Below are 72089 nucleotides of genomic sequence, written 5' to 3' on the forward strand. Positions count from 1 at the left end.
AAGGACTGCTCCTGGGCTGTAGGCCTTAAGCTATAGTCCTCAATAAGACTTCTGAATAAAAATAACTTTAATTCTTTAGAAGCTTGATTTTTAAAATTTGGTTAAGAATCATGATGACCATGAAAGGGCACAGAGTAGACTGCCCAAGGTCATCTAAAACACTGCAGGGAACCAGCGCCTCAGTACCAGTGAGCCCTTGGAGTCCCTCCAGCTCCTCCATGGTTGTGGATGACTGAGTGTCTCTCCTGAACCTCAGAGCTGAGTTTATTCAGCTAGCTGCTTTCACTCTTTGACAAAAAGGTAAGTTCTTCCTTGAGACTTTTCATTTCTCAAGAAGAGGAATTCTCCTACTTAAAAGATACTGGGAAGGAATGGGTATGTGAAGCTGTCTGAATGGCTAGGTTGTACTAGTACTTTCCCTTTCAATTTGACTTTATGAACAAGGCTCACAGGACAGAAACTATTAAAAATATATGAGGATTTGACCTGAGTCAATTCTGAAGACAAGGGACACTTGCCCCTTCCAGCCAGATTCTGATTTGGCATTCCTGGGTGACTGCAAATCTCATGAAAGTGTCAGAGGTACAATCCTTGTAATGTGCAGTAGTCCCATGGGAAATTCCATTTCACTGGTAATTAATAGCTGGTTCATCTGGGGAAGCACACACGATGGTCAGTCACGCAGTGGTGTGAGCCTCCATGATAGCTTTTGATAACCAGAGGGAGAAACCGAGACATGTAAAACAAACAACTATTGGCAATGCTCAAAGCAGCAAACCTGACCCCACTGCACTTCTCACTAGCATTATGCTTTGCTGAGTTCTCACAATGGGAAATAAATTATCCAAAACTGAAACAGCAGTGGTACCTGGCTACTAATCTCCAGTCAGGATCCAGTAGGCTTCGTGTATAACACATACAGAGCCTACACTTACAAGTATCTCCCTGAATGGGAGGGGTGTACTACAGGAGATTTAACACTGAAATGGCCAAAACTTGGATTCTCAAATATTAAGGCATGACAGGTTTCTAGGACTCTAGTTAGCTACATATTATGGCTCATTCTTGTGTGCGTGTTTAAACTAATGGGCAAATTGCATCAAGAAAAATTCAGAGCTCAAATGGGCAACCTACAGCTATAGAGTTAAAACGTAGAGTCTTCTAATTCCTCTCTCTCTCTCTCTCTCTCCCCCCTACCTTGAATTTGCTGACTTTTGTACTGGTGCTGAGATAAAATGCACCGCTTACATATGGTATTGCAAATCCAAAGCTTCTTGGAGATTTTGTTTTTCTTATATAATTCAGCCAATTCTAGCTAAAATGCAAAAATTGAAAATTTAACCTTAAACTCAATTGAAATTGAAGGCAAAAAAAGAAAAATGAAAAGGTTTTGTGGGGGTTTTTTAATCAAACTGCCATGGAAACTGCTTTTCCAAAACTTTGCTTCACAGCCTTCATTACATTACCCACTGGAGCAAATGAAATTTAGCCATCTGAACAGGTTCCAGTTTTGTCAGAAATACAATTTGGATCCAACCATCTATGATAAACCAGTGAGTTTGTATTACTATCTCATGACAAAAATTATAAAATGAAAGCTATAAGATATTTAGTTATGTGTGTGTATGTGCTTAGATGTGTTTATGTGTACATACATGTATTTATGTTTTGTCTATATGGTATCAAATTGACTTATAAATAAACATGCATACTTTAGGAAGTACAAATATCTTCCAAGTTCACATGACTTAAATCTTTAATAAGTAAGTTGGTTTTAAAATTATTAATAAAATATGGATAGAAATGTCTTCAGAAATGTTAGCACACATTTTTGCCTGAGTTTACAGATCAGAAAGTTTTATAGTTGTTTCTGCTAGATATTTTAAGGTGTCAGGGTTTGGTATGAAGGCCATAAAATTATAAATCAAGCCAAAACCAGAATGATCTTTGTGTGTTTTCTTATAAGTAAGGCTGATTTAATATTGTTGGTTTCACGAAAACAGACATATCTTATGAGTTAGAGGCAAAATACCCATATATGTAACTTTCAGGTTCTTACTTAAATGAACATTTGATATTCATAGGCTACAAAAGTTGTTAACAAGGAAATAACTTGAAATACCAGCTTTGTCTAATATCTCAGTTTGCATAAGTAATCTTGTTATACTGTTAAAAGTAAATTAGGCAAATGTAAATGAAAAATGCTTATAAATAAACTTTTTATGTGATTTGAAATCTTAAACTTATAATAATTTAAATAGTAGAAACTTATTAAATGTCATTTTCAATTAAGAAAATATTATAAGGAAACATGTTTTTAAAAAATGATGAAATGGCTCTTTTATATAAAATGCTGGTATGTGGCAGACAAGTCAAGATCTTGCTTCCTAAGTTTACACCAAAATTTAAGGTTACTAAGAGTTAAAAGTTCTAACTAACATATAATTTTGTATATAAAGTATGCCAAAAAATAAGATGTATTTCTGATAAGAAAAAAATTCAAGAAAGGCATGAAATGTGTTCTTATTGAGAAAAAGAAAATTTTGTCTAATGCAGAGGCTATTTAAAGGCCATTTATGTAGGATAGAAAGAAGTAATTGGAAGAGAGGTGAAAAAGGTTATGGATATGGAAATGTACTTTTTTGTATGAAAACAAAAAGAGGTTAAAAAGAAAAGAGAATAATTTTGTATAAGAAAGAATCTTGTATAGTAAATTTTTTCCTACAGTGAAATGACTGGGTGTTTAAGAAAGAAGAAGTATAGGAAAAAGCAAAAAGTCCCAGGATGTCTTAAATAGTCCGTGTAAGTCATGATAAGATACTTGAAGGGAGAATTTATTTAAAGGAAGTTTGTATGTGATTAAGTTTGCTAGAACAAAAATATTTATCTTTCTAAATATGGGGCTTTGATATTAAAAATACACTAATACAAAACTAAAAATTGGTCCCCTCTGTTAGAGTAAGATTTTCTGAAAGTATTTATTTGTTCTTAATAAAATTACTTAATAAAATTTTCTAAAGAAAATAAAGTTTCTTTTTGAAACTTCTCAAATTTATGTCTCAGAAGTTCAAATTATGCTCTATCTCACTAAATGTGATTTGCAGTTTACATATAATTGTCTTCTGTTCTTTATTCCCTTAAAAAGTACATCTTTTTGCTTAGCTGACATGATAACTCTCTTCTTCAGTCTTTTTATTAACTGCCATAACTATGTGATTTTCTTCCACTCTAATTCTGATGTTGTAGCTGGACACTAAAATGTTTATCTTGAAGGTCTGGAATAGCTGTGTTTTCCTCTAGAATAATTTGATTCTGTACTCTTGGCTTTTCTTTAGTAGAGGTGAATTCTCATGCTGTTGCTGAGAGCCATGTGTTTCTCTGCTCAAGGTATGAGTTTTCTTGTTTACATTCCTTTATACTATAGTGTACACATATAACCCTGAACACACTGTTCTTACATTTGATTAAGCTCAAGTACCCTTTTTATCAGGCTTGACTTCCAGGCTATCTAAATGGGCTTCCCATAAGGAGAATTAGTCATAGTTGTGTTAGTCCATTTTGCATTGCTATAAAGAAATACCCAGCCGGGTGCGGTGGCTGAAGCCTGTAATCCCAACACTTTGGGAGGCCGAGACGGGCGGATCACGAGGTCAGGAGATCGAGACCATCCTGGCTAACACGGTGAAACCCCGTCTCTACTAAAAAAAATACAAAAAACTAGCCAGGTGAGGTGGCGGGCGCCTGTAGTCCCAGCTACTCGGGAGGCTGAGGCAGGAGAATGGCATAAACCAGGGAGGCGGAGCTTGCAGTGAGCTGAGATCCTGCCACTACACTCCAACCTGGGTGACAGAGTGAGACTCCACCTCAAAAAAAGAAATACCTGAGACTGGGTAAATTATAAAGACATTTATTTTGGCTCATTGTTCTGCAGACTGTACAAGAATAGTGCCAGTGTCTGATTCTGGTGATGGCCTCAGGAAGATTACAATTACAATTATGGTGGAAGGTGAATGAGGAGCAGGCGTGTCACATGGCAAGAGAGGGAGCAAGAGAGAAGAGGAGGTGCCAAGCTCCTTTAAACAACCAGCTCTTGCATGAACTACCAGAGCAAGAACTTACTCATTGCCATGGGGATGGCAATGAGCCATTCATAAAGCATCTGCCTCTATGGCCAAACCCCTCCCACTAGGCCATCTCCAACACTAGAGGTAACATTTCAACATGAGATTTGGAGGGGACACACATCCAAACTGAATCAACACTACAGGAGGTTTTGTGGGGATTTCTGTTTGTTTGTTTGTTTACCTTTATAGTAGTTGGTCTAAAAAGCAAAGATTTTATGTTTTATCAAAACAATTTCTGCATTATCCTTATTAGGTTTCATATTACTTAGGAAAACTGAAATTTAAAAGGGTTAAGGATTTTACATTCATAAAAATTTCTGTATTTCTTTTGAAGTATTTTGATTACCACTTTAATTATGTAAATAACTTTTATTTTCCAGTGACATATGATTCTATTTTGATCTAGTTTTTTGAAACTTTTGACATCTTTGTCATGATCCCCCAGGATGAAAATCCTAAATTAAGTCTTTTTGTATTAAATAATTAGGCTTATTTGGTAGATTATGTGGAAAGTATTATCAAATGATAATTGATACTAGATCTTCTTCCTGTTACAATTATGGGTATGTTATTGACATAAATGTTCCAAAAGTTATATAAATTTACAAAAAGCTAATTGGTTATCAGTCATTATTTTGATTACTATGTTAAATCTTAAGTTATATTTGCATGGTATGTTATTAATGTGAATATTCTAAAGATGATGTAAAACTTATGAAAGCCTGATGACTCTAATATGATACTGTCATAATGATTCTTGTTGTTATCTTAAAATGCTGCAAATAATAGAAATTACAAAATTTCCTTGTCTATTGTGAACTTTCATCAAATCTTAACCATAGCTACACTGAATTTTGGTCATCCACTGTTATTATTCTCAATTCTTCTCTACAAACATTTGCAATCAGCTCTAGTCAAAAATTGCTGCCATGCGTGGTGGCTCATACCTATAATCCCAGCACTTTGGGGGGCCAAGGTGGGAGGATGACTTGAGCCCAGGAGTTTGAGACCAGCCTGGGCAATATACCAAGACCCTGACTCTACAAAAATAAAATAAAATAAAATCAGTCGGGTCTAGTGGCACAAAATTGTAGTCCCAGCTACTTAGGAGGCTGAGGTGGGAGGATTTGCTTGAGCCTAGGAATTCAAGGCTGCAATGAGCCATAATCACGCCACTGCATACCAACCTGGGTGACAGAACAAGATCCTGTCTCAAAAAGAAAAAAAGAAGAAAAGAACACTGCTTTTTATGAAAAAGATTCTAATAAGTATGGGCACAAAAGGAGGAAAAAACTAATACAATTAGTGAAAGAATATACAAATGTTTGTTTTAGTGTTGAATATTTATTATGGTTTTTCTCCAATGTGTCACTCCTTTGATGATATTATGTGCTGCCATGTATAATTTGTAGTATTCTTGTAATAGTCTTCTTGAAGTGTTGTGATAGGTGCAGAAAACTGCCATGTCAGAAAAAAAAAAAAAAAAGCTGAATCATACTAATCAGAAAAATAGACGAGTGAGGCAGACAACTAACAAGGAATTTCTGGCTGAATTTCTACACTTCACCAATTGGACCTAATAAAAATTGACAAAATGTTCCACCCAACAACCACAAAAGATACATTCTTCTCATTTGCACATGGCAGTACCTTAAGATCAACCACATATTTGGCCATGAAGCAAGTCTCAGTAACTTTTTTTTTTAATGAAATAACAAGAAGAATATTTTTGGACCACAGAGGAATAAAAATAGAAGCCAGTATCAAGAAGACACTTCAAAATCACACAATAACATGGAAACTAAACAACTTGTTTCTTAATAACTTTTGAGTTAACAACAAAATTAAAGCAGAAATCAAATAATCATTTAGAATAAATGAAAACAGAGACACAATTTACCAAAATCTCTGGAATGCAGAAAAAGCAGTATTAAGAAGAAAGTTTATAATGCTTAAATGGTTTGCCTATCTCAAAAAGCTAGAAATATATCAAATTATCAATCTCACATCACACCTAAAAGACCTAAAAAAAAAAAAAAAACAAGAACAAACTTATCCAAAGCTACCAGAATAAAATAAATGACAAAAATCACAGCAGAAATAAAATTGAGACCCAAAGGGCCATATAAAAGATTAATGAAATTGTAAGTTGTTTCTTTAAAAGAATACATGAGATTGACAGAATGCTAGGTAAACTAACAAAGAAAGAAGATTCAAAATAAATACAATCAGAACTGATACCACAGAAATACAAAAGAACCTTAGAGACTATTACGAACACCTCTATGTACACAAACTAGAAATCTAGAGGAAATGAATAAATTCCTAGAAACACAAAACCTCCCAAGGATGAATTAGGAAGCAATTGAGATCCTGAACAGACCAATAGCAAGTTCAAAAAATATAAACCAGTAATAAAAAGCCTATTAACCAAGAAATGTCCTCGATCAATTAGTTCACAGTCAAATTCTGCCAGACATGCAAAGAAGAGCTGGTGTCAATCCCACCAAAACATTCCCCAAGGAACTGAGGAAAAGGAACTCCTCCCTAACTCATTCTATAAAACCAGCATCATCCTGATACCAAAATCGGACACAGGCACAACAAAAAAAGGAAACTACAGGCCAATTTTCCTGATGAACAGACACAAAAATCTTCAACAAAATACTAGCAAACTGAATCCAGCGACACATCAAAAAGTTAATTCACCATGATCAAATAGCCTTTATTCATGGGAGGCAAGGTTGGTTCAACACAGGCAAATAAATAAATGTGATTCACCAAATAAACAAAATTTGCAAAAGACACAAACACAAGCAAAAATTTCATGATCATCAGTAGATGCAGAAAAACTTTTAAATGAAACCCAACATCTCTTCATGATAAAAACTGTCAATAAATTAGACATCAAAGGAGTATACCTCAAAATAATGAGTCATCTATGACAAACCCACAGCCACACTCATACTGAACTGGCAAAAGCTGGATGTGTTCCCCGTAAGAATCAGAACAAGACAGCGTTGCCCATTCTCACTATTCTGACTCAACATAGTACTGGTAGTCATAGCAGAACAGTTATGCAAGGGAAAGAAAAAGAGGAAATCCAGATAGGAAAAGAATAAGTCAAACTATCTCTTTTCATAGACGATATTGCTGAATACCTAGAAAACCTTAAAGACTACCAAAAAATTCCAACAACTGATAAATCACTTCAGTAAAATTTCAGAATATATAATCAATGTACAAAAGTCAGTAAAAGTTGTATAGAGCAATAACGTCCAAGCTGAGAGCCAAATCAAGAATGCTATCCCTTTTGTAATGGCCACACACACAAAAAAAACACCTAGGAATGTATCTAACCGAGGAGGTGAAAGAACTCCACAAGAATCACAAAAATTTCTGCTGAATGAAATCACAGATGACACAAACAAATTGAAAAACATTCCATGTTCATGGATGGGAAGAATGAGTATCATTAAAATGGCCATACTGCCCAAAGCAATCTCTAGATTTAACACTATTCCTATTAAACTACCAATGTTGTTTTTCACAGAATTAGGAAAAAAACTACTCTAAAATCCATATGGAATGAAAAAAAGAGCAGGAATCAACAAAGCAATCCTAAACCAAAAAAAAAAAGAAAAAAAGAAAAAAAAAAAAAAGCCAGAGACAGCACACTATCCAACTTTAAACTATATTAGAAGACTGCATAACCAAAACACTACAGTACTGGTACAAAAACAGATACATAGACCAGTGGGACGGAATAGAGAACCTAGAAATAAAATCACACACCTACAACCAAGTGAACATCCACGAAGCTGACAAAGATAAGCAATAGGGAAAGGACTCTTTATTCAATAAATAGTGCTGGGATAACTGCCTATCCATAGGCAGAATGAAACTAGCTCCTGTTCACTGCTCTGTGTCTTCTATTCCTAGAAGCCCAGTCTCTATTGCCCTGTGATCAGCAGGTATTGGGAGAGCCATAGCTAAGACACCAGAACCTGCTGCAAGCCTCGAAATGGAACTGTTGACATTCAGGGATGTAGCCACAGAATTCTCTCCAGAGGGTGGCAATGCCTGGGCACTGCACAGCAGAATTTGTCTACGAATCCGATGTTAGAGAGCTACAGAAACCTGGTCTCTCTGGCTTTGTGTTCTCGTTTCACCCAAGATCATTGACCAGAGCAGAGCATACAAGATTCATTCCAAAAAGTAGTACTAAAAAGATATGGAAAATATAGACATAAGAATTTACAATTAATGAAATGCTGTAAGAGTGTGGATGAGGGTAAGATGCAGAAAGGAGGTTATAATGAACTTAGCCAATGATTTTCAACTACACAGAACAAAATATTTTTTTCAAATGTCCCACGTTTATTTACATATGAAATGTGTTTCATACAGTTGTGATGGATGGAGTGTACAACACCTGACAACAGCAAGACCTTTTGAGGAACTGAACATTGACTACAGTATATCATGCAAGTATCTATATATACACAAAAGAATTCCTTTTCTTAAAAAAAAGTACAAAACATGTTCAGGGATAAATACAAGATATAAAATGCAAAAGAAAACACAAAATGAAACCAAAAAACGTAACTATCTCAGAGAACTATAAACGGAAGGGACAGAAGAGTACCTCTACTGCATTTTAGTAAAGCAGAACTACCGACATTAAACATACTTCTTGAAATGACTGAACTAATCCCTCGTGGCTCAGTGCTTAAGGTAATGGCCAATTGCGATACACAGCCAGCTGCATTGATAAGTCGGTGGTTGACGTCGTGCATCCCAACTCTAAGTACCAGAACGTCTGGCAGTAGCACGCAGAACAGGAAACGCCAACTCTTTCGACAGCAAAGGATTAAGTCGACTGTTTTTTTTCTATCAAGAGCCAGAGAAATACTTGACATTCTTAGTTGTGTTTCTGTAATAGTTAATAAATTACATGACAAAAACCCGACTATATAGATCTATTGGTCTAACTACGTATTTGTAACTTTTATAGTTGTCCAGTCCTTTTGTTTTTTTTTTTTTTTTTTTTTGAGACGGAGTCTCGCTCTGCCGCCCAGGCTGGAGTACAGTGGCCGGATCTCCGCTCACTGCAAGCTCCGCCTCCCGGGTTCACGCCATTCTCCTGCCTCAGCCTCCCGAGTAGCTGGGACTACAGGCGCCTGCCACCTCGCCCGGCTAGTTTTTTGTATTTTTAGTAGAGACGGGGTTTCACCGTGTTAGCCAGGATGGTCTCGATCTCCTGACCTCGTGATCCGCCCATCTCGGCCTCCCAAAGTGCTGGGATTACAGGCTTGAGCCACCGCGCCCGGCCTTTTGTTACTTTCCGTCCTTGTGCTCTTAAAGCCAGCCTTGCAGATCTGCCCCGAAAACTAGTCCCATTTTTTTTTTCTTTAGAATAGCCTTCCCCATTCCTCAAAATGAAATTGCGGAAATCAGCATTCCTTATTAGAGTCCTGGCTTCAGTTTTTAATCCATGGCTGGGAAAGGAGCAACCGGCAAGGCTGCTTTAAACACCCTTCGGCATGGCCGGAAGGCAAAGGCACACCTACACTGGAGTGCGGTTGTCTCAAACGTGCACTCACTCCCTCAGAGCAGGTGCATTGAGGAAGTGCTAAGACATTTAAAAGTTCCTAGTGTTTTTGAGACCCACAATTACTTATAATTTATGTAGTGAATTCTAAAAATTAAAAACACTAAAAAAGCCTTTATTTTAGTCTGAAATTAATTAACCCATTCAAATTCAAAACATACAAAATCATTTATTTGAATTCAGGAACTGCCCCGTTACTAAGAACTCTGTTTTAAAGAAATAGTACAAAAAGAAAAATTCTAACCCAAAACAACTGAAAACATGTTCCACTAAATACTGATACAAACATGTAACAAAGAGTATAAAAAGTTATTCATTTAAATATATACAAACTCTTTTAAACTCAAATACTGTTTTAATACTTAACGAGGATATATACCACGAGGTGAAGAAGGAAGGCATGTTGAAACAGAATATATTGCAACAGCCTAGACAGTACTGTTAACTCTATTATACTGCAAACTTTTTGTAACAAAATTTTTTTTTTTATTCCAATGTGGACAGGGATTTTCCTCATGGAGCATCTGTGGCTATTTCTCGGCTGAGCTCATCCTTTTGGATTTGATGAAGGCCATGCCGTGTGTCCGCAGCACAATAAAAATAGAAGCAAATACTAAGAAGGTTGCTCAAAACCATAAAATTCCATGGAAATTGAACAACCTGCTCCTGAATGACTGCTAGGTAAATAATGAAATTAAGGCAGAAATAAAGAAATTCTTCAAAATCAAGGAAAACAAAGATACGACATACCAGAATCTCTGTGACACAGCTAAAGCAGCGTTAAGAAGAAAGTTTATAGCAATTAAATGCTCACATCAAAAAGTTAGAAAGACCTCAAATTAACAACATAGCATCACACCTAGAAGAACTAGAAAAACAAGATCAAACCAACCCAAAACTAGAAGACAAGAAATCACCGAAATCAGAGCTGAACTGAAATAAAGTGATGCATGAAAAAAACATACAAAAGATCAGTGAAACCAGAAGTTGTTTTTTTTTTTAAGACTAAATAAGATAGATAAAACACTAACTAGACTAACAGAGGAAGAAAGAGAGAAAATCCCGATAAACTCAATCAAAATTGACAAAGGGGACATTATCAATGACCCTACAGAAATACGAAAAACTCTCAGAGACCATTATGAACACCTCCAGGCACACAAACTAGAAAACCTACAAAATGTGGAAAAATTCCTGAAAACAAAACAGCCCAAAATCGAACCAGGAAGAAACTGAAACCGTGAACAGACTAATAATGAGTTCTGAATTTGAATCAGTAATAAAATAATTTCCATATAATTTTATGATTTTGAGCAAGAAAAAGACCAGGATCAGATTAATTCACAGCCAAATTCTACCAGACGTATAAAGAAGAGCTGCTACCATCCCTGCCTGAAACTATTCCAAACAATTGAGGAGCAGAGACCCCTCACTAACTCATTCTATGAGGCAAGCATCATTCTGATACCAAAGCCTCAGAGATATAACAAAGAAAAAACTACAGGCCAATATCCTTGATGAACACAGATGCAAAAATCCTCAACAAAATACCAGCAAACTGAATCTACCATCACATCAAAAAGCTAATCCACCACAATCAAGCAGGGTTTATCCCTGGGATGCAAGGTTGGTTCAACGTATGCAAATCAATAAATGTGACTTATCACATAAACAGAACTAAAAACAAAAACCACATGATCATCTTAATAGATGCAGAAAAGACTTTTAATAAAATTCAACATCCCTTTATGTTAAAAACCCTTAATAAACTAGGTACTGAAAGAACATACCTCAAAATAATAAGAGCCATTTATGACAAACCCACAGCCAACATCACACTGAACAGGTAGAAGCTGGGAACATTCCCCTTGAGAACTGGAACAAGACAAGGATGCCCACTCTCATCACCCCTATTCAACACAGTACTAGAAATCCTAGCCAGAACAATCAGGCAATAGAAAGAAATAAAGGCATCCAAATAGGAAGACTGGAAGTCAAACTATTTCTGTTTGCAGATAACATGAGTTTATACCTAGAAAACCCCACAGTCTCTGCCTAAAAGCTCCTAGATCTAATAAACAACTTCAGCAAAGTTTCAGGATACACAATGAAGGTTCACAAATCAGCAGTATTTCTATACACCAACAATATCCAAGCTGAGTGCCAAATCAAGAATGCAATTTAATTCACAATAGACACACACATACACACACGAAAATACCGACGAATAAAGGTAACCAGGGAGGTGAAAGATCTCTACAACAAGAAAACAAGAATTACAAAACACTGCTGAAAGAAATCAGAGCTGACCCAAACAAACAGAAAAACATTCCATGCTCAAGGATAGGAAGAATCAATATTGTTAAAATTGCCATACATTACCAAAAGCAACCTCCAGATTCAATGTTATTTCTATCAAACTACCAATGTCATTTTTCACAGAATTAGAAAAAAAAAACTATTCTAAAATTTTTAAGGAACTAAAAAAGAGTGCAAATCACCAAAGCAATCCTAGGCAAAAAGAACAAAACAGGAGGCATCACACTACCTCACTTCAAACTATACTACAAGGCTACAGTAACCAAAACAGCATGGTATTGGTACAAAAACAGACACACAGACCATTAGAACAGGATAAAGAACCCAGAAATAAAGCCCCACATTTACAACCAACTGTTCTTTGGCAAAGGTGACAAAAACAAGCAATAGGAAAAGCACTTCCTATTCAATAAATGATTCTGGGATAACTTGCTATCTAGATGCCAGAATGAAACTGGACCCTTACTTATCACCATATACAAAATTTAACTCAAGAGGGATTAAAGACTCAAATGTAAGACTTCGAACTATAAAAACTGCCAGCACTTTGGGAGGCCAAGGCAGGTGGATCACCTGAGCTCAGGAGTTCAAGACCAGCCTGGGCAACATGGTGAAATCCCGTGTTTACAAAAAAAAAAAAAAAAAAAAAAAAAAAAAAACCCGAAGAATTGGCTGGACGTGGTGGCACACATACACAGCTGTGGTCCCAGCTATTCAGAAGGCTGAGGTGGGAAGATTGTTTGAGCCTGGGAGGTGGAGATTGCAGTGAGTCAAAATCTCACCACCACACTCCAGCCTAAGGGACAGAATGAGATCCCTCTCAAAAAAGAAAAAAGTTCTGGAACTAGATAGTGTTAAGAATGTCCTAAATGTCGCTGAATGATACACTTTAAAGAGCTTAATCTTATGTAAATTTTTCCTCAATTTAGAAACTTTTTCAAATTCTTGAAAAAAGAACTATGTAACATATATAAATATATAAATATATACATAAACATAAATACATAGTATAAACATTTATAGCATACATATGTAATCTCTCTGCCATTTTGGGCTACCTTACCAATAAGGCAGAAGCAAACACATAAAAATTAAATATACATATATATATGTAGGGAAAATAAAGAGATCAGACTGTTACTGTGTCTATGTAGAAAGGGAAGACATAAGAAATTCCATTTGGACTGGTACCTTGAAAAATTGCTTTGCTGAGATGCTGTTAATTTGTAACTTTGCCTCAGCCCCTTTGCCCCAACCTTGTGCTCACAGAAATATGTGTTGTATGGAATCAAGGTTTAAGGGATCTAGGGCTGTGCAGGACGTGCCTTGTTAACAAAATATTTACAGGCAGTATGCTTGGTAATAGTCATCGCCATTCTCTAGTCTCAATAAACCAGGGCACAATGCACTGCGAAAAGCCGCAGGGACCTCTGCCTTGGAAAGCCGGGTATTGTCCAAGGTTTCTCCCCATGTGATGGTCTGAAATGTGGCCTCATGGGATGAGAAAGACCTGACTGTCCCCCAGCCCAGCACCCGTAAAGGGTCTGTGCTGAGGTGGATTAGTAAAAGAGGAAGGCCTCTTGCAGTAGAGATCGAGAAAGGCCACTGTCTCCTGCCTGCTCCTGGGAACTGAATGTCTCAGTGTTAAAACCCAATTGTACATTTGTTCAATTTTGAGATAGGAGAAAAACTGCCCCATGGCGGGAGGCGAGACATGTTGGCAGCAATGCTGCTTTGTTATTCTTTACTCCACTGAGATGTTTGGGCAGAGAGAAACAAAAATCTGGCCTACGTGCACATCCAGGCATAGTACCTCCCCTTGAACTTAATTATGACACAGATTCTTTTGCTCACATGTTTTTTTGCTGACCTTCTCCTTATTATCACCCTGGTCTCCGACCACATTCCTCTTGGTGAGATAATGAAAATAATAATCAATAAAAACTGAGGGAACTCAGAGACCGGTGCTGGTGCAGGTCCTTGGTGTACTGAGCACCGGTCTCCTGGGCCCACTGTTGTTTCTCTATACTGTGTCTCTGTGTCTTATTTCTTTTCTCAGTCTCTCATCCCACCTGATGAGATATACCCGCAGGTGTGGAGGGGCAGGCCACCCCTTCATATATATATATATACACACACACACACACGCATAAATATGCATATTTATAAATTTAGAAATACAGAACATAGGTGACTATTCAAAGAAACATATATATGAGCATATAAATATATAGGTAACATACATAAATATGTTTAATATAAAAATTTACACATATACATGTAGCACTCTGCCACTCTGGCATACTTTGCTTACACAGGGTAGAAGCAAACATATATACTCACATACATGTGTATTCACACACATAGGTATGTTTTTATATATGTACATACAACTACTTATATTTATTAATATATATAGAAATACATAAAAAGAGTAAATATATACATAAGGGTATTATTAAATTGAATTATCTTTGTCTTAAAGCTGCCTCCATACTTATTTTAAGTTTGGCCTAATGAATTCTCTATACATAGCTAGTTGTAACCTAACTTAATGTGTAAAAATAACTGTAATTTAACCCAAGACTATAGTCTTATAACATGTAACTATGTCTCAGCCAATGAAAACAGCTGAGCCTTCAGCCAATCAGAGGCTGAAAGCTGACAAAACATGACTATATAAGGCAAATGCCAACAGCAGCCAATCAGGCTGTTTCTGTGCACTTCTTTTTCTCTAGCTGTAAATATACCCTGCACATATGGTGGCATGGAGCGTTCTGAGCCATTTTTGGTGCAAACTGATGCCTGATTCCTAAATTGTTTCTTTGCTCAAATAAACTCTGCTAAATTTAATGTATGTAAAGTTCTTTTTTTTTTTAACAGATTAGTGTAGGAAATGCAATCTGAAGTAGAATTTCCATCAAACCCCAGAAGCATGGAGTGCCCAAGCTCAGCGACCCCCCAAGCCCGTTGTGCACGCAGATCTCTCACAGCAGCAGAGGTCTGGGCAAGTTCTCTCTCAAATTTTGAAGCTCCAAGAATTTGTGTTTTGAGCTATGTATTTGTTTAAGCAAATTTTTTTTTTTTTTATCCAGACTGGGTTTGGAAATTGATTCTGAAATAATAAATAAAAGCTAAGTGAGATCTTTAAACTAAATTTGTTGTAATTTTGTCTTTTGAGAGTTCTGGCAAGCTGGGTGGGATCCACCTCCCAAGACCCCTTGAGGAACGCAGGAAAGACACTACTGGCCCCTTTGCCCTCCTTCCGAGGGTTGTACATTCCTTTTAGGCCAAACTCTATTCTTTTTGCATTGAACCTTGATCCTTTTGGGTTTCGAATCCAGGGTTTTGTGCTGTGAGAGGGCAAACAACCTTGGGGTGGGTGCCAGTGGCCAGTCTGTGCTGTGAGACGACATATGGCCTTTTGAGGTTTAGGTAGCTGATGATGAGTCATTGGCAAAAAACTGAACTGAGTCCAACGTCAAATTGAATTTGACGGTGAAACGCACTGGATCCAGGTAGGAGGTCACTCAGTCTGACGATCAGATGGAAACTGGACTGGGCTCAGTAGACAGTAAGTTTGGCCTCCCTAAACATAACCTAGAGTTACAGTGGCGACAGTGGGGAAACCCTTACAAAGGTAAGCAGGTGCATGTCTTCCCAGTTACAGCAACTGCAGGGATTGAGAGTACTTGTACTTGTGCATGCAATCTAGAGACCCCTGTGCCCTAAGATGTCTGCCTTTTTTTGCAAATAGCCAGGCCACTGGAAAAAGAATTGTCCCCTTTTACAGCAGCCATCTCATGGGTCATCCCTTTGACCTGGACTGTTTCCCCACTAAGGGAAGCCCCCAATGGCATCAGTCTTGGGACAACTATCAACTCATCTAATTAGCCCTCCCTGTTTTTTCTTTCTCTCTCTTTGATCCTGCTTCTCCCATAGGGACCCCTCAGTTGACTGAAACCACTCTTTTCAAACCCTTGCTGCCGCTTCTTTCTTATTGTCATGAACTTTGCTATGTTCCCAAAGTCTTAGTGAAAACAAAGCTTTCTGACTTAATTTCCTTGTTGAGAAGAAAAGGGTGGCCAGTAGCCAGGCTCGTGATAGAATTAATTGAATACGCCACCAAATTGATTAATTCCTACCATGTTAAAAGAGACGCGCTCACAATGCCAGTGACCGTGTAACATGGATTTAAGCTACAAGTCGTAGAACCGTGATGAGAAGCCTCAGCTCTGTAAAACAGAGGGTGGAGGAAAGCATTTCCTCTCTCAAATGAGCTTTCCAGGGTATACTTCTTTTTTTTTTTTTTTTTTTTTTTTTTTTGAGACGGAGTCTCACTCTGTTGCCCGGGCTGGAGTACAGTGGCGCGAAGCGATCTCAGCTCACTGCAAGCTCCGCCTCCCGGGTTCATGCCATTCTCCTGCCTCAGCCTCCCGAGTAGCTGGGACTACAGGCGCCCGCCACCTCGCCCGGCTAGTTTTTTGTATTTTTTTTTAGTAGAGACGGGGTTTCACTGTGTTAGCCAGGATGGTCTCGATCTCCTGACCTCGTGATCCGCCCGTCTCGGCCTCCCAAAGTGCTGGGATTACAGGCTTGAGCCACCGCGCCCGGCCCCGGGTATACTTCTTAAAGAATAGGAAGCTGAAGTGTTCAGGACTTTTATATCTATTCTACTTTGGCTTAGTTTAAATGATTGTTAGTTTATTAGCCTAGAAATGGCCAAGAAAACTTAAGGCTCAATAATTAGTTATAAATATGAAATATCCCCAATTTTTAAGATAAAAACAACTTGTAAATGTATTTGTCTGTAAAAATTGTGTGTATTTTCACAGAATGTCAATTTCTTTAAAACAAAGGGAGGGGAGTCTCACATTTACATTAGTTTCTTTCATACCCTTGTGAACTTTGCAATTTCTATGTTTAGGAACTTATTTCTTATAGTTTTTCTGCGCTAAACTCTGTCCTGGTCAGTTCTAGAGTGTATGAAGAACCAAATGATGTAATTGCATGCGACCTGGCTGTAGTGGAACAAATGTGACTGTTAAGTAGGCAGGCTCTGATATTCCTGTCTGGTTTTGGTAAGTATTCGTTAGATAGGTTTTTTTCTTTGAAAACCTGGGATTGAGAGGTTGATGAATGAAAATTAATCCTTTCACTTTGTTATATATAGCTTTGCAATGATTAGGTCAGAGTGGAGTTTCAAGGTCATGAGGGGGGCCGGTGACGTAGAAATAACGGGCTCTGATTGGGCAACTACTCATCTGAGTTCCTTCCATTTGACCTAATTAAGCTTGTGAAACGTACACTAAGCCCATGAGCTCATCTTTAAAAAGCTTTTATTAAAGGATTTTCAGCTGTTCCAAATGGGACTTATTAGTGGAATGTGTTTAAAACGATCATATCAGATGAATAAAAGGTATTTGATCCCTTGTTTCCTTAATAATAAAATGATGGTTTGGAAAAATAGGCTAGAGTCTAACCACCGTGCTATTATTAGGCTTTCTTGTTAAACATAGGTCTAAGCCTAAGTATGTCAATACAACAAATACTGTTCGTTTCTATTAATTTAAAAAAAAAAAAAGTCTTTCTGGCATAAGGACAGTTTTCATCTGGTTATTTTGAAACATTTTTGTAAGATAAATTTACATCTATAGAGAAAATTTTTATTTGTAAAGAGGGTTATGTCTCTGTGCACTGGAAGAGAGGGAGGACTAAATCGCTGGGAAGTCTTACCATAAAGAAGCCGTTGGCTTAAATCAGCAAAGCAAGCCGTCCCTTTGTTTAAGGTGTTTTTCCTGGCCATCCTGTCTTAACCAGAACTTTACCTACATCCTCCTTTTTGATTTAGGCAAATGATGGTATCTAAACCTGAAGTCTCAGCTCTGTGCCTTTGAGATATAAATGTTCTACCATGTCTTCTCTAGAACCTGAAAACTCTCTCTTTAAAATGCAAGTCTAGGGAGATGACTCATCAGAAAAAAGAAGAAAAAAGAGGTATTTGGAAATTGTGCAAATTAAAGCAGCCCCTGACGCCAAAGTCTACACATTTCTGAATGAGCCAGTTCTGGCAGCTCCAGCTGGATCAAGAGAGCCCTGCTGGGCAGGCTTGAAGAGCACCTGGATGCAGACACCTGAGGAGCCAGGTGCCTGAAACTTCCTCCACCTGCTCGAGGAATGCCAAAGCCCAGGTGCTGGCAGGACAACCCCTTCTGGCTGCCTAAGAGGTGGCAGAGGATGGAAACAAGGTCAGAGACAGAGTGTCGAACCCTGCCTCCCAGGTGGGTAGAAGATGCCTGTCACCAAACTAAGGCCCAGCTTGCCAGGTGAGGTAGGTGAACGGGTGATCCACCGAGAGAGTGGACATCAGAACTACATGGTCCCGGACTTCACCTCGGCCAGCGAAGGAGAGAGAGGGTTAACGTTAACTGCACGAGGCCCACTCTAGCCTTAAACTCTGCAATGCAAAGCCTTCCCTTGGAGGCAAAACAAACATGACAAGGAATTCTGAGGTCAGAGGACAAGAACCACAAGTTCCCTAGTGGGACACTGATGAGGCAGTGTCCTTCCTGCCCTTGGTCTACTGGCTAAGAACCTTCCTCAGCCTGGCTTTTCCACATTGCACTTTCAGCTCTGTTTGCAATTTTCCTCCCTTAGTGCTGAGGGAATCCCAGTGTTTGATGCGGAAATCCATAGGTTCCTAATGGGTGGTTCAAAGAAACCTCAGCGAGAGAAGCAGAAAATGTTTCCTCTTCCTGAAAAACTGTAGAAAGGCAGGCACCATTCCTGGTGAGGATGTGGTCCTTGCAAATGTCTTTTTTATGTTTTATTTTGAGACGAAGTTTTGCTCTTGTCACCCAGGCTGGAGTGCAGTGGTGCAATCTCTGCTCACTGCAACCTCCACCTTCCGGGTTCAAGTGATTCTCCTGCCTCAGCCTCCCGAGTAGCTGGGATTACAGGCACCACAATTGGCTAATTTTTTATATTTTTAGTAGAGATGGGTTTTTGCCATGTTGGTCTCGAACTCCTGACCTCAGGTGATCTACCCGCTTCAGCCTCCCAAAGTGCTAGGATTACAGGAGTGAGCCACCGCGTCCAGCCTGCAAATGTCTTTAAAGACAGCATGTTTCAGAGGCTGTAGCGGTGCCCTGTGAATGTGCCAAATCTCGCAGTCCCAGGAGCTCTAAGGGGCAGGCCAGGCTCCTTGCCAGGCTGATGGTACTAAAACCCTGCTCTCCAAGACATAACCTGATGGCCCTGCAAGATGTCTTAATCGACTGTGGACCGTGAGAGTCTGCATCTCATTTTAATTAAGACAGGAAAAGAAAGAACAAAAGAGCAACTCCCAGGTTATAGAGAAACTGGATTTTAGTATAATATTCAAGTGTGGCATTGTTGATAATAACAAACATTTCCCCTCCCAAATGGTAAACACTTGCACTGCCTATTATACAAAAATTCAACCACCCTCTCTGTTCCCCCCATATCTCCTCCCCAGTGACCCCCCTCTCATGCGGCCTCCTGAGCCTGGCCGGTGGTGAATGGCACTTTCAGGGGCATGAGACTCCACGTGAGTGGGACTCAGGTGGGCTCCCTCTCCACGTGGGAGCTGGAGAAGCCGCCCTAGTACCAGCTGAAAGTGTTTGTGGTGTCCCTGCCGCTAAGGTAGAGGCCACCTCTGAACTGGTCTCGGGGTGTGAGCCGCTGCTGGTAGTGGGCTCTGCCCTGAGGGCCTGGTGGCTGGTCGGAAGGGCAGGCACACACGGGTACCTCCCCCAGCGACTCAGACCACCTGCCCACCACAGCCCCTGCACTGTGTGCTCCAGGCATGTGCTGAGTGCCTGGTCAATCGCCAGGGCCCTATTGATCCCAGTCTCCTGAGAGATGATTTAGTGTCACTCCACAGAGGGGGAAACTGAGGCCCAGAGAAGTAAGATGACTCTCCCCAGTCACAGGGCTGGTCAGCAGTAGGGTTGGAGGCTAGTCCCTTGCTGTCTGACTCCCTGAGCCCATCCGTAGCCCAAGGCAGCCAACCTCTGCCCACCCTGGTTCAGGCCTTGACTGGCCCCTGTGGTGGGTGATGTCTGTCTTCCTGGCCTTTGTGCTCCCAGCCAACTGGGAGGGAGCCGCCAGCTGGCATGACAGGTTGTAGCTACGGACAGAAGGGTGGCTGTGAGGCTACCAGGAGTCTCACCAGGGCCCCCTCCCAGGGCCTGTCCAGAGTGAGGTCTGGGTGTCCCAGGCATTGCCAGACCATAGGGTCTGATGCTGACCAAGAGGACACAGCCACAGGCTTTCCGAGGCGGGCCCCCAGGGAGAATACAATCCTACTGTCCCAATTCCTGCCCTGGCCTTACAGTCTCACCAAGCTGCTTCATGGTCCCAAACCAGGACCTAAGTGCTGCTTGGGCCCGAGGTTATAATTATTTGCAGCCAACTGGAACAGCGGACCTTCTTGGTTACTTTGCATTCCTGGGGCTAGAGGGAAAAACGGGGTGGTGACAGGGCCTGGACAGGGATGCCGGAGGGGCCCGGTGGGGGTGCTGGATGGGGTGATGGCCAGTCTTTGCTCATAGGAAACCCCCTCCTCTTCTCCAGTCCTGTCCAGACCCCACCTGTTCTCAGAGCTGGCTCAAACAGCCACTCCTCCAGGAAGGTGTCCTTGGTTTCAACCTGGTACTCCCACCCGCCAGTCTTCCTGGAGCGTCTCCTCCTTCCCTCTGTATCCCCATAAATCTAAGATGAGGGGGATGGATCTGCCCACTGCTGCTCACCTTATGACTCTTGCGAGGTTGATCAGTCTCCCCTGGAAAGCCGACAACTGAAGTCCATCAGAAAGGGTCCTCTGGCCCAGAGCCAGCCCCTGCCCACCCCTGTCATACTGCACCCAGGATGCAAGACCCAGGTCAGGTCTGGGTGACAGGAGGGCAATAAAGGGTCTGAGGCTCAGGGGCCTTCTAGCCTAACCTCTCTGGAGACAGTTGGGGAAACTGAGATTCCAAGCAGGAAGGTATGACTCCGAGAGACTATTCTCATTAACCTGGAACATATTTGCAAGCTGTTAGGCATAGGAAGTCTGTCACAGGTAAGAGAAATGCTTTTCGAGGGCATGAGAGACAGCAGGGTTGTGACAATATTGAAGCACCACTGTGCAGGTTCATCAGTTGCCACCACCGGGAGCCCCCTGAGAGCCATTGCAGATGCATGGCCCTCCCCTGCAACTCCTGGACCTCCCCATGGTCTGGCGCCTAAAGGGTTATGCCTCATGGCGGGAAACAGGGCCCTCAGGACGCCCTGCCCACTCCAAGGTCTGCCTCTGCTCTGACTGGTCACTGACATTCAGATTGTCACTCAAATATAAGGACGTTAGCAGAAAGACTCATTCAATGCAAGTGGGCTCAGACACAGAAGGGAATTGGGTTGCAAAAAGCCCCTTTTGTTTCTTTTATTTTATTTTGGAAAAAACTTTTATTGTGAATATTCACATATATATATATATTAAAAAATTCAATCATCGCAAAAGGATAGACAATGAACAAATGAATTCCCCTTCCACTCCAGATTCCCACCCCAGATCCAGACCTCCTGAGCCCACTTAACCATCTCATCACAGATCCAGACCTCCTGAGCCCACTTAACCATCTCATCACAGATCCAGACCTCCTGAGCCCACTTCCCCCATCTCATCACAGATCCAGACCTCCTGAGCCCACTTAACCATCTCATCACGGATCCAGACCTCCTGAGCCCACTTAACCATCTCATCACGGATCCAGACCTCCTGAGCCCACTTTCCCGATCTCATCACCAGTGATTTCTTGGGCTCTGCATTCGTTTTCTATTGCTGCTGCAACAAACAGCTACAGACTCAGTGGCTTCCATTTCTGTCTTACAGCTCTGGTTACCAGAAGTCCTAAGAGGATCTCACCCAGCTAAAGTCAAGGTGCTGGTAGGGCTGTGTCCCTTCTGGAGGTTCAAGGGAAGAATCAGGTCCCTGCCTTCTCCAGCTTCTAGGGGCTCCAGCATCTAGATTTGTGGCCTCTTTCCTCCATCCTCAAAGCCAGCAACAGCAGGCGAAGTCCTCGCCCATCACGCATCACTCTCCCTTCTGCCTCCTTCAACTCTTTGTTTTATATTTAGGGGGAACGGGTACAGGATTCCTTCATAGTCAAAAAGCTCCTTATAGAGAAGCTTGGAACTTTCAGTACAGCTTTGTCTTTTTTGCCATTTTAATTTTCCATTTAATTTAAGTGTATTCTCTCATTTGACCTTCATACTCTGTGGAGAAATATTTCTATTTCAGCTTGTATTGATAGACTGCTTCCACACAGCCCCCACATCACCCAACCACCCAGCAGAGATCCTCATTCACATGAAACAGATAGAGAAACTGAGGCCCAGGGAGGCTAAGAGTCCTGCCAGGATTATTCACCTTCCAAGGTAAGGAGCCAGTTCCAGACCTGGGTTTGTGCAGCTCCAAGCTCCCCCGTCTTTCTACGATGGTAGATTTAGACTACAGCCATCTGGCAAGTGTGGTCAGACAATGGCCAAGTTGGATTTAGATGATATTCTCTATAAATCTATTCTCCTCTCCCGTGTAAGCAAGGCAAAGCACTCCAGGCCATGGGGAGTCCCTGAAGACTCGAACTGCAGTGGCCACATCAGGAGGTTGCAGGTTGACCAGAACTCACCGACACAGCAGGAGAACAGCTTGGAACCTGCACCCCAGCCAAGACCCAGTGCCTCGGACTGGGGGAGAAAACATGCAGCCGTTCCTCTCTCTCTCTGCTGTCTAGAGGGGATTCTGGCTTTTCCTGCCAGAGCTACCCCTTTCCCTCCTCTTAAAGTTAATGGTGGTTTTTTAAGGAAAGGGAGAAGAGAAGTGCATGGTATGATAGGGCAGGAAGAGAAGAAAACGGAGGAGAGGAGGGGACTTTCCCATGAGCAGGCAGAAGAAGAAAAGGCAGCTGTGGTGTGTGATGGACATGGATGCAGAGGTGTCCAGTGTGGGGTCAGCCCTAGAGGAGAGACAGAGATAGAGACAGACAATGAGAGAGTCCTGACCTTTATGATTAACATGGAATCTGCCTGCAAATGCTGTTTAGGGCCATCACCTCTTCCTGTGCTGCTATTTTTGAGAGTGATGCTCCTGAGCCCCATGACCCAGTCAAGCTTGATGTCCCCTTGAGCCAGATTCAGTGTTGGGAGTCCAGTGTGACCTGCTGCATTGAGAACAGGGCAGATCTTGACCCCAATATAGGGGCTGGATATGAACAGGCAACAACTGCATTTCTGAGTCAGACTTGGTTAATTGCTAATTGCTTAGGCAAGTAATTTAATTTTGTTGAGTCAGATTCCTCAGCTATAAAATGCAGATGACAATACTTATTCCTCCGGGTTGTGGGGAAAATGGAGATTCTAAGCACGATGTCTATTTCTCAGAAAGCTACCAATTTGGTGGCTTATTTTCCTTTCTACCTTCACAAGTGGCTATCCCGGCCACCCAAACAGACCCTGGACTCTCAAGTAGATGGGGTCCCGTTTGCACAGGGCATAAACTAACAGTCTGCATTAAGTCTATACTTACCACTTAGTGAGCATTATGTCCCCTCAGGGGCCTATGTGGGCACCCATCTCTTCTGCAGCACCTTTCCTCCCCACTGCTGGGTCTGCACACTACCCCCTTCTTGGGTAAAGCCTCTGATCAGTGATGACCTTGGTATGGTGGTGATGGTCAGTCTTGGCATCAAATGAGCTAGGTTATATCATCAGTTATTCAATAAAACACTCATCTAGGTGTCACTGTGAAAGAATTTTGTGACATTGTTATGTACATGTTGTTACAAATGTGTATGATGCATTTACTACAGCATAGAATTTTGCCTGGGGGCCAGCCTGAAGTCTGTCCCACAGGTCATAGCCATGTTAGTCCCACAGTCACAGGGGCCAACAGATTAAATTCTTTTCCTTGAGAACTAAAAATAAAATCCTAAGCCCCCCATCCAACTTAACAGACCCCCTCTTGGCCAACGAACATCAAATAAATCTTAAAATTGAGTTATTGGCCATCACAGGGCAGGAGGTCAGACATACTTCCCTGTACGTCCCTCCCTCTTATGGTTTAGACCCAACAACTGAAAAGCATTAAAGTTAAAATAGAGACCGTGAGACCGACAGAACAGACTCTTTGTGGCAATAAGACCCCAAATTATAAACAGGACCTAGGGCCATGCCAGGAAAGGGTTAAGTCTTGCACCCTACCCTTAACGAATGAACTAGGTTCTAACTACCACATGGTTTTTATTTTTCTCTAGCAGCCAAGCAAGCACTGGCCGTGAGAGAAGCAGGATTAAAACAATTACAACTCACCCAGTTCACAGGCGCTGAGTAACTGACCTCCTGCCCCACCAACCTTAACAACAGCTTTCAGTGGACAAGGTACTGATTTCAGTAACTTCCTCCTGATAAGAGACCATCCTCCATGAACTGGTTCTGGCCAGTTTTAGAGGCTGTGCCTTTACAGAGGCTGTATACCTTCATGTCCCTGCTTCACTTTTTGATGTGTAGGGCCTAATTATAATACATTTAAATGTCAAGTCTCCACCCCAGAATGAACATGCATGTTTATTGAATACGCATGTGTTAGAACCTCTTTTATGAGTATTCTCATTAAAATGATATAGCTTCTCCGATATCCTGTTGAATATGTATATGTAGCCAACTCATTCGGCTCAAATTCCTGTCCTCTCCTTCCCTCCCTGGAAGTGCCTGCCTCTGGCCTTGGCTGTAGGCCACACTTCCCAGCCTGTCATAATGGCCACCTTGCAGGCTGCAAACCTTTATAAGAAATAAAGCTCTCTTTTCTAAATTTATAAATTGTGTGATTTTTCAGTTGACAATCTCTTTCTACACACACACACACACACACACACACACACACACGCAATTTATACAGAAAGAAATCTGGAGAGTAAATGTGGGAATGGATATTAAGTGTGTGGCACAATGGCAGAAGTAACATAAAGTTGGATTAGGCTAAATGTATTAATGTGGGCCCACTAAACAGAGATTCTGGATTCAGGGTTGCAGGTCAAAGCTCTCGAAAGGGCTCCAAGGGTTGGTTTGATCAGTTACTTGGTTGGTTGCCTGATTGGTTGGTTGGTGCTTGATTGGTTGCTTCATGGCTTGCTTGGCTATTTGGTTGGTTTGTTGCTTGCTTGCTTGCTTGTTTGGTTGGTTTGTTGCTTGCTTACTTGCTTTCTTGGTTGGTTGGTCGGTTTGTGGCTTGCTTGCTTGCTTGCTTGCTTGTTGGTTGATTTGTTGGCTGTTTGCTTGTTTCTTTGGTTGCTTGGTTGGTTGGCTGAAACAGAATCAGAGTTTACCTAAGGTACACAAAGTTGAGATGCCACAACTTCCTTGGTTTATGTGCACAGGAAGGTTGTGCACATAACTTTCCTGTGCACATGAGGAAGATTGGATTTATTATGTCAGACCTGCTCACTCACACTGGAGGGTTTAGAGAACATACTTCTCACAACGATCATGAGAAAGAATATTGTGAGAGGAGCCCAGTATCCTGGAAGAGCTTTGAGCTTGTGCTCTCAGTAGGCAAAATGTTACAGCAGGAACTGCTGCTACTGGACTGGGATCTTTAAATAAAACGAGGATAATTGAATCCTGGGGTGGCAGGGAACATGAGCTGTCCTTAATCATCAAAGATGAGGTAAGTGTGATCACCACAGTGGAAAGCAGTGTTAAAGCAGCAGTCAGAATGGTTTGACTCACAGAAACCCACAACATTGTGCAGTCCACGGTATCCACAGGGGAGAGCTAATGGGCTGTACCAAAGTCTTACTTGTTCTTTAAAAAATGAAGAATTCTAGGTCAACTGAATAGAAGACTAACTCAAATTAATGACACACAGATCTAAAACCCTCAGTCAATTCCCAGACTTGAGCCAGTTCACAGGCTCACAACCCCTTAAGTGAAGGGGAGGCTGGGTGATCTTGGGGAAGTACGCTGCCACATTGCCAAAATTTTACATTGTTAATCTTTCTCTCAGTCTTCCCCAAAGGGACCTACAGCCTTCTGCCAGAATGACTGTGACTTGGGGGAAAAAAAAATTCTCAGATATTTGGGGAATTACTGGACACTCGCTCTGATTTGGCAGGAATTCCAGAGACCAAAAACATCACTGTGGTCCACCGGAGTAGGGACTTATGGAGGTCACCTGGTGGATGGAGTGTTAGCTCATGTCTGTATCACAGTGGATCCAATGTGTTCCTGAACCCACCCTGTGGTTGGAATAGACACATACTCAGCAACTTTCAGCATCCCTACGTTCGTTGTCTCACCTATGGACGGAGGACAATTATGGTAGGAAAACCCAATTATAAGGCACTAGGACTGGTTCAACCTAGTAAAATAGTAAATCAAAAGCAAGAGTGCATTGAGTGCTATGTAAATGTGGCCTTGGTGGAGAAGGATTTCAATAATCAAGCAGATAGGATGACCTGTTGTGTGGACACCACTCAGCTTCTTTCCCCAGCCACCCCTGTCATTGCTCAATGGGCTCATGGATACAGTGGCCATGGTGGCGGGGTCGGAGGTGATGCCTGGGCTCTGCAACATGGACTTCCACTCCCAAGGAAACCTGGCTGTGGCTCTGAACCACTTCCATCATAGAAGGGGCAGGGTCTCGTTCTCACTGAAACAGACACTATGTACGAGAATTTCCCCTCCTACCCTCAATGTTCTTGTCACCATACAATTTACACCTGATAAATTGTACTTCATAAAAATTACACTACTGTCTAGACTTACAGAGTGCCTTATCCATCCTTGTGGTCTCCCACACAAATTGGTTCTCATCATCACTATTACCCCTAGTGACACACTAGCAAAATTTTCATTTCCTGTCCCTCAATCTTATGCTCTGCTGGTCTAGAAGTCTTGATCCCAAAAGGAGGAGTGCATCCCACAGAATACAAAGAAATGATTCTACTGAACTAGAAGTTAAGATAATCCCTGTCCACTCTGAGCTCCTCATGCCCTTGAATAAACAGGCAAAGAAGGGAGCTACCATGCTGGCAGGGGTGGTTGATCCTGACTACCAAGGGGAAATTGCTTCTACTCCACAGTAGAAGAAAGAAAGAATACTTTTGGAATACAGGAGATCTTCTAGGGTGTCTTCAGTGTTACCTACTACCATGCCCTGCGATTAATTTAACAGAAAACTACAACAACTCAATTCAAGCACAGCTGCCAATGGCCCAATTCCTTCAGGAAGGCAGGTTTGGGTCATCATCCCATATAACGAACCAAGACCAACTGAGTTTCTTGCTGAAAGCTAAAGGAATACAGAATGGGTAGTGCAAGAAGGTAGTTATAATTACCAACTAGGAACATGTGACCAGATACAAAAATGAGGACAGTAATTGTTATGACTTTGACAAAGGAGACAAGGCAATTCACTGGGCAGTAAATAGTCTTTTCAAAAATGTCCTGGGACACTAAAGCAATGACACACAGCTGGGATGTAGAACAAGTCCCTACATATGAGTGCCTCCCCCTCCCCATGCAGATGGCTGTGGGCCTGCGGCACCCACACCTGGCCTTACTTGCCATTTAATTAGACTGGCAGATGCACCTCAGGGCATCCTGAATGGCCAGAGCACATAGTGCCCCATTTAGACACGACCCTCAATTACTGGGAAACAGTAGAAGGTAGACATCAACAGAAACGTGCATCCTGGTGGTTCTTCCCTTTGGCCACGTTTATGTCCAAAGTGGCAACCATAATCACAGAGTGGCAACTGAGGCCCTGGCTAAACACATGGCTGCAGCCTTTGTGATACTCATCACCCTTTTAATCTTCTCAATGAAGAAACCATCGAGTCAGGTGTGTTCCTCTGCAAAACTGTGTAACCCAGGACATATGACCTAAAATCACATAACTTCTGCCCAGGGTGGAACTTGTGCATTAATTAAAACAAAATGTTGTGTATATAGCCCTCACTACTCTCATAACATAATACAGGCTATGCTGGCTTTAGATAACCAGAGTCCAGTCATAGTCTTTGTCTTATGGTCCCATCACCTCATGGTTTAATCAAGTCCCAGACACATGGGGGAACTTTGTATCTAGTGTAATTGCAACTGCATTTACAATCCTTTGTTGTGGCTTATATTGCTGCTGGGTTGTTTGGCAGCAATGCTCTTCCCCAAAACTGGCCCCAGGGAAACCACAGAAAAACAGTGTGGTGAGAATTTGAGGGCCATTCAAAGGTATGCTGGGGTGCAGTGCAGGTTTGGCTTGTCCTGTCAGACAGCTACAACTCAAGCATCTTCTGAAAATGACTGTACGTTCCTTGGTGAATTTTTGTTCAGTGTTCCCAGCTGAACAAAAGGCTAATCCAAATGTTTACATCATACCTATAAGGAACACTTCAGCGCTGGCACATTCCTTGGATCAGAGGTCATGCAAGGAACCAAGCCCTTTTGTTTTGGGCTAGGTGGGGGTTTCTTGGTAGAGGTTGCTAAGTGGAGGTTGCTCTGGGAAGAATATCATATAACCTGCATGCGTTTGACAAACACGAGGGGATTTCTTGTCTCGCCTGCTGCTCCTGGGCTCCCTGTACATAAATTCCCTGAATAAAGCTTATGTTGCCAAAAAAAAAAGTCCTGGGACAGATTGATGTTCACATGTACAGACTGAAGTTAGTCCCCTCCCTCACACCATTTATAAAAGTTAACCCTAAATGGATCAAAGACCTAAATATAAGAGCCAAAAGTTTAGTACACGTAGGAGAAAATATGGGACTGAGACTTTGTGACCTTGGGTTAGGCAATGATTTTATAGATATGATACCAAAACCACAAGTATAACAGAAAATATACATAAACTGTACTTTATAAAAATCACAAACATTCGTGTATCAAAGCAGACTTTCAAGAAAATGAAAAAATAATTACAATGTGAGATAAAATGTTTGCAAATCCTATATCTAAGAAGAGAATTGTATAAGAATATGTTTGGGCCGAGCATGGTGGCTCACGTCTGTAATCCCAGCACTTTGGGAGACAGAGGTGGGTGGACTAACAAGGTCAGGAGATCGAGACCATCCTGGCCAACATGGTGAAACTCCGTCTCTACTAAAAATACAAAAATTAGCCGGGTGTGGTAGTGCACGCCTGTAGTCCCAGCTACTCAGGAGGCTGAGGCAGGAGAATCACTTGAACCCCAGAGGCAGAGGTTGCAATGAATCAAGATCATGCCATTGCACTCCAGCCTGGTGGCAGAGCAAGGCTCTGTCTCTCTCTCTCTCTCTCTATATATATATATATATACACACACACACACACACACATATATGTGTTTGAACATTTACTAGTCAATAGTAAAAAAGAAAATAACACAATTTTAAAATGGAGAGACAATCTGAATAGACATTTCTCCAATGAAGATATACAAGCGGCCAATAAACACGCGAAAACATGCCCAATCTTATAACTCATTTAAACAGTGCAAATCAAAACCAATGAGAAAGCATTCCACATCCATCAGGAAGGCAATAACTAGAGAGACAGATAACAGTAAGTGTTTGTGAGAATGTGTAGCAATTGGACCCCTGGACATTGCTGGCAGGAATATAAAATGATGCTGTCCTTTGAAGAGCAGTCTGGCACTTCGTCAAAAACTGAAACAGGGGGTTGCCATATAATACAGCAACTGCACTCCTAGATCTGGAGCAATGAAATCATGTGAAAAGCCTGTATGTGAATGCTCAGAGCAGCATTATTTACAATAGTCAAAAGGTAGAAACAACCTAAATCCCACAAACTGCAGAAGAGATAAAATATGGTGAAGGTAAGTAACAGAAGTCAAACCTAAAAAGTAACAAGCTACTGATACATGCCATGAACATGAATAAACTTTGCAGACTTTGATAGAAGCCAGTCACATAAGACCCAGTGTTGTGTGACTTCATTTATATGAATGGTCTAGAACAGGCAAATCCACAGACTGAAAATGATTACGGATTTCCTAGGTCGGGGCAGATCGGGGAAATGGGCAGTGCCTGCTGATGGGCACACGGTTTCTTCTGAGGTGATGAATGTTCTAAAATGACGGTGATGGCTACACAACTCTGAATATACAAAAACCCCTTGCATGGTACACTTTCAATAGACGGGCTGGATAGCATGTAAAGTATATCTCAATAAAACTGTATAAAAATAGAGAAGCGCCCGGAAGTGCCGCCTTGGAGTCGGGGAGGAGAAGGCGGCCACGGCCGGGCCTGGAGCCTGAAGAGGAGTCGGAGTTGGCGGCTGCAGAGGCTGTGCGCCATACAGAAGTTCTGTACACCCGCAGAACTTCTCAAGCTCTCTGCTTGAGACCCTCAATGGGCAGAAGCTGGGTGGGCACTTCAGCGACGTGACTGTGTGCATTCGTGAAGCTTCGCTGCGTGCACATCGCTGCGGCTGGCAGTCGGCTCGCCCTCCTTCCAAGACAAGCTGCTACTTGGCCACTCTGAGATCCGTGTACCTTCGGTGGTGCCCGTGCAGACGATGCGCCAGCTAGTCGAGTTCCTGTACGGCAGTTCACTCCTTGTGGCACAAGATGAAGCCCTGCAGGTGCACACGGCTTCGTCGGTGCTTCGCATACAGACAGTTATCACAAATGCACACAGATTATCGCAGGCGCTCGAGTCCCAAGCACCTCTGCACCCGCGCCCCTGCGCACCCCTGTGCCCCCGCCACGGGCACCTGCGCAGCTGCGTCGCCGCCGGCGCCACCTGCTGGCTGCGCACCCCCGGGGCACCCCTGTGCCGCGCACAGCTGTAAGCAGCGCCAGCCTGCGCGTTTGCAGCTGCCTGCGCCCCCCACACCTGCCAAATCCGAGGGGCTTTGTGCTGATCCCTCACTGTCCGCGGCCCCTGACGACCGAGGTGACAACGATGACGAAGAAACTGACGATGAGACCGATGGCGAGCACGGCGAAGGTGGCGGCCCGGGAGAGAGCCAGGCCCCTCATTCCTTCCCAGACTGTGCTGCCGGCTTCCTCACTGCTGCTGCTGACAGCTCGTGCGAGGAGTCCCCTGCACCCACTGGCCTCGCTGACTACAGTGGTGCGGGAGGGATTTTCTTCGGGGATCTGGGGCAGCAGAGGACGTATTTCCAGATGGCGCTGTCCCCGAAGGCTGTCCCACCGAGACCCCTGTCCAGCCCGACTGCATACTGGCTGGACCCCGCCCGCCTGGCGTGAAGACCTCAGGGCCGCCTGTCGCACCCTTCCCCTTTCACTTGGGAGCTCCCGGACCCCCCGCACCACTCCCTTCAGCACCATCCGGGCCAGCCCTGCCCTCTCACCCGCCTTCTACCCCACACTCCAACCCGAGGCAGCCCCCGGCACTCAGCTGTGGGAAGCCCCGGCTCCCTGTGCTGCTCCCACCACAGCCCCCTTAGGCACCTCTGCTCGCACTCCAGGTGCCGAGCCACCTGCTTATGAGTGCGGCCACTGTCCCAAGACGTTCAGCTCAGAGAAAAACTACACCAAGCACACGTTCATCCACTCGGGGGAGAAGCCGCACCAGTGCGCCGTGTGCTGGCGATCCTTCTTGCTGCGCGACTACCTGCTCAAGTACACGGTCACGCACACCGGCGTGCGCGCCTTCCAGTGCGCTGTCTGCGCCGAGCGCTTCACGCAGAAGACTTCGCTCAATGTGCACATGCGCACTCACCGGCCAGAGCGCGCCCTGCCCCGCCTGTTGCAAGGTCTTCTCTCACCAGGAGCTGCTGGGGCGCCACCTGGCCGTGCACCCCGCGCCCTGGTGGGGCTGGGGCCTGGTCTCGCCCACGGTGGATCCGCGACCTCCCGCACAGTCGGCCACGCCCGCTGCAGGACCCGTGGCTCCCGCCCCTAGGCCACGCTCCCTCCTGAGAGCAAGTCTTCTTTTTCCCTTCACCCCTTTCTCCATACGCCCAAGTCCGCCTTACTCCTCTCCTCCACGTACTTGAACCTTCCAGGTGGTGCCGGGCTGGGGCTGGGCCTGAGACTGGTTGGGGACCAGACCACCTCTGAGAACTAGACCATTTCCAGCCTAAACCGGGCGCTCAGGCCCTTGGACCCGGCCAGAGATTTGACTCCGGTTCGCGCCCCGCCCTCTGCTGGGGTGGGGGTGGGGACTGGGGCGGCTCCCCTGCTCAGGTGTCAGGCCGGACGAGGTCCCTGTCTCCCTACCCAAAATATCACTCCCTCATGGGGCGCCTAAAGAGGCTCAAGTGGACCCATCATATATGGGGGCTGGTCCTCGGGACCCTCACTCTAATAGAGGACTGTACGCTATGGGGCCTAAACCATAAATGAATGAAGAAAGGGAAGGGAGGGAGGCAGGGAGGCACGGAGGCAGGGAGGGAGGCAGGGTCTAGTTCACGAAGGAAGGAAGGAAGGAAAGAGGGAAGGAAGGAAAGAGGGAAGGAAGGAAGGGAGGAAGGGAGGGAGGGAGGGAGGAGAAAGAGTCTAGTTCACAGTCCCCTTGTGTTAGGTGTAGTCCTATGACCAGCTTTTGCCAAAGGGAGACAATGGACTAACGTGAGCCACTTCCAGAGCTGGCCCACAAAAGCCTCCAATGCCTTTCTCACACTCTCCCCTTCTACCGGTAGATGCAGGTGGGAGGAGGTCCCAGAGATGACCGAAGGCACCTGATGGAAAGATTCTGGGTTCCTGCATGGCCATGCAGAGGGGAGCAGCCTCTATCCTGAACGCCCAGCCAGCAAGCTCTGGTGGGCCCAAAATATGTGAAGTCAATGAAATCTGGGGGAGTCATCTGGTACTTCAGTACAATATAACTAATTCATCTGCTTAAAACCTTGGCCCGGGGCCGGACGCATTGGCTTGCCTGTAGTCCCAGCACTTTGAGAGGCCAAGGAAGGCAGATCACTTGAGGTCAAGAGTTCAAGACCAGCCTGGCCAACATGGTGAAACCCCATCTCTACTAAAAATATAAAAAATTAACCAGGTGTGGTGGTGGGTGCCGGTAATCCAAGCTACTCAGGAGGCTGAGGCAGGAGAATTGCTTAAGTCCAGGAGGCAGAGGTTGCAGTGAGCCTAGATGGCGCCACTGCATTCCAGCCTGGGCGGCAGAGCGAGACTCCATCTCAAAAGAAAAAAGAAAAAAAACTTGGCCAGAGGCAGTGGCCCATGCCTGTAATTCGAGCACTTCGGGAGGCCATGGAGAATGGATCACCTGAGGTCAGGAGTTCGAGGCCAGCCTGGTCAACATGGCAAAACCCCATCTCTACTAAAAATACAAAAATTAGCTGGGCGTGGTGGCGAGTGCCTCTAATCCCAGCTACTCAGGAGGCTGAGGCAGGAGAATCACTTGAACCTTGGAGGTGGAGGTTGCAGTGAGCCGAGATTGCACCACTGCACTCCAGCCTGGGCAACAAGAGTGAAATTCCATCTCAAAAACAAAATAAGTAAAAACTTAACCACACTGCTAACTTAGCTAAGTATATTTCTAGACATTTAAACCCATTTTAACCCAGCCATTTTGTCTCAGAAAACTTTGTTCCTATGCTATATTTGATTCTGTGCTAAATAAAACATTTAAATCAGAATTATACCAATATTTAAATCTTTTTGTTAACAAAGTATTTTCCAGCGCATTTTTTTTTAAAGCAGCTGAAACAGGCACTTGTTTATTTCCCCGGAAGGAGGTAGAATGGGGTCCTTGGGGAGTCTCTGTCCCAGCCTGGTGCCTTGGACAGGCAGATCTCACTTCCAGAAGAGCACATGCCAGGAAAGCAGCCAGCAGGGGTAGAGGCCCAGGGACAGCAGTGGGAAGAGCAGGGCACCTTAGGTGTGGTGCTCCAGCACACCCTGGGCCAGTACTGCAAGGAAGAGCTGCCAGCCTTCAGCCAGTGACAGTGGTGCCTCCTGCAGCTCCTGCCACAGGAATGGGTTGCCAAGGAGCGTGGCCGCCGGGCTTGTCAGCGCCAGCAGGGCAGTATAGAGGGTCCGGGGCTCATGAGGCTCAGCGAGCGTAGCAGCAGGCACCATAGTGGCAGCCAGCAAGAAGTCCAGTGAGAAATTGGTGAGGATGATGCAGCCCAGCTGCAGTGCTAGGCAGATCAGGGCTACCAGCTTCCGCACCATCCAGCCCCTGTCTGGGACCTGAGGGCTTACCACCCTCTGCTGGGGGAGGCAGGACACTGGGGCCAGGGACCCCCCCCCGGGCTCCTCCAGGCCCGCTCCAGCCTCAGGCAGCTGCATCCACAGTTTCAGAGCCTTGAAACCAAGGACCAGGAGCCAGAAGTCGGTGGCAGGCAAGTAGAGGCCGATGGAGACGAAACGAGAGAGGGTGGGGAGCAGGTAGAGGAAGAACGGCTGGTGCAGGTGCTGCAGGAGGTGGTTGAGCTTGCAGAACATGCCCTCCAAAGCCTTGCCCACTGCCACCAGGTCATACTCGTACTGGTGGAAACTATTGATGCCACACAGGGTTAGGGCTTCCACACGGTAGCAGAAGAAGAGGCCATAGGAGTGGTGGGGGCAGCGGGAGGCCTGCCACAGAGCCATGAGCAGTAGTGTCTGCAGGTCCTGCAGCGGTCTGGCCAACGACATCCAGTCCTAGGGCTGCAGCTTACCCTGAAGCGTGCACAACAGGCCCCCTTTCTGGCAGAAGGTCTGGAAGAGATTGAGCAGGTCAAGGTTGGGCAGCTGTCCAGGGCAAATTTTATTCAGACATTTTAAAACCTTGATCCATTTTATAAAACTACAGGATAGAAACCCAATTATAACTCATCCACTTTTTTAATATATATATACAGAGTCTTGCTCTGTCACCCAGGCTGGAGTGCAGTGGCATCATCTCAGCTCTCTGCAACCTCCACCTCCCGGGCTCAAGTCATTCTCCTGCCACAGCCTCCTTTGTAGCTGTTATTACAGGCATGCCTCACCTATGCCTGGCTACTTTTTGTATTTTCAGTAGAGACAGGGTTTCACCATGTTGGCCAGGTGAGTCTTCAACTCCTGGTCTCAAGTGATCCACCTGCCTCGGCCTCCCAAAGTGCTGGAATTACAGATGTGAGCCACCAGGCCCAGCCTCTAGCTCATTGACTCTTATTTTTAATTCACCAGAACTATTTGTATCAGGATTATTGATTTTTTATTTAAATGACTTCATTTTGGGCCACATCAAAATTAACTGACTACAGATTCTGCTATTGTAAGTTTTCTTCAGGAATCAGTATTTCTTTAAGTCAACTTTTCTGGATCAAATTAAACACAACAAAATATTTTCCAAAATCTTTTTCTTCCAACAATTTTTAGTCATCGTAAGTTGTACCACATACAGTTTTAACCATTATCCATTTTGCATGCATTATTTGTATTATTAGTCTTCACTATGAGAATTAAAGTATCTCTAGTCAAAACGGTGGGGTCAAAGCATTCTACTTTTTTAGTTTACAGAGATTTAAATTAGTCTTAGCTTCTAGGAACATGCTGCTTGCCTAGACGTCTCCATAAACCCCTGTGCTGGCCTTGCCCCCATTGATGAAACAGAAGAGGATTTTCTCAGAGCTCCTTACAAATTACAGGCAGGTAGAAGCCAACACATTGCTTCCTATCGTCCTGCTTAGGCACTGAAAACAGCCGTCCTACTCACACATCCCGGCTAAGAGTCGTGACTTTTTCTCTCTCTTCAATGAATAAATACCAAGAAAAGAGAGTCTGTTTTAGACAAATAAATTCCCAATTTATCGAAGGGTAACTCAGTCCCTCCCCTTCATCTTGCAGTTCAGTGTAGGGAGACAACGCTGGTCTTCACGCGGGATTTTCATACTTCCCTCTTTCTTAAGAACAGAGGGCTCGGTTTTATCCTGGGCAGCAATTTGCCAAGCAAAGAGGCTACTGCTGCTAACTAACCTACCTTGTAGCTAAGGTGACCAGAACAAGTCCAAGCTAACTGGGCATGAGCAGAGGCACTGTGAGGGGCTCGGGGAAGCTGCTTGCCTGGAACTCACACAGCTGAGCGGGTCTCGGTCCTTCCTTCTCTCCTCTGCCTACTTCTGAAGCACAGCCCTCTGGGGTCCAGAGACAGCATTGAGGACAGAAGTCAGCTACTGAGACTCTGGGACAGCAGGACAGGTGCTGGCTGATGGCCATGGGGACAACCCAGGTCAGCATGGACAGCCACCTCCAGAGTTCTTTAACAGGAGAGAGAAAGCATTCTCTCTGGTCTATGCCACAACTGTTCTGAACTTTCTGCGTGTGTAGACAAATCTAACTCCAGCTGAGGTACTCACTTTTCCCTGAATCTCTGTGAGCTGGGACCAGTCCTGCCCTTCCCTGAGACACACGCTCCAAAAGAGCCAGGGGTGTAGGCGACTGGCATGATTATAAAGATCTGGGGCTCTCACCGGTCCCACATCCATGGCCACTTCTAGTAGTCACAGAGGTCCAGTTTCCTCTTGGGGAACTACTCCCTTCCCCCAAGTCCATGTGGTTAAGTAAGGTTGGCTTACTTCCTGGTTGCAGGAGACAGGAATCAGGGGACATGTGGGATACACGCTGGAGGAACCATTGGTACCGTGCAATGTGCTGTGCAGTGTGGCTCTGGTGCACCTGCCACCTGGGGCCCATGCAGACCCTGTGTGCATGTGTGGCCATGGACATGAGGCCCAGGCATCCCCCTCAAAGTCCACACATGTCCACTCATTAGGAGGCCCAAGGGCACCCAGAGCACATCCCATACACCCACCAAGTATGGAGGAGTCGGACAGGGTCCACGGTGAGGCCTCCATGTGCAGTTCCAGTCCAACCCCTCATTAGACACTTGGGAAACCCAGGCCCAGAGAGAGGAGGGGCTGGCCCAGGGCACAGGACATGAGCAGAGTCCAGTTACCGCTTCCTAGGCCAGAGCTGAACCATATCCCATGGGGTTGTTTTGGGAATGGGAGCCCCTAAAATTCTGCAGATCCCCGCTCACTTTTCCCAGGAGAGGCTGTTTCCTCTCAGCATCCCCACAGGTGCATCCCCACAGGCACACACAAGCTGACATCACAAGGGATGACTAAGGGTGGGGTGGGAGGAGAAGTGGATCCTGGGGAGGTAACAAAGGGAAAGAAGAAAGAGGCTGAGGCAGCTCTGCTACAGACAGCAGTATCCAGTCACCAGCACCATGACCAGGGCCCATAGCATGGGAAAGGAAGAGATGCCAAGAGGCCAGGCTGGGGTATCCCTAAGGTCCCCGGGGTCGGCCTGGTCTGGTGCCACCTCCAGGGCAGTCAGGGGAGAGCAGGGCCTGGAGTCCTGTGTCCACTGCTCTGGGCAGCTTCCACCAGGATGAGCTCCCTAGACTGAAGGGGCTACAAGAGAGAAGGCCTCAGTTTCCTTCTCCACATACTGAGGTGCTGGGCGTGGGTCACCCCAAGACTCCCACAGGCTCAGAAAGCCTCCGTTGCCCCAGCTCTCCATAGATGACCCACTGTGCTCCGAGGTTCTTAGAAAATGCTTTCTACCCCTGGAGGTCCTTCTGAGCAGAGGAAGGCAGGGCAGTTGGTGTCCTGAGACTTGGAGCGGCGCAGGACATGGCAGAGCATGGACCCTGCATCCCTGGACAAGAGCAAAGACGCCAGTGTAGGAGGCTCGGGTCCTCCTACTATGGAAGTGGAGCTGGGGCCACCTCCCTGGATGTGGTGAGGAGGCCTTGGAAGTGTCTGGACCCCGGGACAGTGCTGGCAGTAGGGGTAAGAAGGGTTTCTGATATTTCTCTCAATCCTCTCGGATTTTTGCCGCCTGGGATGCAGGAGAGTGGATTTGCCTTGCAAGCTCTGTGTCGTGGTTTTCCTTCTTTGGATGCAGTGCTAGCTCTGACCACCAGGTGGAGACATGTGCCCACTGTGTTCTACGGGAGCACCTGAGCCAGGGAAGAGCCAGGGGTCATTCAGGCCATTCCCCGCCTCCAACCTGACCTTCTTCTCCTATTGTCAGCATCCATCTCCACAGTCCGAGCTGGTCCGTGGTAGGATGTGGGAGTGAGGGGCTTCAGATCCTCCCATTTACTCATTCAGTCATGATGCCCAGAGCACTTACCTTGTTCCAGGGCCTGAGTTAAGCCTGGGTGCCCCCATGAAAAAGACAGACATGGTATGGTCCCCGCCCTCTGGGAAGGCACCATCTGGAGGGGGAGAGGGACCAAACCACAAAACATGTAAGTGGGGAAAGGAACAAGTGCTGTGTCGAAGTAAAGCAACTGCTGCAGGGGAGGCTGGGGGCCACTTCTTGGTGGGGGGATCTGAAAAGGCCTCCCTGAGGTGACATTCATGCCATGAGCAGAACGATAAGAGGCAGCCGGCCCTGCAGACATTTCTAGCACAGTGTGGGGAGGTGAAACTGTGCAGGGGCTCCAGGGCAGACGAGTTTGTCCAGAAAGAAGCTTAGAAAGGGTGACAGTGTGGCTGGAGGGAGCTGGGGGCAGAGCAGGGGAGGGAGGGAAGGGTGGAGCAGATCCTGGGCCAGGTCTGCTGTATGAGGGCCCCACTGCTGTGTGGAAACACTGCCCCACCCATAGCTGCCCATAACAACAGGCACTCACCATCTCTGGTTTCCACAGGAGGCCCAGGCCCAGCCCAGCTCAACAGGGTGCTTCTACCACATGGTCTCTCAGGGGGCTGGGCTGAGGTCTCCTCTGAGACTCAACTGGGGCAGGATCCACCTTCAAGCTCATTCATGGGGCTATTGGAAGGATTCCATGTGGACTGAAGGGCCAGGTTCCCCTCTGTTGTCCTCTCTGGGTCCTAAGCCACAGGAGCCTCCCCTGAGGATAGTTCCTAACAGAGCAGCTGCTCCCCAGAGCCAGGGCTCAGAGAGAGGAAGGGGGAAAGAGAGAGGAGGCGAAGAGAGGGAGAGAGGGGGGAAGAGAGAGCTGAGAAGATCTGGGAAAATGTCAGCCATGGTTACTAACAATTAAACCTGGGAGGAGATATCCCATCACTTTTGCCACATTCTGTGATTAGAACAGGGTCTAGTGCACACTCCGGGGAGGGCGTTGCACAAGGATGTGTATCCCAGGGGTGTGGATCACAGGGAGCCATTAGGGAGGCTGCCTACTACATAGGCAAGAAAGGTACTTGGGTTTGAATCTGGATATAAAGAGAAGCCACTGGAAGGATCAACGGAGGAAGACAATATATGAAGTCATTTAACTTCAACACTTTCATGGTACAGACAGAGAAATGAGGCCAGAAGGAGAAATGACATTTCCAAGGTCACGTGGCAGCAATCCAGGCCTTCCACAGGCGTTGTGGGGAGGCGGCGCTGCACATATGGAGATGTCATGGAGTAGGAGGCTGAGCAGTCAGCACCCCTGGGGAGCATTTGGGGTCCTCTTATCAGGTAAATTTGGGATAAATCTGTTTTCTGACCTAAGTCCTACTTGCACAGCATATTGACTTTGTGAAAATTCATCGCCTTGTATGTTTCATCTCTGCATTCTATTTTTTTATTTAATACCAGAAAATTAGAAAAAGACTTCTGAGAAATCTTGAAACCTCCAAACATGTGGTTTGACCCTCTATCTCTAAGGATGGGAGGGAAACTCTGCCAATGTCTGGGTTGTAGGTGGAGTAAAAAAAACTTGTAGTTTGATGAAAAACAGGTAGTCCCAGACCAGGATGGAGGGATCTAGGTGCTAGGAGGAGTGGGTCTGCCCGGATGGGCCCAGAGCAGTTTCCTCCCCCAGTGCTGTGATTCGGGCCTGGAATTCAACACCCATTTTGAGTGTTCTCTGGGCCTGTAGGTGAGGCAGCAGCACACTTTAGATGACTAGAGGGTGGCTTCTCCTGCATTTGGTGAGTCTGGGGCTTTGGACGCCTCTTCCATTATTTGTGTGGGGTGCACACAACTGAATGCAACTGCATTCAGTTCATCCAAAGTCACCAATACGCAAGAAAGACAGAGACATCCATCTGGTAAAGGAACCCTAAGCCCAGCCCACTAAAAGAGTCTGACTCTTGGTTTCATTTGCTTTCTTTTCACTTTTCTAAATCAATTATTAGCTCAGAGAGATGACCCCCCTCCCGCCCCCCAGGGTAGAAAGTCACAGGAGAGAGGAGAACATCAGTCTAGAGGAACAGGTTGGGCAGGGCAGGAGGTGGAGGGCAGACCGGGGCTTCTCTCCAGTCTCTCCTGGATGCCAGGCTAAACCCCTACACACTATGCTTTTGGGGCCATGGACTGGCTTGTTGTGAGTGCTCCAGGCAGCCCAGGAGAGTATCCCCCAGCCCCTGTTCATCAGCTGCCTTCCCTTCCCAGGTGAATCTGCACCAGGCCTGTCATCTCCTCTAAGGCCAGCCTTGTCTGAACTGCTTTTATGGACAACTCAATTCGAACACTTACTAAACAGAGTTGGTGCAGACCCCACAGGTTAAGGGCTCAGCCCCATAAGGCTGCCCTCACTTCGGACACAAGCCCCAGGCCTCTCGTACTTCTGACTGGCCAGCCATCAAGGGAGGGTTTGCATAACCCCGTCTCCAGGCCCCATGGTTTGCTGGAATGATGCAGAGAACTCAGGAAAGCACTCAGCTTCCTATCACTGGTTATTACAAGGGACACTACTCCGGAACAGCCAAGAGGAACAGATGCACAGGGCACTGTGGTGGGGGGTGCACAGAGCTCCCACACACTCCCTCCCAGCACCTCCCTGTGGTCACCAACCTGGGAGCTCTCAGAACCCAGTTGCTTGGGGGCTTTATGGGGGTTCCATCATGTGGCATGATTTATTACATCACTGGCCACGGGTGACTCACTCAATCTCCAGCCCTCTTCTCTCCCTGGGGGTGCAGAGGTGGGACAGACCGTTTCAACCCTCTGATCGTGTGAGTGGCCTTTCTGGTGACGGGGGCCACACTGAAGCTTCCTAGGGGCCTACCAAGAGTCACCGCAGAACAAAAGGAGCTCCTGTCACCCCTACAGGTCTCAGAAAACTGCAAGGGTTTAGGAACTCTACGGGGCCAGAAACTGGGGACACAGACCAGACACATGCTTGTAATATCACAAAATCACACTGTGAGAGCGAGACTGAGCCTCTAGGAGACTCTGAGGAGACACTGATCAATCCCAGGATGAACGCACACTCGGCCCTCAGGGTCCATGGGGGACTGACTCCAGACCCCCAAGGACACCAAAATCCACAGAGGTTCAATCAAGTCTCTGATAGAAAATGGTGTAGCATTTGCTTATGACCTGAGCATATCTTCCTGTGTACTCTCAATCATCTCTGGATTCCTTATAATACCTAATATAGTGTCAATGCTATGTACTGCTACGTGGGGAGCGGGAGAAGACACTGCACTTTCCCATCACCTCTGAGGTCCAGTGAGCCATCACGCCCCTGATCTCCTCACCCAGGGCCTGCACCCTCCCACAGACCTGTGCAGGGCCCAGGCCACCTGACATCAGAGCTGCTGTGGGCAAAGAGCTATGAAACCAGAGGAACATACCAGCGTCCTACCAGAGACACCTGGGCTCACGGGCAGGGTTGATACATGGAAGGAAATTCCACCTGGGAGGAACTTGAGGACAAGTAGAGCTGAAAGGTAGAGCAGAGGGGCCTGAGACAGGATCCCGTGCCTTGAGATCTGTGAGATTGCGGGTCATGCCATGGTTTTAAGCAATCCCACTCTTTTACTCCCCAGGAAAGACAGCACCTTCCAGGCCCTGCCAGCCCTGGACACCCCTAAGCCGTGTCTGAGGCCCATGTCCTCCTCCACAGTCGCCAGAAGGGTCTTAGCACAAATACAGAACATCAGTCAGTTCTTACGACACCACATCCTCCAAACAGGATGGCCTCTGATTCTCACAATCAAAGACATTTATTCTTCCCAAATATATTCGTTCCTTACAAAATATATTTGTTCCTTACAAAAGAGAAGTCATCATCTGTCTGTGCCCTATGGGGGAAGGTCTGGGGCTTCCTAGGAGCCTGGGCTTAGGGAAAGGAATGGGTCAGCTGTGGCTCTTCCAGGAGCCTGACCTTAGGGAAAGGAATGGGTCAGCTGGCCGTGGCCTCTAGGAAGGGAAAGAATCAGAGAGAGAGGATAACAGTAGCTTGCTGCCCTGCCATCGTCCTGTTTCACTCACTTGCATTTGTGAAGTTATCTCATTTTAAAAATTGTTATTTATTATTTATTTATTTATTTATTTATTTTTTGAGACGGAGTCTCACTCGGTCACCCAGGCTGGAGTGCAGTGGTGCAATCTCGGCTCACTGCAACCTCCACCTCCCCAGTTCAATGGATTCTCCTGCCTCAGCCTCCCGAGTAGCCGGAATTACAGGCGCCCGCCATCACACCCGGCTGATTTTTGTATTTTTAATAGAGACGAGGTTTCACGATGTTGGCCAGGCTGGTCTTCAACTCCTGACCTCAGGTGATCCACCCACCTCGGCCTCCCAAATTGCTGGGATTACAGGTGTAAGCCACCACACCCAGCCTTTTATTTATTTATTTATTCATTCATTCATTCATTCATTCATTCATTTTGAGACGCAGTTTTGCTCTTGTTGCCTAGGCTGGAGTGCATTGGGTGTGATCTCGGCTTACTGCAACCTCCACCTCCTGGGTTCAAGAGATTCTCCTGTCTCAGCCTCCAGTGTAGCTGGGATTTCAGGCGCCCACCACCACACCCAGTAAATTTTTGTATCTTTAGTAGAGATGGGGTTTCACCATGTTGGCTAGGCCAGTGTCAAACTCCTGACCTCAGGTGATCAACCTGCCTTAGCCTCCCAAGCTGCTGGAATTACAGGCATGAGCCACCGCACCTGGCCGAAAAATTGTTATTTTTAATAGACTGTCATTAGAAAGACAAAGCACAAACCCAATGAACAAATGTTCTGGGGCGCGTAAAAGTGAAAATGCTCAAAAAAGAACAAGCCCCATGCCCTGGGCCTCTCAGGCCTCCCCCATTGCCTGGAGATGCATTTGGCCCGAGGCGGAGTGGAGGAGGCTGTGAGCCTTAGGGGCCGAATCTCCCCACGGAGCATCCAGGGAGAGTGAAAGACAAGAGGCCTCGCATATCCCAAAAGTGGAACTTGAAGGTTTGGGGTGGGCAGCCCTGAGTTCAGAAGGGTGGGGAGAAATCCTTGCCCCTGAATATCTTGGTGGGGCTCAGGTTTCCCTGTGCCCGAGACCCCACGCCCTTCCTGACATAAGCTGGGGGAGAGGCACTCCCTGCTTCACAAGCTTGGGGAGGGTGTCAGCTCCCACCAGCTCCCCTTGCCTGTCTCCATATGTGTGTGTGTCAAGGTTCTCCAGAGAAACAGAACCAATGGGATATATAGAGAGACATATAGATAAGGGGAGATTTATTATGGGAACTGGCTCACACCATTATGGAAGCTGAGAAGTCTCACAATCTGCCATCTGCAAGCTGGAGACCCAGGAACGCCTGTGGCATAATTCAGGCTGAGTCTGAAGGTGTGAGGCCCAGGGAAGCCAACAATGTCATTCAGCATGAGGCCAAAGGCCTGAGGACAAGGTGAGGGTGGGCTAGGGAGGGAGACTCCAGTCCTCAAGGAAAGAGAGAGTCTGCTCTTCTTCTGCTGTCTTGCTCTGAGGGGCCCTTGTGGATGGGATGGGGCCCGCCCATGCTGGTGAGGGAGCTCTTCTCACTCCGTCCACTGGTTCAAATGTTAATCTCTTCTAGAAACACCTCAAAAGCACACCCAGAAATCATGCGTTACCAGCTATCTGGGCATCTCATAGCCCAGTCAAGCTGACACTGAAATTAACCATCACACCACGTGGCACACTCTGGGGCAGCAGGGAGTACAGCAGTACAACTCCTCTGCACAGGGAGGTGGTGGGGACGGGCCAGGAGACCAGAACAGTCAGCATGGTTGTGTGGGCTTTGCTCATCTACCTCTGCCAAGTGAAAATGTTCCCAGATCCCCCCTCTTTTCTTCCCATGTCAGCCTGGGAGGATGCACGAGGCTTGGAGCCAGGGGCGCCAGGGCCTGGGCACGTGGGTAGGCACCTCAGCTCCTGGCTGCTAGACATTGTAGCCCTGCAACCTTGCTGGGCTTTGTTCAGGGTACCCTCTCTGCTCTCACTCACCCCAACAGGAGGTGGCCAAAGAGAGGCGGGCAGAGAAAGAGCTTGGCCAAGCAGCCTTGGAAAGGAATTTCTGTGTATCACTCGTGTTCCTCTCTCCACTAGAAAGGCATTTCCACATTGGAGTGGAAGGAAACCGCTGTGCTATGGGAGAGAATGGATCCATACAAAAGAGCAGGGAGGAAGGGAGGAAATGTGCCGGGTGCCAGAATTTTGTGTCATTGAAGACACTTGCCAGGGTTCTGCTTTTGGGGGATGCCCATTTTGACAGTGTTGCGAGTCAAAGAGCTGCCTGTGTTTTGGTTTTTACTGTGTGGCAGGCACTATGGAAGGGCATTAACACACACGATGTGCTTCCTGCAGCAGAGCTGGAAACACCTCTCAAACACTACCTTCAAGAAAATTCAGCGTCAAGCAGCTTGAGTGTATTATCTAAGATCACATGTCCTAAAAGAATTGGGGTTCAATGCAGAATTCTGTATCATAAATTATAGGGGTGTATTTATATTTCACATTTTAAATTTCTGTTTTTGTTTTGTTTTTTTTTTTTTCATTTTTAACCACTTTTAACCACGCTTTCTGCCTTGAACCACTTTCCCTTGGGATTCTTGGCCTTCATTACTTGGATACTTTTGATTTTTTTTTTTCTTTAGATGGGGTCTCACCCTGATGCCCAGGCTGGAGTACAGTGGCACAATCATAGCTCACTGCACCTTGACCTCCCGGGCTCAGGTGATCCTCCTACCTCAGCCTCCCAAGAAGCTAAGAATACAGGTGTGCATCACCATGTCCGGCTAATTTTTGTATTCTTTTGTAGAGATGGGGTTTCACCATGTCACCCAGGCTGGTCTTGAACTCCTGGGCTCAAGTGATTCACCCCCCTCAGCCTCCCAAAGTGCTAGGATTAGAGGCGTGGGCCACCAAACTCAGCTGATGCTTTTGATTTTTTATAGGTTTTAACATACATGGTTGAAGAATACTTCTTAATTGTTTTTGTTTTTGTTTTGAGATGGAGTCTTGCTCTGTCACCAGGCTAGAGTGCAGTGGTGCGATCTCAGCTCACTGCAACCTCTGCCTCCCAGGTTCAAGCAATTCTCATGCTTCAGCCTCCCGGGTGGCTGGGACTACAGGTGCGTGCCACCATGCCCAGCTAATTTTTGTGTTTTTAGTAGAGACATGTTTTCACCATGTTGGCCAGGCTGGTCTGGAACTCCTGACCTCAGGTGATCCACCTGCCTCGGCCTCCCAAAGTGCTGGGGTTACAGACGTGAGCCACTGAACCAGGCTTCTTAATGTTTTAATAATTACACAAGAGGTAAATATGTTTACTTTGTGTAAACTTCCCAGACGAAAAAAATAAAGATTTCTCTTTTAAGAAGCAGTGTTTGAATAGTTTCTAGTAACTCATAAAAGAATTCTGAGTTACTTAAATAAGAACCAAAACAAAAACTAAGCATGTATTTATTTAGAAAATGTTGAGTCATTAGAATGTTATAACACAACATAGGAGTGGAGAGGTAAAGATATTTGATACTAGATTTTAGGTTTCTTTATCCACAATAAGTAGCTTTGGTTTCTATGTTACTATCTCAAGCATGACCTGGTTATTTCACTAGTTTAATGGAATTGGATCATTCAGTCAATCAACATGCAAAATATACATAGCTTGACCAATGTTGTCATTTCATACACATATATCTCTAACTTGTTTAATTTTTAATCCATTACATTGATCTAGTTAATATCTCTCATTACTAGGATAATGCAGTCAAAGTTCCTAACACTAGAGTCTTATTATTATCCTGCCCTAAGGTGTGTTGTGATGTAATGACATCATTTTTGTGCTCAAGAACTAAATCCCTTTAGATAAGGTCCAAGGGAGATGAACTATAAAATAAATCTCATTTTATAATATAAATTTTATTTCATAAAATAAATCTCATTTTATAATATAAAAAGTATAATAAAAAGCATATTTTTAAAAAACAGGCTAAGAATGATATTAGTTGACATTATATAATAAAAACATTTTGCTGAATCACTTAATAATTGCAGATTATCTTAATTATCTTGTAATAATTGAATACTCCATAGATCTAAGTATTTCAAATTGTCATTATGTTATTTGGCTCATAGTAGGAAATTACCATTAAGTTCAAAAATATCACAGAAAAAGTAAATTAAAATAAAAATATTTATTTGGATATATACATGCGTTAGATATTATGGTGTATTGCATATGTTTTCATGTATGTGGTGTTACATCAGAAGCATTATTCAACAGTTGGCCTTTTTAAAAAAATCTGAACTATGTTCAGAAAATCTTTCCACCACAGTGCACAGAGATTGATTTCATTTGTATAACAGATGGATGAGCCATATTATAATTAACTGTTTAATTACCCTGTTATCCAGTTGTGGATATTTAAGTCCAAACATTGCAGTAATAAATATGCAAGAGTGCCTTTAGACACATTAGAGAATGCGGCTCTAATTTAGGGACGTAGAAGTAAAATTGCTCAGCTGAATTGCTTATGCATTTTGAACAATAAGAGTTACTGCCAGATTTTTGTTACAAGGCTGCAGTAATTTACTCTCCTGACACTGAATGAGTGCCCGTATGTTGACGCATCATCAACGCTGGAGAAGATGAGCTTCTAAATTTGTCTTACTCTCATCAGTTGTATTGGTCATTAATCTGTCAGGAAAACAGAAACTTCACAAGCTTACTATAACAAAGAGATCTGGCCGGGTGCAGTGGCTCATGCCTGTAATCCCAGTACTTTGGGAGGCCAAGGCGGGCGAATCACTTGAGGCCAGGAGTTCAAGACCAGCTTGGCCAACATAGCAAAACTTCCTCTTTGCTAAAAACACAAAAACATAGCTGGTGTGGTGGTATGCACCTGTAATCCCAGCTACTCGGGAGGCTGAGGCACAAGAATCACTTGAACACAGGAGGTGGAAGTTGCAGTGAGCCGAGATCACGCCACTGTACTCCAGCCGGAGCGGCAGAACAAGACTCTGTCTCAAAAAAAAAGAAAAAAAGAGACTTGAATACAGGGAATTTAACAAAAAGGTGCCACAGATCTAAAACTGTACCAACCCCAAGGCTGGAGGAACCACGGTAAGAGTTTGGGGTTCTCAGAACCTAAATGATTGAAGAGATAGAGAGTGGGGCTGAAATTCTGAGAAGGAACCACCACCTGGCTGAGGGAGGGGTCTCTCAGAGGTGGGACGACCACCTGACTGTGCTGGTGTCTATGAAGTGGAGGAGGGTTTCTCAGAGGTGCAATGACCACCTGGCTGTGCTGGTGTCTCTGGAGTGGAGGAGGGTCTCTCGGGGTGGAATGAGAGTCAGGCAATACTCCCAAACAAAAACATGAGATTTGTGTGGTTTTGGTTTTCGTTTTGCTTGTTTTGTTTGGAGACACGTTCTAGCTCTGTCACCGGCTGGAGTGCAGCGGTGATGGTAGCTCACTGCAGACACAACCTCCTGGGCTCAAGTGATCCTCCCACCTCAGCCTCCCTAGTAGCTGAGACTACAGGCGTGTACCACCATGCCCAGCTTGTTTTTGCTGTTTTAATTTTTATTTTACTTCCCAGGACTCTAAAAGACTTGCTGATCTATTCACGCACAAACTCGTGCTCATATCCATACTCCCTGTCTTGTCACTTTATCCCCACCCAGTCCCTTGCTGCCCCTGCCATCCCCTCAGTGTGACTGAGTTGCTGGAGGTACCCTGCCCCATTCTTGCTTTCTTGCCCTAGGCCCTGCTGGGCCCCCTGTCTCTGCCCTGCCTGCCTCAGCTCCCCTCTGTCTCTGCCTTTGCACCTCCATGCTCCCAGCCTCACATCCTTGGAGCCGAGTTCACCTCTCACAAAACACGGCCCCCTGTGGTCCCCAGTGCTGCTGGTGCCAAGGCCATCCTGCCCCGCCATTGTGTCTTCACAATCCCCAACACTGGGCTCAGGTTTCCCCTGGGGGCTGAGCTGTCTTCCCTCAGTCACACCTTCCTCCCCACCCAGGCTCATCCAGTCCCTCTGTCCTCTCCCCACCTTTCACCTTGGATCAGGCCCACAAGGTCACCGAGGGACATTTTCCATCCAAAGTAACTCAACAACATCTCCTCCTGCACTGTCTGGTCACATGCTCTGAGGTCAACAGTTGTGCGTCCACTGATAACACATTTCCTACTATCCAGCGCAACTCACAACCCTGCAAACATAGATTAAAGGAGAAATGCTGGAATAAGGGACGGATGGCTAAGCATTCTAATTTGAATGAGCACATTTAAAACTACAAGGGAAAACTATCACCAGGTTCACCTCACAGGACATCTGGGTTTTCTTTCAGGGAAATGAGCAACTGGACACACCGAGACCCTCCTTCTGGGTTAAGGGCCCAGCACGCTTCCCCTGGGCCGCCTACCATATGCTGTTCTCATCTCCCTGCTGTTCCTCACTCTGACACACACACCTGCAGTGGTGGCCTGGTCGAGGGATACACTTACCTCCTCGGCATGAAAGGAAGATGGGCAAACAGGAATCTCACAAATGGTGCCGTCAAAGTAAGAAGTGCGACAAAATGAACTGAGGGCAGGCGCTGTCATTTGGCAAACTCTGACCAAGACCTAAGACCAGGATTGCTTTTGAGACTGGAGTGAAACAGCAAAGACAGAAGACGAGTGACTCTGAGGCCTTGACTTGGGTTCCACACTAAAATGCGTTAGACCCAGGAATCAGCTTCTCTTTTCTTCCTCTTCATGTTTAGATGGTGAGAGAGGTAGCGTGTAAGACATACATTAGGGCCCCACATGAGGGCCAGGGACAGGTCAGACCAAGACTCCGACAGCCCAGCTCCACGGCAACCCGCTGGCCCCTGTGGGGGTGGACAGGTGTCCTGCTCATTCCCTCTCAGGGCGACTTCAGCTCTTGGAGGGGAGGGTTCTGGTTAAGCCTCAGGTGGGATAGTTATGGTGAGCGACAGTTGCTAGAAGAACACGGTGACAGTTTCTGTTATTTTCAATTGATCCAGTCTCTTGTCCACCACACAGACTCCTTGACAGAAAGCCCTTCAGGAACAAGAAAGGGTTCAGGTTCTCAGGGTGAAACAGGCTTTGCAATTCTCTAATTTGCTAATTGTCAGCTTCTGAAGACGGTGCTTTCTCATGGTAGTAGGAACTAGTATGAGTAATTTACCAGAGTGAAACAGGCAAGATTCCCTTCACCTGTGGAAATACAGCCTGAGTTACAGCACCTCTTTTCTTGAATTCTTGGATTTCTTCCTCAGCTCCTTTCCTAAATCAGTTCATCTCTGACATAACCCGCAATGGGCATCGAAGGGAATTATTCCAGGAAGTGTCCTCCCCATCACTCTTTACTGTTTTTTTGTTTTCTTTTTGATGTTTTTGTTTTTGTTTTGACGCAGCACACAGCAAAACTGCTGCAGGAAGCAGAAGGATGTGTGTGACATATCACCTTCCATTTTGCATTAATAAACATCACCCCAAATTTGCCTATCCGCTGTTCAAATAAAGATCCAACAGAATAGAACCTCAACAGGAAAACTCACTGTCACTAAGGCCGACAAAAGACAAACTGGAGAAATATTAATCATAAATACAGAAAATAAAGGATGGGTGAACAAATTGAGATCCGGCTTGCTGGGCGTCACGTGGAGAGCCTGTGCAGGAAGAGCCAGGACACCAGAGCTGAGGGGGCTTCCGCGATCCCTGCCGCTCTGTGCATCCTGGGCCCCAGCTCGGGGCCTGTCCCCCTCCAGCTGGTGGCGCCGTCCTCTCTGTGCCCTACCAAGCTCACCAGTAAACTGCAGCTACAGGGCACATAGCAAGGAAGAGGGGGACTCCGGGCAAGGCCTCTCCGGCTGGGGTGGGCCCAAGGGAGACCTCCCTGAACGGAGGTGGCAGGTGGGGAACCCGCAGGACGTCACTGTCACCGACACCTCATTGTGATGTGCCCACCTGCTGCCCCTACTCTTGCGTGCAGACCCCTGTGGCCTCCTGGACACCTGTGAGGTCCTGAAGCCTAGTGAGGCAGCTGCCCTAAGGCCTGAGCCTCTGCAGGGACCAAGGAGCATGCCATGTGCGTGACAAAACCTTTCCCTAAAGAAAGTGTCCCGTCCACCCCTTGAGGTTCTGGAAAACATTTCTTAAGACCCATTGAATGGCAGGATGAGATAAAAGGAACTGAATTTAAAACCGAGAATGAAATGCTGGAGCTTGGTCTCACTGCAGAGGGAAAACTGAGCCCCAGAGAATGAAGTTGTTTCCATCTGTGCGTCTTCACCTTGCTCATACGAAGAGCTGGGTCTGTGCCCAAGGACCGGCCTCCACGTGGTCCTGAGGAATCACAAAGTGTGGGTAAAACATCCTCCCTAGAATGCCCCCAAAGAGATCCATGTGTGACGGGAGAAGACCTTCCTAGGGGAAAGCAGCCATGCTCATGCTAGTAAGCCAGCTAAGCTTCTGCGAAAATTCTCCCCATGGCTGACAGCCAGAGGAAGCCCATGGCCCCCTGGCCCCAGGGACCTCCTGCCATTCCCCATTCCCCTATTCAACAGCCTCCGCACAAACCACTAGCAAGCCCTGATCTCCTTGCATCTCTACTGTCACCTTTCCAGAAGGGCATCTAAATAGAATAACGCAACCTCTTCTCTCTGCCACTCTCACTTGGCCATATGCATTGAAGGCTCACTCCTGCCTTTGAGCGACTTGACAGCTCATTCCTTTTCATCGATGAGTAGTATTCCATTGTGTGAATGTGCTTCAGCTTGTTTGTTATTCACCTATTGAAGGACATCCTGATTTAAAGTATCTGGAAACTTAAAGTATCTGAATAGAGGGTGCTGTACATAACTGCATTTTTTTTTGTTTGTTTGGACATAAGTTTTCAAAGCAGTTGTCGACCTAGGAGCACCTAGGTTGAGACTATGTTTAGCTTTGAGACAAAACTATCATTGGTACTGCCAGTGGCTGTACCATTATGCCTTCCACCCGCAGTGATGAGCTCCTGTTTTTCCTAATCCTCCACAGCAATTGCTATTGCCATTGTTTTTATATTTGAGTTGTTCTAAGAGAACCAATAGGAATTTTATATTTATATACATATATATGCACACATATCTCTATATATAGAGAGATATTTGTGCCCAGTGCAGTGGCCCATGCCTGTAAACCCAACACTTTGAGAGGCAGAGGTGGGTGGATTGCTCAGGAGTTCGAGACCAGCCTGGACAACATGGCGAAACACTGTCTCCAAAAGAAATTAGCCAGCATGGTGGTGCACACTTGTGGTCCTAGCTCCTCGGGGAGGTGAGGTGGGAAGACTGCTTAAGCCCAGGAAGTCAAGGCTACAATGAGAGCCGAGATGGCACTGCAGGACAACAGCACAGGCAACCGAGCCAGACTCTTTCTCAAAAAAAAAAAAAAAGAGAGAGAGAGAGAGATTTATTATGGGAATGGACTCCCATGATTATAGAGGCCAAGAAGTCCCACAGTCTACTGCCTGCAAGCTGGAGAACCAGGAACACCCGTGGTATAACACACAAGCCTGAAGACCAGATAGTCAAGTGGGGAGCCACTGGTGCAGTCTCAGAGCCCAAAGGCTTGAGAACCAGGAAGGACAGAAGACAAAAGTTGCAACTCAAAAAGAGAGAGACTGTATTGCTTTATTTGGGCCCCCAGTGGATCGGATGGCACTCACCCACACTGGTGAGCATGGCCCATCCTCAGTCTACCCATTCAGTGCCCATCTCTTCCAGAAACACCCTCACAGCCACACAGCTACCTCACTGTTGTTGTAACTTGCAGTCTCCTAATGACATATGCTATTGTGCTGCTTTTGGTAATACTTATTTGCCATCTTTATATATTCTTTGGTGAGGTGTCTGTTCAGATCATCACCCACTTTTATTAGATTGTTTGTTTCCTTCTGGTTGAGTTTTACTTTCTTGGTATGCTTTGAATAATCGTCCTTTTTTAGATAGATGTTTTCCAAATATTTTATCCCAGTTATGTGCCTTGCCTTTTCATTCTCCTAATGGGGTCTTTTATGGAGTAGACATTTTCGTTTTAATAAGGTCTACATTATCATGTTTTCCTTTCATGGACTGGCTTTTGGTGTTGTGTATAAAATCTCATCACCAAATACAAGGTCAGGTAGATTTTCTTCTCTGTTCTATCCTAGAATGTTTACAGTTTTCTACTTTAAATTCTAAGTCTGTGAATAATTTTGTATGTATTTTTGTGGAAGTTGTAAAGTTCATTTGTACATTCATTTGATCCCACAAGGTCATCTGGCTGTTTCATCACCATTTGTGGAAAAGACTCTTTTGCTCTTGTACAGAATCAGTTGGCTATATTTATGTTAGTCTACTTGTTCCGTTTGTCTGTGTGACCATTTCTTTCCCAATGTTACTCTCTCTTCATAAATTTATAAGTCTTGGAATCTGGATGTGTAAATTCTTCAACTTTGTTCCTCCTCAGTCTTATATTGCCTATTTTAGGTTTAGAAACATTTTATTGGTGTCTTTGCCGGGATTTTGACTGGAATTACACTGGATCTATAGATCAAGTTTGGAGGAATTATTGATTTAGCTTTTATCTAATTTTTTTTCCAACTGTGTTTCAAAGTTTTCTGAATGAACATTTGTACGTATTTTGTTAGGTTTATATATGGGCTTCAGTTTTGGGGGTAGTATTGTAAATGATTTTTCTTTCATTTCAAATCAAATTCCAATTGTTCTTTACCGACGTGTAGGAAATCAATTAACTTGTACCATTGCCCTTTTTTACTTTGATTCTTATATCCATCCGTTCTAATCAAGACACAGAATAGCAGGCTCCATTTCAGTTTGAATTTCCAAAATTACCGCTTGGCATAATCTGTACACTGAATTTCAGTGACGCATAGGCGCAGCCGCGAAGCGATGCATGCAACTCACTCCAAAATAGTGGGCTCAGGTGGTCCTGCACTGTGTGCTGACCACCGGCAGGGTGCGCCCGATCCCGCTATTTTCCACCCGCGCGCCGTGCATGCGTGCGCGGTGTGCAGCCGGTGCACGGCGTGCGCGGGAAGAACCGAGCTGCCTTCCCAGGAGTTCGGTCGCACGGAGCGCGGAGGGGCGCGACCCGGACCGAGGAGGGAGCTTCGCCGCGGCTTTCCCGACAGTTCCTTTTTTTGTTTTTCTTTGCGACGGAGTCTCACTCTGTCTTCCCGGCTGGAGTGCAGTGGCACGATCTCGGCTCACTGCAACCTCTGCCTCCCGAGTTCAAGCAATTATCGTGCCTTAGCCTCCCGAGTAGTTGGGATTACAGGCCCACGCCACCACGCCCGGCTAATGTTTTTTGCATTTTTTGGTAGAGATGGAGTTTCACCATGTTGGCCAGGCTGGTCTCCAACCTGACCTCAAGTGATCCTCCCTCCTCGGCCTCCCACAGTGCTGGGATTACAGACATGAGCCACCGCGCCCGGCCCTCGGACCGCTCTTTAAAACTGCCCACGGAAGCGGTCACTTTTCTGGGATTTTCCCACGTGGTTCTTTACTTTTTCAGAGAACATTTTAAAAACACTTACTTTTTAGCAGTTTCGCCTCCTCGAGGCTTTGCCGCTCCTGGTCATTGCCTATCGCGGTGTATTTGCGGATTCTGGCTTGTTTCTGGGAGAGTCCCCAATGCTGAGACGCTGGGGCCGGAGGGGTGGGCGCCCCGGTTGCCGAGGTTTTGCTGGTCTGTTTTCCCACAGGGCTAAAGCCCTGCACACGCGTGGAAAACAGCTGCGCGGAATCCACTACATTACGTTTAAATATATTATTTATAACAAAATCAGATCTCACTACAGTCTTCTTTTCCTGGCTATAATGGAAGTAACTGCATCAACAATACTTCTCATTCCTTTGTTAAGAAAGTCACCGTTTAATTGGCAGCAGATTTATAGGTGTGCATAGGTAATGCCTGTTTTTCGTCATCGGAGTCGTGGATTAGAGGAAATGTTAGCTGTATCAAGTATTCATATTAAACCACAAGATGAATTCAGGAGAATCCCATTTTTGTTTGTTTGTTTGTTTGTTTTTCTTGGTCTTGACCATTTGCAATACGGAATTAGCTGAAAGTCAGTTAACCTTTAGCTGTGAACCCATATGGTCGTGGGGTCATATGGCAGCTCTTTATGCAAATTGCTGTTTGTGTTTTCCTTATTTCAGGGTCCATTTTAGTAATTTACATTTTCCTATGAAATCACCCATTTCCTCTGGGTTTCCAGTTTGTTCAGTTAAAAGACCTGATTTATCCTCTATTTGTCGTTTTATACAGAATACTTTGTTATTATTATTATTAGAGTCAGGGGTCTCACTATGTTACCCAGGCTGGTCTCGAACTCCTGGGCTCAAGCAATCCGCCAGCCTCAGGCTTCAAAAGTGCTGAGATTACAGGTGTGAGCCACAATACCCAGCCCAGGATTTTTAATTTTATCTACTTTTTTATTCTTTTTATTTTTCCATCAGCAAAACTATATTCTTAAAATATATTTCTTGGAGTATTTTGTTTTCAAGTGACATAATTGCTATGTTTGACAATTTCTTATGACTCAGTAAAGTATTATGTGTGCATATATGTGTGTGTGTATATATGTGTGTGTGTGTGTGTTTATATATATAGTTACTGGAACAGTGCCAGTACTGTAGCAATTACAATGCAATACAATACCAGTAACTGATAAGATATGTTTATTAATTTATTAAGTATGCATAGCTAATAGAACATAGCTTGTGATATGATACATTTGGTCATGATTGGCTACTTCTGTTATACAGATTGAAAGGTCAGAAGAGTATTTTACTTCTGGTGTTCTTAATTATATCTCAGGTTTAACATGACTTCCTAAGAGCATTAAAAATTCCTTTTGAACTTTATTATACAAATAAGGCACAGATCCCTTTTTATCGTCAGCTACATGACTAGCTATATGGACATGATAACATCAGCTAAAATTGGGAACATTCCAGTGTTTGGGCTTCCAATAATTCCTTCCAATAATAGCTCTATGAGGTAATTTTCTATTTTACAAAACATAACAACACCTAAAATCACTCATACAGTATCCTGTATTTTTGTTTCTCTGATTTCATCACTTTCTGCAAAGCATCTAGAAAATTATGAGATTGAATATTCTTTTAAACACTTCTAAAAAAATCACTTCTGTTTTAGAAAACATCACAGTGAAACATCAAATCATCATCATAAATTGTTAACATTCTTCCAATCCTTGAATATTGTTTTTCTAGTGGCAAGTATTTGTATCACTGCTAAAAGATGCTCATGAAACAGAACTAAGAGAAGTTTCTTTGGAATAAGAGAGCCACTCACAAGGAAAGAGCTCACCATTGAAGCATCATTTTATAAAGCTACTGTTTTGGAAATGTTGACCGTGAATTGAAATAGATTCTCTAAAGTGTGCACCTTTCCCTGGTGAAAGGTAATCAGCTGTTTACAGAGTGAACCCTTGGCCAGGCATAGTGGCTCATGCCTGTAATCCCAGCACTTTGGGAGGCCAGGGCAGGAGACTCACATGAGCCCAGGAGTTGAAGACAAGCCTGGGCAACATACAGAGACCCATCTCTATGAAAATTTGATGGTGCACACCTATAGTCCTAGCTACTCCAGAGACTGATGGAGAGGATAGCTTGAGCCGGGGAGGTCAAGGCTACAGTGAGCTATGATCACACAACTGCACTCCAGCCTGGGTGACAGAATGAGACCTTGTCTCAAAAAAAAAAAAAAAAAAAAGAGAGAGAATGAGCTTAGGACATAGCAACACAACAATGAAAAGTAATAATAATGTAACACACAACAAATAATTATATGCATTATCATAAAATATGTTAAAGTGACGTTATTTGGAATTATGTTAGTCTGTATCATTTACTTTTCATTATAATAAATGTTTTTAATGCTCCTATTAAAAAACAGTAGGGACCAGGTGCAGTGGCTCACTCCTGTAATCCCAGCACTTCAGGAGGCCAAGGTGGGAGGATTGGCTTGAACCCAGAAGTTCAAGACCAGCCTGGACAACACAGTGAGACCCTGTCTCTACAAAAATTTAAAAATTAGCCAGGTGTGGTGACATGCACCTGTAGTCCCAGTTACTTGGGAGGCTGAGGTGGGAGGCTGAGGCTGTGACCACACCACTGTACTCCAGTCTGGGCAACAGAGTGAGACCCTGTCTCAAAAAAAAATAAGTAAATAATAAAAATTAAAAACAGCCAGGCATGGTGGTACGCTTGAGCCCAGCAGTTTCAGGCTGCAGTGAGCTATGATGGTGCCACTGCACTCCAGTCTGGGCAACAGAGGGAAACTCTGTTTCAAAAAAAAAGTACAGCCAGTTAGCACTGTCAATTACTAGTGATTAATAGTACAACTAATTAAACAAATAGGTGTTTGAAAAAATAATGTTTTTTAACAGTTTTTATTGTTGAATAGTTTCAGATTTACATAAAATTTGGGAAGATATCACAAAGACTTTTCACATTGTCCAGACCCATCCGTATGTTTCCTCTCTTGCTAACATCTTACATCAGTATATACATTTATCACAATGAATGAACCAATATTAAGTCATTAGTACAAACTAAAGTTCATACTTTATTCAGATTTTCTTAGTTTTCCTAATATAGTTTGGCTGTGTCCCCACCCAAATCTCATCTTGAATTGTAATCCCCACAATCCTCAGGTGTGTGGTGGGAGGGACTGAGTGGGCGGTAATGTAATCATGGGGGCGGTTTCCCCCATGCTGTTCTCCCGATAGCGAGTGAGTTCTCGGGAGATCTGATGATTTTCTAAGCGTCTGGTATTTCCCCTGCTGGGACTCATTCTGTTTCCTGCCGTCCTGTGAAAAAGTGCCTTCTGCCATGATTGTAACTTTCCCGAGGCCTCCCCAGCCATGGAGAACTGTGAGTCAATTAAAGGTCTTTGCTTCGTAAATTAAACCTCTTTGCTTCATACAGTCTCGGGCAGTTCTTTATAGCAGCGTGAGAAAGGACTGATATATTTCCCTTGTCTGTTTGAGTTCCATCAAGGATACCACTTAGTAGTGATGTCTCCTTTGGCTTCTCTTGGCTGTGGCAGTTCATCAGACTTTCTTTGTTTTTGATAACCTTGAATGATATTGAGGAGTGCCGGTCAGGTGTATTGGAGAATGTCCTCCAGTTTAAATGATGTTTTTCTCATTGTTAGATGGGGGTTATTGGTTCTGAGAAAGATGATCTGAGGTAAAGTGCCATTCTTCTTACATCATAGCAAGGGCACATGCTCCCAAGACCCTGTTCACATTAACGCTGATCACCTGGTTGAGGTTACGTTTATCAGCTTTCTTCACTGGGAAGCTACTTTTCCCCTGTCTATACTGCATGTGGCCTTTGGAAGGAAATCACTATGCAAAGCCTTCACTTAAGAAGTGGGCAATTTGTGCTGCCTCCTTGTTGATTGGTTATCTGCATTAATCATTAGGAGTTCTTCTGCATAAGAGATTTCTATTCATTCATTTATTCATTTAATCATTTATATATGCCATCATGGACACGTGGATAGTTATTTTGAGCTTTCAATTATAATTTAATACTACATTATTTATTTTGATGCTCAAATTGTTCCTGCTTTGGTCACTGGGAGGGCTTTCCAAAAGCTCCTTCTTTTGTTTGACAACATTAGATTTTTGTGGGTTTGTTTAGTTTTGTTTTTTGAGCACTTTCTTATTTTCTTTTTTAGATGGAGTCTCGCTCTGTTAGCCCAGGCTGGAGTGCAGTGGCGCAATCTCGGCTCACTGCAAGCTCCGCCTCCCGGGTTTACGCCATTCTCTTGCCTCAGCCTCCCGAGTAGTTGGAACTACAGGCGACCGCCACCTCGCCCGGCTAGTTTTTTTGTATTTTTTAGTAGAGACAGGGTTTCACCGTGTTAGCCAGGATGGTCTCGATCTCCTGACCTCGTGATCCACCCGTCTCAGCCTCCCAAAGTGCTGGGATTACAGGCTTGAGCCACCGCGCCCGGCCCACTTTCTTATTTTCAATCTTACTATCCAATCTTGTATTTTTGCTGCCCCAGTCCCATTGTTATCAATTTCTCCAAGAAGCTCTGGTTTCTTTTATTGGAAGTTCGTATTAAAAACTTATATCTGGAATTCTTCCTAGATCCGTAAGAGAAGTGAGGTCACAGGACACGCCTCAGCTCCCCCAGAGTAGAGAGACCAACAGTTAGATACAAAGAACCACAACTGGCTGGGCACGGGGGCTCACACCTGTAATCCCAGCACTTTGGGAGGCTGAGGCGGGTGGATCACAGGTCAGGAGTTCAAGACCAGCCTGACCAACATGGTGAAGCCCTGTCTCTACTAAAAATACAAAAAAAAATAGCCGGGGGTGGTGGTGTGCACCCGTAATCCCAGCTACTCAGGAGGCTGAGGCAGGAGAATCACTTGAACCCGGGAGGAGGAGGTTGTAGTGAGCCGAGATTGCGCCACTGCACTCCAACCTGGGCGACAGGGCAAGACTCTGTCTCAGAAAACAAACAAAAAAAAAGAACCACAACTACAGCAGAACCAGAGCGCCAGGTGGGAGAGGAGCCTGCAAAGCTGGTGGCTGTGGGCGCAGTGAGGATGCTTCTGATAGCTGCAGGAGAAGCCAGTCATGGGGGCACATTTGTAAGCCTTACCTCCTGGAGCTCCACCAGATTCTCACAGTGAATCCTGGAGAGAAATCTCAGAGGGCTTCAGGCAGGTGGAGGAGAACAGGCACCATTTTGAAATATGCCAGAGCATTCTCCTCTGAATAAGATCTGTCCTTGGGAGAAACTTTTATTCCAGCTTTATTGAGGTATAGTTGAGAAATGAAAATTGTATATATTTAAGGTATGCAAGGTGATGATTTGATATACATATACATTGAGAAATGATTGCTACAATCAAGCTAATTAGCACATCCCCTGCATCACGTGTGCACGTGGGGTTAGAACATTTGCTATCTACTCTCTTAGCAAACTCAAGTATCCAACACAGCATTATTAACTAGAGTCACCATGTGTGCATTAGATCCCCAGAACTTGTTTGTTTTATACCTGGAAGTTTGTGTTCTTCGGCCAGCACCTCCCCATTTCCCCACCTCCCACACCCCCAGCACCTGGCAACCACCAATCTACTGTCTGCTTCTATGAGCTTGACTTTTTCAGATTCCACATATATACAAGATCACACAGTATTTGTCTTTCTGTCTGGCTTATTTCACTTAGTATAATGTCCTCAAGGCTTACCCATGTTGTTGCTGCCAATGGCAAAATTTCCTGCTTTTAAATGCTGAATAACATTCTGCCTTATATTCTATATATACCTCACTATTGCTTTATCCACTCACCTGTTGACAGACACTTAGTTGTTTCCATATCTTGGTTCTTGTGAATAATGCTGCACTAAACATGTAATGCAGATATTCCTTCACGATACTGATTTCATTTCCTTTGGGTATCTTCCAAGAAGTGGGATTGCTGGATCATATGGTAGTTCTATTTTTACTTGTTTGAGAAACATTACATTCCCAAGAGCAGTGTACAAGGGTTCATTTTCTCCGCCATGGTTATCTCCTGTCCTTTTGATAATAGCCATCCTAACAAGGGAAGCCTTGCTTCTCAGTGCTCTCCGTTCACAGTACAAGGAAATGTGTGTATTCTCACGTGGACACAGACTCATGGAACGTGTGTCTAAATTAAGGTAAGCATGAGTCACACTGATGTCTTCAGCACTAACCCATTAGCGTATGGCTCATTCTAGCTTCTCTTCTCATCTATGACTTCTCACTCCAGCAGTGAGAAACCAGGCTCACACCCATCTGCCAGGTATTTAATTCATTGTGCAATTCCACACTAGAGGTAGAGTGGTATCAGAACTGTTAACTGTTACCCTTGTGGGAAGGAACTTTCTAAAAGAGACAGCACCATTTAAGTCCAGTCCCTTTGCCTTTAGCTTTCTGGATCTCCATCATTTCCAAAGCCACTTCGATCCGCACCTTTCCCCCACCATCGGTGGTATGTTTGTTTCATACATTTGTGACACGGTTAGGTTCTTTGTCACATTCTGCATTCCATCCTGACATCCTCTAACCTCCTCAGTGACTATGTTAATTTGCATACCTTACCACATATTCTTTGGGTTGTAACCTTCTATGGGTTTTAATTAATGCCTAACAGCAGGTGTCCACCGTTAAAGCATCATAAAAAATGTTCCTCTTCAAGCTCCCTGCTCCTAAAACCCCTGGCAACCACAGATCTGTTTACCCTCTTTGCAGTTTTGCCTTTTCCAGAATGTCATGTAAATGGGATCATACAGTATTAGCCTCAACAGACCGACTCATTTACTTAGCAATATAGATAGAGTTGAGTTCATCCATATCTTTGCATGGGTTGATAACTGTTTTTTTTTTTTTTCCTATGGCTTCATTGCATGGATGTAACCTGGTTTGCTTATCCATTCACCTATTGAAGTGCATCCTGATTTATTCCAGTCTTTGACCATTGTGAAGAGAGCCGCTGTACATATTTATGTGCTACTTTTTGTGTGCACATAAGCTTTTTTAAAAGTTGGCTGAATAAGCAGGAGTGTGATTTGCTGGATCATAGAATGAGATTATATTTAACTTTGGGGGGAAAGCGTCAGACTGTCTTCCATAGTGTCTGTACCATTACACATTCCCACCAGTAATGAATGAGAGTTTATTTTCTTCCACATCCTGGATGACTATTGGTATTGTCTTTTTTTTTCTTTTTTTTTTAATTTTAAGATTTTAGCCTTTCTAATCGGTGTTTAGGACTATCTCATAGTGCTTTAATTTTTCTTCCCCTAATGAAAAATAATGTTGTATGTTTCCTGTTTATTTCCTATGCTTACCTTGCTTACCTGTATATCTTCTTTGGTGAGGTGTTTAGATCTTTACCCATTTTTAATTGGGTTGTTTGTTTTCCTGTTGTTAATTTTTACAAAGTACTTTAGATACAAGTCCCTTTTTAGTTATGTCTTTTTCAAAGGTTTTCTCCCAGTCTGTGTCCTGTCTTTTCATTCTCTTAACAAGGTCTTCCACACTTCTGAAAATTTTAACTTTAATAAATTTCATTTTATCGGCCAGGCATGGTGGCTCACGCCTCTAATCTCAGCACTTTGGGAGGCCGAGGTGGGTGGATCACTTGAGGTAAGAGTTCGAGACCAAGATTGACCAACATGGTGAATCCTCGTCTCTGCTAAAAATACAAATATCAGCCAGGCATGGTTGTGGGCACCTGTAAGCTCAGCTACTTGGGAGACCGAGTAACAAGAATCACTTGAACCGGGAGGTGGAGGTTGCAGTGAGCCAAGATCACGCCACTGTACTTCTGCCTTGATGACAAGAGCAACACTCCATCTCCAAAAAAAAAAAAAAAGTTCATTTTATCAATTTTTGTCTTTTATGGATCATGCTTTTGGACTTGTGTATAAACACTCATGCAAAACCCAAGACCACATAGATTTTCTCCTAACATTTCTTCTAAAAGATTTTTAGTTTTATATTTTACATTTAAGTCTATGAATTATTCTTAGTAAATTTTTTTATGTGTAAAGTTTATGTCTATATTCGTTTTTCCCCATATGGTCACCAAATTGTTCCTGTACTACTTGTTAAGAAGACTATAAGTCAAAAGTCCCCTTTTTCTCTGTGACAAAGATGGGTTGACTGCATTTACGTGGGTCTAATTTTGGTCTCCCTCTTCTATTCCAATTATCCACATGTTCAGAGTGACTAGAATAGTTTGATAATAGACAGAAATTGGAACTGTCAGAGCATACTAGGAAAAATAAAGTTCCCAAAAAGAGGTTATGTTCCAATTCTGCTTTAGTTCCAACCCAAAGGCTGAGGAACACTCCATGGAATTTAATTATAGGGCGATAACTGTGATCTTACTGAGATTTATTAACAGGAAGACCCTTGGTGATTGTTGTCAGTCAAAGGGTGGCTTTGACATAGCACCTATCTGTATTAGGGCAAATACAGCCAGGAAAAAGGTGGTATTTGGAATCATCTGGGATTGGACTCTTGATCAATAGATACGAAATGTCAGATGGACGTGAGAATTGTTGGTCTTCGGTACGTATGTGTTGCAATGAGTAAGGATGAGTAATGTGAAGGAAAAATAGAATTTGGGATCCCAAACTTACTATGCCAAAGGGAAAGTTAAGCGTGGGAGACAGAGTCAGGCAAAAACTGCCTTCCTTTTGTTCCCAAACAGACGGCTGTAATTCCACATGCTTGTGTTATGTGAAATGTGAATTCATTGAGCGCTAATCAGAGCCCCACAAGAATGAAAGCACTTGCCTCGCTGCCTACCCTCCCTCCTTTTTTTTCCTCCCCTCCTGCTTGCTCTTTTCCCTTTAAATATTGAAGCTCCCAAAACTCTCTTTGGAAAAAGCATAGGTCACAGATCCTACTGTAACTTGCATTTCTTTTTCCTGGGTATATTCTCAACCTGGGCAAAATAAACCTCTAATCAATGAAGATCTGTCTCAGGCACTTATTGGTTTACAGTAAAAATGAGGAGACGTGGGAGCTGATGTTTGGGACATGGAGTAGAACCTGGGCATGGGGTAGGTAGTGACTGTGCGTACAGACTGAAAAGACAAGGCTGTGATAACAAGGAAAAGCCTCTCCTTGCTGGTCAGACAGGAGACATATCCCGGTAAAACCTGGCTCTGGTGTCCACCTCTCTCAAGACAAACACATGTAGAAATTTGAGACAGAGATGGGCAGAGCTTGGTTTAAATTCTAGTTCTGTCACTTTGTAGGATGTGACTTGGTCACATTCATAAAGCTTTTAGAACTTACTTCACATCACTTGTTATATGGACAGCTGATCTATAAATAGCACAATTATTGTGAGGATTTTTTTTTTTTTTTTTTTTTTTTTTGAGATGGAGTCCTGTGCTGTCACCCAGGCTGGAGTGCAGTGGCACGATTTCGGCTCACTGCAACCTCTGCCTCCTGGGTTCAAGCCATTCTTCTGCCTCAGCCTTCCCAGTAGCTGGGATTACAGGCACGCACCACCACGCCCAGCTAGTTTTTGTATTTTTAGTAGAGACAGAGTTTCACCATGTTGGCCAGGCTGGTCTCAAACTCCTGACCTCATGATCCACCCACTTCAGCCTCCAAAAGTGCTGGGATTACAGGTGTGAGCCACCACACCTGGAGGATTAAATAAGCAATTGCAAGTAACTGATTCAGAGAGTCTCAGTTAATGCTATGGGAATTTTTTTCTCTTTTGGGGACCTCACTCAAGGAGTTGTCTTCCCACCCTGTTCGTGACTCATTATCACTATCTGTCCATGCAATACATCCAATTATTAACGTTGTTCTGGAAAGTAGTCTGCTGTTGGCAAATGCTTCAAAAACACAAATTATGAAATGCTGAGATGTTCCTGCAATGATAATTACTAAGGCAGATCTCCAGCTACCATTTCACTCAGATTTCCAAAGGAATCAAACGTCCCCCAAAACTAAGCTCCTTCCTCCTGTATTCTAGGAGCTCCACTGCCGTAGGGTGACTGTGAGACACAGCAGTAGCTTTAGAAAGGGCTCACTCCCACTTCTTTTTGGTGAAAGGGGTTTTGTTGCTAAACTAACATAGTGAGCCACTGAACCCTCCAACAGGGGATGAGGCTTTGAACTGTTATGTCCACTGTTTAACAGATTCTAAAGGTGCTTGGTTGCACCTTCAGGCCCTGGGTCATGGAGCTAGGATTGAGTCTCTGGTGCTGCCTGAACCCACACGTTGCGGAGTCAAGATGATTGAGGGCAAGTGCATTGGAGGGTGGGGGCAGGGGGCAGCGTGGGGGGTGGGGGACAGGGCAGGGTGTAGAGGAAGGGGGTAGGGCGGGACAGGACAGAGAGGGTGAGGGCCGGGCACAGCAGGGAGGTTGTCGCTCTGCAGGGCTGGGTGAGTGTTACGGAAAGATGCTAATGCACCTAACCAAGAAGTATTAAGTCACAAAGTTTTGTTCTTGGTTGTACAAACAAGAATCACCATGTGGCATGAGTCAGGTCCTCCTAGGATTTGCCATCAGGGAGGGAATTACATGATATCCCTGAATACCAGGTCTAAGCAAAGCATAAAACACTATAATTGTCCTCTTATTTTTCTATAAAATGAGGATTTTCATATGTTCTTTATGAGCTGCTGTAGCCAAAGCCTTCTTCCTTGTGACCTGGGAAAAAGGGCTCCTCCTGTTTGTCTTAGATCACCCTGCAGGTGCATGTGGGTTGGACCTGGTGGCACTCACTCCCAGATGAAGGCTTGGAGATCCATGACGGGGTGAATAAGACCAAGGTCTCATGGTTTCTTCATCCTTCTTCAGCTTTGTCTGCTTAGTTTTCAGACTATCCTGAGGGAGAATGTGAAGGAAGACAGGTGGCGGCCGAGTTCCTGACAAGGAATCCACAGGTGCATGGGGACTTGCTCTTTCTCCTGAGTTGATTACCCTTTGCCAGCAGATGAGCACATTTCTCCTCTCGGCCCGGATCTTCTATTAGTAAATGTGTCCGGGAAGTATTCATGAAAGTTCTGTTTCTCCAGAACCCTGGAATGCTCATGGCAGGTCAGGAACTGATCATGAGATCATGTCCTTCCCAACATGTGCACCAATTTTTTCATTCTCCAGTGAGGATATCCTTTCAGGGAACATAAGTGAAGGGCTATCCTTTTCTCATCCATCCAATGCCGTGTTGGGGAAATGACTCACTCAATCAACCATGTCAGTGGCTGCAGGGGTCTTAGGTGTGTGGTGACCACAGGTGACAGGGATGTGTGACGGCAGGTGCTGAAGGTCAGGTATGGAGGTAGGTGATTCATCAGGTGCTCAGCCCGTCAGGCCAGGCGGCTTCCACATACACTGCTTTGTCTCTATCCTCATCTGTTTTCTTTCACAGCACTTACAACTGCCTCAGCATTGTTTGTTTACTTAAATCTAGTTTATCAGCCCCTAGAACATGTCTTCCTGACCACAGCTTTTTGTCTTTATTACTACTCCATCTCCAACATTGAGAACAGTGCCGGGAACTCAATGACTATTTTTTTGAATAAATAGATGGATTAAGTTTTTACTAAGTGACAATACTGTTTTAAGCACTAAGCTAGGGTTTGAGACCACAGTAATAAAAATAACAGCCATTTTTCTTTTCCAAATAGAACCTAGATTGTTTCAATGGATCTTAATTTTATTGGATTAATTATGAGAATAAATTCCACAACCCACTGTGGAAACATTTAAATCTTCACTGCTTCTGAGACTGTCTGGAGCTTGGTGTCAGGGGTTCTCCTTCCTACTCCAGGGAAGGGCCCTCAATGTCCTTGGTGTTCAAGGTGCTTTTCCCCGGGTGCCCTTCCATGTTCGCCTTGTCTTGTTGGGAGCCTGCCCTAGATCTGAAGATCACACACAGTTCTCACACAGAATTCAAAATCCATGCAACTTTCCCCACAGAGCATCAGCTCTGCAAATCATTCGTGATTTCCCAGTTGAAGCAAGAGCAGTGCTGTGGAGGGAAGGAAGGATTTCCCCAGAGCCCAAATCCAGGTAGGCTGCAGACAGATATGCTCAGTGCAGGAAGTACCTGGTCGGTGAGAGACAGAACTTTGATAATGACAAATGCAGATGACCTTGAGTGAATGATATTTTTAGAAAACTGTGAGAAGCTGTTGGGCGCGGTGGCTCATGCCTGTAATCCCAGCACTTTGGGAGGCCGAGGCAGGCAGATCATGAGTTCAAGAGATCAAGACCATCCTGGCCAACACGGTGAAACCCTGTCTCTACTAAAAATACAAAAATTAGTTACGCATGGTGGTGCGCACCTGTAGTCCTGGCTACTCAGGAAACTGAGGCAGGAGAATTGCTTGAACCAGGGAGGCGGAGGTTGCAGTGAGCCAAGATCATGCCACTGCACTCCAGCCTGGTGACATAGTAAGACTTTGTCCAAAAAAAAAAAAAAAACCTATGGGAAGCCGTTGGGAGAAAAATTCCACACATAATGTTATTATTTCTCATGTATAAACCAATTTTGTTCACATATATTCATGTCTTCATTAGAGTTAAAGCTTCACATTGTGGCCTTTGCCCTGGTCCCTTCCCTTTGATGATTTTCCTTTTCATGACCTCTCCAATATCACCTCTTTATTTTTCTCTTCATTCTTGAAAATACTTCATAATTTTTAATTTCCCAAAATGTCTTGAGTTTGGTCAAATTTCTGGTTAGTAAACATGAGAGAATTTGCACTAAAGAAATAAAATGATTGTAACCAGGATTTTAGATCAGAGTGAAGTGGCCTCGTTGTCTGGGGGAGGTTCTTGGTCTCATGGCCACGGAGATTAAGGACCCGAACACAGACAAGGGTGAGGTCTAGAGCAGAACTGTAATAGGTGAAAGAAAAAGAAAGCTCTCTGCTACAGAGAGGGGTCCCAGGAAAATGGGTTGCCAATCTGTGGTGAAATGCAGGGGGTTTTTACAGATGAGCTAGTGGGGAGATGGTGTCTGATCTACACAAGGCACGAAAACCCGGCTGGGACCAGTTGTGCCATTTACATAGGACATGAATCTCTGGCTACCCCCACTCCAATCTTTTATTAGGCAGGTGGGTAGCTACTCCATGTTGCTTATTTCTTTCTTACTCTATACATGGTAACAAAAAAAGGGAAGGTGGAGCCCCGTGGTGGACAGGCCTGGCCCCAGGTAGCCCTTTTCTATGGGTGTAGCCGTAGGCCTCCCGCTGTGAAAGCTTGCAGCTTCCTTGTCGATGCTTGCAGCTCAATCTTTCAGGCTTCTCTTTGTTAGAAAAGCAATGATTTCTTGGGCTGCTTTTTGTTAGAAGGGAAGTTCTGTCGAGTACTCTTTGGCCCTATCTGCCTAAATAATTTCTTTCTCTCTCCTGTATCAAGAGCTCTCACTGTATTTACACACACACACACACAAAGAATTATAGAGAAGAAAAATCATATGAATGTCAGATATGTGGGAAAGCCTTCAGCCAATTCTCTGTCTATGGACAACCTGGGAGAACCCACATTATAAATGTAATAAGTGCGTAAGAGCCTTCAGCAGTAGCTCTAAACTTCATAAACACCAGAGAACTTACATGGGGGAGAAACTTTATGCCTGTCATCAGTGTGGAAATGCCTTCATACCTAACTGATCCTTTAAACAACAGGAGTGAACTGTACTGCGGATAAGCCCTTGGTCTGTAATCACCTTTAACAAGCATTCAGTAGAGGTCCAGCCTCAGTGTGCACAAGAAAACCCAGAAAAGAAATAGTCTCTAACAAGAAATAGGATAGACATTCTGAATCAGGAAGAGGAAGCTTCCTGGGTGTTTTAGGGGAATACTGGAGAATGTGGTATAGTAGAGAATACATCTAACATTGTCTTTAGTTCCTATCACAGAGCTTCAAAAACCCTTGGAATTTTCTGAGTGATAGAAGTGTCTTAGACATGCTAGTGAGGTAACTGTGGTGAGCCCCTAGATAGCTTCAGGATGGGGACTGGTCATCAGAAAGATCAACTATGCAATTATAGGGTTGATACTTTGAGCCAGCTCAACCTGGGGGTGGGAGGAGCAGGAGATTGAGTTTGATTATGTGGTCAATGATTTAATCATCCTAGCCTACATAATGAAACCTCAGAAAGATCTCTAGACACTGAGGCTCAGGGGAGCTTCTAGGTTGGTGAACACTTTGCTGACCAGGAGGGTAACCAGCAGTGACTCCATGGGGAGAGGGCACACAGCTTTACATTCCCTCCAGACCTCGCCCTATACATCCCTTCATTTGTTGTTACCAAGTTGTATGTTTTGTAATAAACCTGTAATCATAATTATTGCTTACTCTTGAGCTCTGTGAGTCACTTCAGTTAATTATTGAATCTGAGGAGAAATGAAAACCTCTGATTTTACAGCCAGTTGTGTAGAAGTACAAGTGGCTTGGGGCCCCCCAAGGTGTGCCTGGCATCTGAAATCTTAAGAGCAGCTTGGTGGGAATGAGCCTTTAAATATGTGAAGTCTGATGCTAACTCTTGATAGTTAGTGTCAGAATTGGATTTCCATATACCTCTGGTGTGGTTAAAATGGAATAGAGGATCATCAGATAATTTATACTGGAGAAGGAAGTGAAATAAACATAAGAAACCCTTTACTCACAGAGAAACTCTTGTAAGCACACAAGGATTCACATGCTACAGAACAATTTCAGTGTAACCAATGAGGGACAGGGCCCAGTGATCACTCATTCCTCAGTCAGCATTACAGTTCTCACAGTGGGGCAATACCAATCCTAAAGTCAAAGTAGAAAAACTATCTGCTGGAATTCATCAGAAAACTCAAACCAGGAAAAAACTCTAAGGAACCCTTTAGGAAGTCCTAGCTAGAGCAATCAGACAAGAGAAAGAAATAAAGGGCATCCAAATTGGAAAGGAAGAAGTCAAATTATTCTTATATTTGACATGATCTTAAATTTGGAAAAACCTAAAGACTCCACCAAAAAACTATTAGAACTGGTAAATTGAGTAAAGTTGCAGAATACAAAATCAACATACAAAAATCAGTAGCATTTCTATATGCCAACAGTAGACAATCTGAAAAAGAAATCAAGGAAAAATCCCATCTACAATAGCTACAAATAAAATAAAATATCTATAAATCAACTTAACCAAAGAAGCGAATGATCTCTACAATGAAAACTGCAAAACACTGATGAAAGAATTGAAGAGGACACAAAGAAATGGAAAGATATTCCATGTTTATGGATTGGAAGAATCAATATTGTTAAAATGTCCATACTACTCAAAGCAATCTACAGGTTCAATACAATCCCTATCAAAATACCAAAGACATTCTTCACAGAAATAGAAAAAACAAAAAATCCTAAAATTTACATGGAACCACAGAAGACCCAGAATAGCCAAATCTATCCTGAACAAAAGCAACAAAACTGGAAGAATCACATCACCTGACTTCAAATTATACTACAGAGCTATAGTAATCAAAACAGCATTGCACTGGCATAAAAACAGACACATAGACCAATAGAACAGAATATAGAACTCGAAAACAAATCCATACATCTGCAGTGAACTCAATTTTAACAAAGTGCCAAGAACAGACATTGGAGAAAGGATAAATCGTGCTGGGAAAACTGGATATGCAAATGCAGAAGAATGAAACTAGACCCCTGTCTCTTGCCATACACCAAAGTCAAATCAAAATGGATTAAAGACTTACATCTAAGTCCTCAAGCTATGAAACTACCCCAAGAAAACACTGGGAAACTCTCCAGGATATTGGCCTAGATTAAGATTTTTTGAGTAATACCCTACAAGCATGGGCAACCAAAGCAAAAATGGACAAATGGGTCACTTGTTAAAAAGCCTATACACAGCAAAGGAAACAATCAATAAAGTAAAGAGTCAATCCACAGAATGGGAGAAAATATTTGCAAACTACTCATCTGACAATGGATTAATAACTAGAATATATAGGGAGCTCAAACAACTCTATGGGGAAAAAAACTAATAATGTGATTAAAAAATGGGTCAAAAGTCTGAGTAGACATTTCTTCAAAGAAGACGTATAAATGGCAAACAGGCATATAAAAAGGTGCTCAACATCATCGGTCATCAGAGAAATGCAAATCAAAACTACAATGAGATATCATCCCCCCTTAATTAAAATGGCTCTTATCCAAAAGACAAGCAGTAACAAAGGCTGGCAATGACGTACGGAAAAGAGAACCCCTGTACACTGTTGGAGGGAATGTAAATTAGTTCAACCACTATGGAAAACAGTTTGGGGGGTTTCTCAAAAAATGAAAAATAGAACTGCCAAATGATCCAGCAATCCCATTGCTAGGTATATACCTAAAAGAAAGAAAATCCGTATATTGAAGAAATATCTGGACTCCGTGTTTACTGCAGCACTATTCACAATAGCCAAGATTTGGAAGCAACCCAAGTGTCCATCAACAGACAAATGCATCAAGAAACTGTGGTGCATATACCCCATGGAGTACTATTCAGCTGTAAAAACAGAACGGGACCCTGTCATTTGCAACAACATGGATGGAACTGGAGGTCGTAGTGTTAAGTGAAATAAGCCAGGCACAGAAAAACAGATTTCCCATAGTCTCACTTATTTGTGGGAGCTAAAAATCAAAACAATTGAATTCATGGAGACAGAGAGCAAAAGGATGGTGACCAGAGGTTGGGAAGGGAAGTGGAGGGTAAAGGGAAATAGGGATGATTAATGGGTACAAAAATTTAGTTAGGTAGAAAGAATAATATCTAGTATTTGATAGCACAACAGGGTGACTACAGTCAACAATGATGTATTGCACATTTTAAAATAACTAAAAAGGTATAATTGGGTTGTTTGTAATGCAAAGAAAGTATAAATGCTTGAGGGGATGGATACCCCGTTTACCCTGATGTGATTATTATGCATTGCATGCCTGAATCAAAACATCTCACATACTCCATGAATATGTACCTACTACATACCCACAAAAATAAAAATGAAAAATTTCTGAAAAGAATCCTTTAGCCCACGATTCATTTAAGAACTCAGAATTTTGCCATGTAACTCAATTTTTAAAAGTAAGATAAAAACAGGATTGTGATATGATTTGGGTTGTTGAATGCAAAATTTTGTGACAAGTAATAAGTGATGAGGGTAAAGGTTAAATGCTTTTCAATAGATTAATACTTTTCAATGCGCATGCAGCCAACGTTGCTGAAAAATACCATATGTTGGTCAGTTTCTAGCTTTTTATGCAGCTCTAAACATAATTTTATTAGTAGAAATTTGGATCCATCAGAAAATAACTGAATATGAACTGAGAAACATAGGACACAAAATTATGCATCATAACCATTATATTAGTATTACGTGTTCATACACATGGCAAATATTTATATGAACGTGGATAAATAACACATAATTTATCTGAAGTCTGATGTTAATATAATTGTTCCTTTAAAACGTCAAACCTGTCCATATTTTCCCACCTACACTCCCATGATTATTCCTCACCTTGACAGGCAGGAGGAGAGGGCAGAGAAAGGAGGTTAGGAGGGAGGAAACAGGCAAGAGACGCGTGGGAGCATGCAGTATGCGGGTGAGTGTCCCCAGCCGTGGTTGGGGCAGGGATGGACTAGTGGCAGGGAATGAAGGGCAGTAGGAGCAGAAAGAAGGAAGAGGGTTGGACAGGCAAGGCACTGATGAGGCAAATGAGGCGTGTCAGGCTTAGAATCTAGAGCATCACAGCCAAAAAGGAGAGGAAATGCAATGAAGATGTGGGTGTACTGTCCTGGGAAACTCGCACCTCCTCATGAGGGTGCTACCAGTTCTTGTGAAAATCGGATCAGCTGAAGCACACAGATCACTCTCACTGGTGAACAACGGGTACTCAATTCCTGCTGTTTCACTCTCTCATCTCTCCCAGTTCTTTCTGATAAACCTTGAGCTGCTCCTCCTTGTAAATTAGAATCTCTGATTTTCCAAGTTGGAAGGGGACCGGAAGGCTATTTTGGTAGACACGATTCTAACACACCTCCTGAGTTTCTGTCTCCTGCAGTCCACCCCTGTATAATCTCCTCCCATTGAGGGGGGCCTGGACTTCTGAATATATTGGGATGTCATTTCCCTAATTAGATAACCTTACATGGCAATGCTGGTGGGGCAGGGATTGCAGATGTATTTAAGGTGCATAGTATTCTGACTGTGATATAATCAAGAGATATTTGTTGTCTAATTAGAAGAGTCCTTTGGAAGAGAATCTACGGGTCAGAAATGAAGGAAGTCTGAGACTCA

The 72089-nt window shown here is 44.3% G+C and overlaps 2 pseudogenes across 1 annotated transcript; one reads left to right on the top strand and one right to left on the bottom strand.

Annotated features, from left to right (window-relative positions):
- The first annotated feature begins 19308 nt into the window (after positions 1-19308).
- LOC112605335 lies at positions 19309-32076 on the top strand (annotated as a pseudogene).
- A 1650-nt stretch (positions 32077-33726) lies between these two features.
- LOC112604856 lies at positions 33727-35036 on the bottom strand (annotated as a pseudogene). Its single transcript, XR_003115293.1, has one exon. The product of XR_003115293.1 is annotated as a glycosylphosphatidylinositol anchor attachment 1 protein pseudogene (transcript).
- Positions 35037-72089: the final 37053 nt, after the last annotated feature.

Source organism: Theropithecus gelada, chromosome 13 (genome assembly GCF_003255815.1).
Source record: "Theropithecus gelada isolate Dixy chromosome 13, Tgel_1.0, whole genome shotgun sequence".
Taxonomy (NCBI): domain Eukaryota; kingdom Metazoa; phylum Chordata; class Mammalia; order Primates; family Cercopithecidae; genus Theropithecus; species Theropithecus gelada.